At 36.2% G+C, this 72,089-nt stretch overlaps 3 protein-coding genes across 9 annotated transcripts; 2 read left to right on the top strand and 1 right to left on the bottom strand.

Annotated features, from left to right (window-relative positions):
* The first annotated feature begins 14,630 nt into the window (after window positions 1–14,630).
* LOC140177506 (uncharacterized) lies at window positions 14,631–15,687 on the top strand. Its single transcript, XM_072210623.1, has 3 exons — window positions 14,631–14,975; window positions 15,022–15,078; window positions 15,181–15,687. Exons 1-3 carry the CDS (start codon window positions 14,631–14,633, stop codon window positions 15,685–15,687), a joined length of 909 nt encoding a protein of 302 aa, XP_072066724.1.
* Window positions 15,688–39,099: 23,412 nt separating this feature from the next.
* LOC112737774 (chromo domain-containing protein LHP1) lies at window positions 39,100–43,829 on the top strand. Of its 7 annotated transcripts, none has more exons than XM_072211513.1 (8): window positions 39,100–39,420; window positions 39,503–39,528; window positions 39,606–39,692; window positions 39,785–40,516; window positions 42,112–42,172; window positions 42,277–42,305; window positions 43,291–43,350; window positions 43,444–43,829. In XM_072211513.1, exons 1-7 carry the CDS (start codon window positions 39,217–39,219, stop codon window positions 43,313–43,315), a joined length of 1,164 nt encoding a protein of 387 aa, XP_072067614.1. In that variant the 5' UTR covers window positions 39,100–39,216; the 3' UTR covers window positions 43,316–43,350; window positions 43,444–43,829. The 7 variants fall into 7 exon arrangements, 3 of the variants coding, with proteins under 3 accessions (XP_072067614.1, XP_072067613.1, XP_025643652.2); XM_072211512.1 differs by having other exon boundaries at window positions 39,117–39,420; window positions 43,238–43,350; XM_025787867.3 differs by having other exon boundaries at window positions 39,117–39,420; window positions 43,238–43,366; window positions 43,444–43,584.
* A 1,485-nt stretch (window positions 43,830–45,314) lies between these two features.
* LOC112737773 (uncharacterized) lies at window positions 45,315–47,562 on the bottom strand. Its single transcript, XM_025787865.3, has one exon. The coding sequence runs from the start codon at window positions 47,404–47,406 to the stop codon at window positions 45,517–45,519; it is 1,890 nt and encodes a 629-aa protein (XP_025643650.1). The 5' UTR covers window positions 47,407–47,562; the 3' UTR covers window positions 45,315–45,516.
* Window positions 47,563–72,089: the final 24,527 nt, after the last annotated feature.

The following is a 72,089-nucleotide window of genomic DNA, read 5'->3' as shown; positions in this document are numbered from 1 at the left end:
AAACTCAAACAATCCCCGGCAACGGCGCCAAAAACTTGGTGCTGTTGCCGGATCAAAAGGGAATCTGGCACTGATGTTACCGGACCAAAAGCTTGCCGAAAACTCAAACAATCCCCGGCAACGGCGCCAAAAACTTGGTGCACGAAATTGTGATACATATCCATGGCTTCAAAAGCCTGGTGCTCTGATCTAGTTTTATTGTCTGTCACAACTTCGATACAACTAACCAGCAAGTGCACTGGGTCGTCCAAGTAATACCTTACGTGAGTAAGGGTCGAATCCCACGGAGATTGTTGGTATGAAGCAAGCTATGGTCACCTTGTAAATCTCAGTCAGGCAGATATAAAGTGATAATGGTGTTTTCGAATAATATAATAAAAGAGGGATAGAGATACTTATGTAATTCATTGGTAGGAATTTCAGATAAGCGAATGGAGGTGCTTTCGTTCCTCTGGACCTCTGCTTTCCTGCTATCTTCATCCAATCAGTCTTACTCCTTTCCATGGCTGGCTTTATGCAAGGGCATCACCGTTGTCAGTGGCTACATCCCCTCCTCTCAGTGAATAATATGCTCACGCACCCTGTCACGGCACGGCTATTCATCTGTCGGTTCTCGATCATGCTGGAATAGGATTCACCCTCCTTTTGCGTCTGTCACTAACGCCCAACAATCGCGAGTTTGAAGCTCGTCACAGTCATTCAATCATTGAATCCTACTCAGAATACCACAGACAAGGTTTAGACCTTCCGGATTCTCTTGAATGCCGCCATCATTCTAGCTTACGCCACGAAGATTCTGGTTAGGAGATCTAAGAGATACTCATTCTAGCTTAATTCATGTAGAACAGAAGTGTTTGTCAGGCACGCGTTCATAAGGGGGAAGGATGATGAGCGTCACACATAATCATCACCTTCATCACGTTCTTGGGTGCGAATGGATATCTTAGAAGCGAGATAAGAAGAATTGAATAGAAAACAGTAGTACTTTGCATTAATCTTTGAGGAACAGCAGAGCTCCACACCTTAATCTATGGAGTGTAGAAACTCTACCATTTGAAAATACATAAGTGAAAGGTCCAGGCTTGGCCGAGATGGCCAGCCCCCTAAACGAGATCACAGGATCAAAATACAATCCAGGATCCAAAGATGGTCAAAAAGACGCCTAATACAATAGTAAGAGGTCCTATTTATAATAAACTAGTCACTAGGGTTTACATGAGTAAGTAATTGATGCATAAATCCACTTCCGGGGCCCACTTGGTGTGTGTTTGGGCTGAGCTTAAGTGTTCCACGTGCAGAGGCCATTTGTGGAGTTGAACGCCAGGTTTTGATCCATTTCTGGCGTTCAACTCTGGTTTTGGATCCTTTTCTAGCGCTGGACGCCAGATTTGGGCAGAGAGCTGGCGTTGAACGCCAGTTTACGTCATCTATTCTTGGCCAAAGTATGGACTATTATACATTGCTGGAAAGCCCTGGATGTCTACTTTCCAACTCAATTGAAAGCGCGCCATTTCGAGTTCTGTAGCTCCAGAAAATCCACTTTGAGTGCAGGGAGGTCAGAATCCAACAGCATCAGCAGTCCTTCTTCAACCTCTGAATCTGATTTCTGCTCAAGTCCCTCAATTCCAGCCAGAAAATACCTGAAATCACAGAAAAACACTCAAACTCATAGTAAAGTCCAGAAATGTGAATTTAACATAAAAACTAATGAAAACATCCCTAAAAGTAACTAGATCCTACTAAAAATATACTAAAAATAATGCCAAAAAGCGTATAAATTATCCGCTCATCAGGGGTCACGGTGGCATCCTTAAGACCTACAAATCATTAGTGAATCTCTTCTTTTGGCCAGGGATGAGAACTGATGTCCAACTCTTTGTGGAACAATGTACAAATTGTCAACTCACTAAGTATGTGTTTGCCAAACCCAGGGACTGCTATAGCCTCTTTCGATACTGGAGAGACCGTGGGTAGAAATATCTCTTGTTTTAATTGTTCAGCTCTCCAAATCTGCTGGATTCACTGCGATTTTGGTGGCGGTAGACCGTTTCAGTAAAGTGGGACATTTCTCGGCCCTAAAACCAGGATTTACAGCAAGAGAGGCTGCTCGGATTTTTATTAATTCAGTGGTTAATCTTCATGGCTTCCCTATGACAATGGTATCTGATCGCGATCTTATTTTCCTTAGTAAATTCTGGAAGAGCTTGGTTGAATTTAGTGGCACTAAATTGCATTATAGCACGGCCTACCATCCTCAGAGTGATAGCCAAACTGAGGTGGTGATGAACAGGACTTTGGAACAGTACCTTCGTGTTTTCACCCATTTCTACCCACAAAACTGGTCTTGTTATTTGTCTTGGGCAGAACTATGTTACAATAGTTTCTATCATTCCTCCCTAGAAATGTCACCTCATGAGGCTCTCTATGGGTTTCCGATGCGTATCCTACCTAGTTATCAACACGGGATGACTACGGTTATTGCTGTGGATGAATTTTTGCGGGTAAGAGAGGCTTTTCATAGAGAGTTGTATTTTTTTACTGCAACAGGCTCAGGAGAAGATGAAAAAACAAGCAGATTTGCATCGCCATGATCGACAGTTTCAGGTGGGGCATTGGGTCCTTCTTAAGATACATCCTTATCGGCAGCATTTCCTCACACACAACTCATACAATAAACTGCAGAAGCGTTTTTATGGGCCTTATCAGATTACTCAGAGAGTGGGAGAAGTGGCATACCGTTTGCGTTTTCCCCCTTTGTGTGCCTTACACCCCGTCTTTCATGTTTCTGTACTGAAGCCATTCCACGGGGAGCCACCCCTCACCATTCCTGCATTTCCCGAGCTACCTCTGTCCTTGCAGCCACGGTCGTTGGAAATCTTGGGTCGCCGCTCTATTTCAGCTCCAGAGAAGAATCGAATTCAAGTATTGGTGGATTGGGAAGGGGCCACTAGAGATGAGACAACTTGAAAGTTTCTCGATGACTTGTTGAAGTTGTTCCCTGAAGTTGACCTTGAGGACAAGGTTGTGTTAGAGGGAGGGATAATTGATAGATCTCCATCTAGTTTAGACAATATTGGGCCATCAGAACCAAGTCCAGAAGAGAATTCAGCAAATGGTGAGGAACAAGGGGTTGGACTAGCAAAGGAAAGAGAGTCCAGAATGAATAGGAATAGGAGAGCTCCTACTTGGATGAGGGACTATGTGTAAGACCCAGAATATTTGAAAAGTCTTATTATGATCAAGTCTCAAATCCTACGGTTATTTATAGCCTTAATTTCAGAGATTATTTTATTAATGATAATTAAGGCAAGTTTTGATTTATTGGATTTGAGATAAGTTATGATTATTATCCAATTTTACAATTATTGGATTATTTTCTATATTTGAATTATAAAGTTGATAGTTATAAAATAATAAGGATTTTATATGATTTGGATTGGATAAGTAATATTTTAAATATTAATACAGCTATTTTGGAAAATAGAGAAATTAATTATACTATTTCTAATTATTTGATTTGGACATTTTATTGAAAATAATTTGTGAAAGTGATGAACAAATAGTACTTTCTATATATAATTAGTGTTGAATTTAATTGAGTTTCAATTACTATATTATTCCCTACTTTTATTTGAAATTACTAAACTACCCCTAGCCTAACACAAACCCTAGTCTTCAAAATGATGAAACCCTAATTTCCAAGCATAGCAGCCGCCACCCTTTCTTCTTCCCTTCAGCAAACCTGCAACCCAACGAAGGAAAACAGAAACAGAAAATCATGGGGGAGGGAGCTTGAGAAGGGAGATCTGGCAGAGGGGGAAGGGCTGCGCCGTGACCACTACCTAACCGTCGCTGCCGGCGAGCGCGAAGCCAGAGGAGAAGAAAGAGACAGACCAAGAAGGGAGAGCGCGCGCGCAGGGGAGGAAGGAGCCGCCTAGCTCGCTGCCGCCGCGCTGCTCGGGACCGTCGAACCCTCCGTGCCGCCGCCGTTCGTATTGCGACCAGAGGGGAGCGAGAGACCTAGAGGGAGGCGTCGTACAAAGAGGGGCGCTGTCTTGCGCGCCGCCGTCGCACCTGAATACCGCCGTTGCTACTGCGAGTTCGCCGTTGCCGGAGCTGGGTAGTCGTCCTTACCAGCAGCGAGGAAGAAGTGAGATGAAACCCCCTCCGTGTCTGCTGCTTCGGTTTGCTGAGAAAGGTCTTGGCGCCGCCGGACTGCCTCACGTGAGGAGCACTGCCGTCGAAAGCTGCGCCGCCGTCAACCTTGCCGCTGTGTCAGTCGCCGTCCTCTATGGCAGAGCCAGAGAGAGTTCCGGAGCAGAGCAGACGAGAGAGATCTGAAAGTGTGCTGGGAGTCCAGCCACCGCGCCCGGCCACTGTTCGCGTTGCCGGCGCCGCCTCCGTCGGAACTGCCGCCGTCAGAAAAGGGTTCTAGCCGCCAGGAGTGGTTCTGTGACTTCTGGGACCACCGCCGAAGCCTCTGGCTGTTTCTGCCGTCATCGGAGAATCCTGCCGGTAAGGTTTTAAGTATTGGGTTTCGTTTCTCCTGAGTTTTCGGAAGCGTTACAATCACTGCATATTGATTTCAGTCGCTGGAGTCTGATCACCGTTGCCGCCTAGGATGGCTCCTGGGGCTGCCGCCAAACCGGTTCGGAGACCGCCACTATTTCGGTTCAGCCGTTCCTTTGGTTCGGTAAGCGTTTCGATCTGAAAGCCCTCTAGTTATTGCTCTATTATACGTTGAGGAGTTGTAGCATTTGTTGTTATGAGAGTTAATCTCGGTTATTATATATTGCGATTAGAGTCGTGGTTGCTGAGAAAACGGTTTGGAGCTGAGGTTTTGGTAGCCGGGATTTTGATTGTTGATTTCGGGTCGAGGCGGAAAGGACTTTGTGAGACGTTTGGATTATGGAATTGCGTTTTGAGGTAGGGGTGCTTTCCGAAAACTATATTTTGTATATTGGAATTATTACATATGGGTACTGATGTGAGGATGTGTATTTGGTGAATGTATCAGTCCTATGCATTGTTTGGTTGTGTTGTATGATTATGGGTGTTGGTTTAACTCGACTGTTGTGTGGCTTTGTGAAACGAAATGCTTTTGAAATTGATTCTTTTAAAGCTTTGAGATCGAGTTGAATCCGTTGGAAATTGATTTGAGTTGAATGAATTTTCTTGAGAATGTGTAAAATAGAATACACTATCGATTTTAGCCTGGCTGGCTTTAAATGATTTGGTTTTTGATAAATGATTGTTGCTGAACCGTTTCTTTAAAGCTTTAGAAATGAGTTTATTCGGCTGATAATGATTTGATGTTGAAACGGCTTTCTTGAAATATGGAATTGAGATGACTGTTGGATTTTGGCTTGCCTTGTACTGATTTTGAAATTTGGGCTGTTGAAAAGGATTCTGAAACTGTTTAGTTGGGACCCGAACCGGGTGGCAAAGTCCAAGTTTTAGGGGAGGTGCTGCCGAAATTTCTATAAAATCCGAGTCTTTATTGAAATGTTGTTTGGAGAATGATTAGTTAAAGACTTCTACTATTTTATTTGAATTAACAAGAAAAGGATGATTCATGCTTTTGAAATGAATTAGTAAAAGGGGAAATTGTAATTTAGTCTTGCTTCTTGAGAAAGGCATTGTATCTCTTTCAAGAGAAAGTTATTTAGATGAAACTTGTGTTTTAAAGCTGTTTGAACATGAAAAGGGTATATGCCTTTGAATTTGACTTGGGGGTTTCAATTAAAGAAGTTTCAATGGCTTTGAAAGAATCTGAATGTCTATTGACAAGTTTCATTTTGAAATGTTTTGAGAAAGGTTTTAAGTACTCTTTGAATTCTGAATTTTTGCAAGACTAAAACAATTTTGAACAGTTGAAATACTTTAGAATTTATCATGGGGGTTGAAGCTGGTTTTGCCTAGGTAAAGGAAACGGCTTTGAAAGAAGTAAATGATTACATGACTCGGTTTGGCTTAGATCCTATTTTATTACTCAAGTCGGAAAGCCAATGTTTTAATGATTTTAAATAAATTTGGCGAAATGAGTTATGTTATTCCCCCCTAAAGACTTGGGACTCTGCCGAGAAACTTTTGTTATAAAATCCCATTGTTGGATGGGTGATTTTGAATATCTCAAAGAGGCTTTTAACTTGCCATGATTATGGAAGTTTTGGAAAGAGGATGCCGAGAGTGGCATTGTTTTAAAAGGGGAATTTACCTTGAGTAAAAGTGGCTTATGAGCCTGAGATGATTTGAGAAATGAGATCTTTAAAGCCAAGGCTGAAGAGAGTTGAAACTTGATTTCAAAGTGAAATGAATTGAGAAAATGATTTATGGCTTAAATGCCGATTTCATAAATCTGATGATTTTGAATGGTGGAAGTGTTATTTTATTATGAGCCAGAATGGCTATGTATGATTATGAATATTGAATGGTTCTGGATTGAACCGTGAGCCGGAATGGCTGTGTGTGATTATCAATATTGGCTGGTTCTGGACTGAACCGTAAGCCGGATGGCTGAGATGGATGTTGATCCATGGATGAGAATGAATGCATGTATATGCTGAATTATTGATAATTATGATTTTGCACTTCCACCATCGGAGATGAGGGTTTCCCTGGGAGGAAGCAGTGGCTAGCCACCACGTGCTCCAGGTTGAGACTCGAAGCTCTGTTGACCCTATGTCGTAAGTGTGGCCGGGCACTGTGAAAGTCCCGGATGAGCTCGCCCCCGTAAATATTCACCAGTGAGGGTGATGGATATGGATCATGATTATGATCAAGTTTATGATGAGTATAACTCGAGTTGGGGATGCACGACAGAGGGACAGTCCAATGGTTAGCTACCAGGACTTGTCGGGTTGGCTCTATAACCGACAGATGATATCATCAGCCACTAGGGACAGGCATGCATCATATGCATTTGTGTGACATTGGTTGGGTGTGCATATTATACTTGGTTTGCTTATGTGATTAATTGCTAACTGTTCTACTTGTAATAACTGTTTGTTTGTGCTTGAACTTCCTATCTGTGTTTGCATCTGGGATTCTGTTGGATTGTGGTGATTGGTTGTTGGTTGGATTGTTTGGGCCTAGGGTCGTGGTTGGAAAGAGATGAACTGATGGTTGATTTCGGTTTTGTGTTTCTGGTTTGGAATAAAATTATGAAAGGCTATTTTGGTTCAGCATAGATAAACCGTTTTGAAAGGCTTTTGAGTTTTTGAGAATTGAATGGTTCCTCTTTCAGAAAAGATTTCCGACTTTATTTTTATTGTAAACCGTTGTTTTTGAAAAGAGGCATAAGACGGTTATTAATCACTGGTACGGTTTATCTTCATGTATCCTATTACAGTAATTCCCAAAAAACCCTCTACTGAGAACCCTTTCGAGGATGATGTTCTCACCCCCCCTACATTTTTCCCCTTTCAGGATATGGGCGCAGAAGTTATGAAGAGCTTATTTATTTGTTGTTGAGATGTTCTGTATTGCTTTAGGTTATTATTTGTACCCTCGCCTTTATCTTGAGATATTCTGTAAGAGGGATAGGAATTGTATTGACTACTGCTTATAATATTATGTATATATATATGTGTATATATATATGGATGTACTCTTTATGAGCCTTTGTAAGTTGTATGGTATTTATGGATGTACGTTATCGAACGAAAGTATCTTTGGGAGCGGTATTGCGGTTTAAAGTTTTAAACAGGCTCATATTTTAGTATTAATTAATATAAGTGTCGTCGTAATGTCCGAACTATCAGAGTCGCGCAGCCGGAAGTGCGAGCTTTGGTAGTTAGGGTGTTACACTATGTGTCTAAGTGAGAGTGTGAACCAGAGAATTATTTCTCTGCTGAGGTGGAGAAGTTAGTTAGAGAGTGTGAATGAGTATATAGTGGAGACAGTCATTTTCACATGTTACGTAGAAAAGAATTGAGACGTGAGTCTTAGAGGAGTTTTCCCTTACTCGAAAAGGGGCTATACCTGAATCTCTTTTTATCATTCAATAATAAACTCTCTTCTTCTTCGGTTTCTACCTTGTGCATTCTTCTACTGTTCCATTATATGCACATTCAGGTATAACAACTTCTATATATACTAAAAAGTATACAACTTTATGATGTCAAGTGTCGATCATAAACAGCATCCACTTGTCAAGTATGGAGACTACCACTAGTTAACTTTTATATATAAAGAGATGACTTTTATATATAAAGAGATTAGACTTCTATATATACTAAAAATATGAACAACTTTATGATATCAAGTGTCGATCATTGACAGCATTCACTTGTCAAGCAAGGAGAATATCACTAGTTAGCTTTTATATATAAAGAGATATATATAAGATTTTTATTCTTTGATTCAACAATTGTCAAGTATCTAGCTATTACACTTATCAATTAAATAAACCTAACACTTATCAAGTATTTAACTATAACACTTGTCAACCAAATAAACCTATTATATATTAATAGATAATAAAATTTTTATTCTTCGATTCAACACTTAATTCTCTTACTCCCACTTTTTCTATTTTCAATTATTTGATATGGACAACAACTAAGCCCTAGAAAAAAATAAAATTGAATGAATAATAATTATCCAAGATCTTAAATAAATGTAAAAAAATATAGAAAATAAATATTTAATTAGACGTTTGATGAAAAAAAATAGTGGAATTAAAAGGAGAACAAGTTATCGATGTCATTTGTGGATCAAAGAGAAAAATATATTTTTAATTTTTAAATTTTTTTAAAAAATAATTTTTCATCATCTAATATTTTTTTTTATATTTTTTTACTTAAAAAAATAGCTTTTATATATACAGACTTTTATATATAAAGATATTATACTAAAAAAATGTACAACTTTATGATGCCAAGTGTTGATCATAGACAGTATCCACTTGTCAAGCATGGAGACTATCACTAGTTAACTTTTATATATAAAGAAAAAACTTTTATATATACAAACTTTTATATATAAAGAGATTAGACTTCTATATATACTAAAAAAATGTATAACTTTATTATGTCAAGTGTCGATCATAGAGAGCATTCACTTGTCAAGTATAGAGACTACCACTAGTTAGCTTTTATATATTAAGAGATATTAAGAGATAGATATAAGATTTTTATTTTTTGATTCAACACTTGTTAAGTATCTAGCTATTACAATTGTCAACTAAATAAACCTAATACTTATCAAGTATTTAACTATGACACTTATCAACCAAATAAACCTATTATATATTAATAGATAATAAAAAATTTTTCTTCGATTCAACACTTAATCGGTTAATCCTCTTACTCCCACTTTTTCTATATTCAATTATTTGATGTGAACAACAACTAAGCCCTAGAAAAAAATAAATTTGAATGAATAATAATTACCCAAAGTCTCAAATAAATACAAAAATTTTTATCAAAAATATATAAAAACATAAAAAAAATAAATATTTAATTTGAAGTTTGACGAAAAAAATAGTGAAAGTAAAGGGAGAACAAGTTATCGATGTCGTTTGTGGGTCAAAAAGAAAAAAATATTTTTAATTTTAATTTGTTTTATAAAATATAGTTTTTCATTATTTAATATTTTTTTACATAAAAAAATAGCTTTTATATATACAGACTTTTATATATAAAGATATTAGACTTCTATATATACTATAAAAATATATAACTTTATGATGCCAAGTATCGATCACAGACAGCATCCACTTGTCATGCATGGAGACTACCACTAGTTAGCTTTTATATATAAAGAAATAACTTTTATATATATAGACTTTTTTATATAAAGAGATTAGATTTCTATATATACTAAAAAAGTCTACAACTTTATGATGCCAAGTGTCGATCATAGACAATATTCACTTGTAAGCATGGAGACTACCACTAGTTAGCTTTTATATATAAAGAGATAGGTATAAGATTTTTATTCTTTGATTCAACACTTGGCAAATATCTAGCTATGACACTTATCAACTAAATAAACCTAACACTTGTCAAGAATTTAACTATGGGAGCCACTCAGATAAAGACGTTAAAACGTCTTTTTTTAAAGATATTTTTTAATAATTAAAATTTAGTATATATAATCAATTAAACTGTGTTATTTTTGTCAAATTAGGCCAGGAAAATTAATTTAATCGAAAAGATGGTGAATCAAATCTTGAATTGGTCTAAATTTATTTTTTTATAAAAAATGACTATAATACCCTTTTTATAGAAAATAACTAAAATAACATATATATATATACATAAATTTTGAAAATTCTAAATCATAACCCTATGACGGCAATAAGTAAATGAGTAGAATTTAGGATTCTCAAAATTAATATATATATATATATATAAAATAGGAGTATTTTATTTATTTTCTATACTAAGAGTATTATAGTCATTTTTTATTAAAAAAATAATATTAATTTAGACCAGTTCAAGATTTGATTCACCATTATTTAGGTCAAATTAATTTGTCTGGCCTAATTTTGAAAAAAAAATAATATGATTTAATCGATTATATGTATTAAATTTTAATTACTAAAAAACATCTTTAAAAAAAGACGTTTTAGACGTCTTTATTTGAGTGGCTCCCTTAAACTATGACACTTGTCAACCAAATAAACCTATTACATATTAATAGATAATAAAATTTTTATTCTTCGATTCAACACTTAATACTCTTACTCCTACTTTTTCTATTTTCAATTATTTTATATGGTTAACAACTAAGTCCTAGAAAAAACAAATTGAATGAATAATAATTACCCAAAGTCTCAAACAAATGTAAAAAATTTTATCAAAAAGATATAAAGATATGAAAAAAAATAAATATTTAATTGAAAGTTTGATAAAAAAAAAAATAGTGAAAGCAAAGGGAGAATGAGTTATCAATGTCGTTTGTGAATCAAAGAGGAAAATAAATTTTTTATTTTTAAAATTATTTTTATAAAAATGATTTTTCATCGTTTAATAATTTTTTATTTTTCTTTTACTTAAAAAGATAGCTTTTATATATACATACTTTTATATATAAAGAGATTAGACTTCTGATAGATCTCCATCTAGTTCAGATAATATTGGGCCATCAGAACCAAGTCCAGAGGAGAATTCAGCAAATGATGAGGAACAAGGGGTTGGACTAGCAAAAGAAAGAGAGCCAGAATGAATAGGAATAGGAGAGCTCCCACTTGGATGAGGGACTATGTGTCTAAGTGAGAGTTTGAACTAGAGAATTATTTCTCTGCTGAGGTGGAGAAGTTAGTTAGAGAGTGTGAAGGAGTATATAGTGGAAAGAGTCATTTTCACATGTTATGTAGAGAAGAATTGAGACGTGAGTCTTAGAGAAGTTTTTCCTTACTCGAAAAGGGGCTATAACTGAATCTCTTTTCATCATTCAATAACAAACTATCTTCTTCTTCTGTTTCTACCTTATGCATTCTTCTACTGTTCCATTATATGCACATTCAGGTATAACATTTGGTGCTTTTGTTGAGAGAGGATGGTGAATCATGATGAACTCTGCCACCAAACTGAACTTGCCGCGTTACAGAGGAGCCATGTGGAGATCGCTAGCCAAGTCTCTTCCACAAACGATCGCATGGACGGTCTAGAAGGGTTTTTACGTGAGATTCGTGGGATGCTAAAGGACGCTCTAAAATTAAAGAAGGTAGCGGGTGACTCCGAGGACGAGGAGTTGCAACACTCTTCATTCAGCCACACCGCTCAACCGATTTTCCAGGGGAGACGAGGAACGAAGGTAGAGCTCGCGAGCTTTAATGGTGAGAAAGTAGAAGAGTGGGTGTTCAAGGCGCGAGAATACTTTGAGTTGTTTGATGTGCCTGTAGACATGAGGATCCGAATGATCTCCTTCCATTTCACTAGAGCAGCTTATTCGTGGTACCGCTGGGGGGTCAACAACCACATTTCATACACTTAGGAGGATTTCTTGGATGCGTTGCTTGAGCAATTCTGACAGCACCAGTTTTATGATCCCAAAGCCGCTCTTAAGGAACTAAAACAAATCAGCACCGTTGCAGAGTATCAAAACCATTTCGAAGAGCTCACAAACCAAGTAACCGGGTTAAGCGAAGAATGGTTAATTTCCTTGTTTGTAGCTAGTCTCCAGAATTATTTGAAATGTGAATTGTTGTTAGCCAAACCCACTTCTTATGTTACTACAATCTCATTAGCAAAACTACATGAACAAAAACATGCTGCTATCTCATTTCACAAACCCCTTGCTAATACCCCAAAACCAAGTCACCCAATCACTCATCCCCTTTCTACGAACAACCGTAACCTTCCGCTCAAACCTAGCCCTTTCCTTGTAGCTCTGCAATCCTCTCATATCACTCATTCTAATCAGAAAATAACCATGACCAACTCACCTTTTAAGAAACTATCAATAGCAGAAATTAAAGCAAAGCGGGACAAAGATTTATGTTATTATTGTGAAGACAAATGGATACCTGGCCACAGGTGTAAAATCTCTTGCTACCTGTTAATTGGAGATGAAGAAATGCAAGAAATAATTAAAGAACCGGAGCCAACAGTGGTGCAAACACCTAACGAGGCAAATTCGGTGGAGGTGGCTACGGTGCAACCTGAGATCAGTTTTAACGCCATGGTGGGACAGTACCAACCCACAACCTTTCGATTGAAAGGGACATACCAAGGGCATGCGGTGATGGTGTTAATTGATGGGAGAAGTTATCACAATTTTGTGAAAACAAGCGTGGCCGAGAAGCTGAAGTTTCCAATTAAACAAACTAATCCATTGCAAGTGCTGGTGGGTTCCCAACCGGTTAGTGTGAGACCTTACCGCTACCCTCACTTTCAAAAGGAAGAGATTGAGCGTTTGGTGGCTGAGATGCTAGACTCCGAAGTAATTAGAAAGAGCCAGAGTGCGTTCTCTAGCATAGTGCTATTAGTAAAGAAGAAAGATGGCAGCTGGCGCTTTTGCATTGACTATCGCGCCCTTAACTCCATAACCATCTGTAACAATTTTCCTATCCCCACTATTGACGAGATATTAGATGAATTGTTCGGAGCGGAGTATTTCTCCAAGATCGATTTACGATCGGGGTACCACCAGATTTGAATGAGTGAATCTTCCATTCCCATTGCACACATCAAGGGCAATATGAGTTTGTAGTGATGCCTTTTAGCCTCACCAACGCCCCATCTACTTTTCAGGCCACCATGAACAAAGTCTTTCAGCCCTATCTCCGAAAGTTTATTGCTGTTTTTTTTTTTATGATATCCTCATCTATAGCAAAACCCGTAAGGAGCACCTAGACCACCTTCGACTCACCTTGGCCCTTTTGGCTAAACACCAACTATTTGCTAAGCGCTCTAAGTGTCTTTTCAGCCAAAATCAGGTGGATTACTTGGGACACATTGTGTGTGTGGAAGGGGTCAAGGTGGACCTATCTACGATTGAGACAATCCAAACATGGCCGAGACCTTCAACGCTGAAACAGTTGAGGGAGTTTTTATGACTTATGGGATACTACCGTTGATTTGTTGCTATGTACGCCCAAGTTGCTCACCCCTTGACTGAGCTTCTCAAAAAGAACAATTTTCATTGGGGGACAGAAGCGGAGCAAGCCTTTCATCGCCTCAAGCCTGCAATGATGCAAACACCAATCTTGGCACTACCAGATTTTTCACAGTAATTTACGGTAGAGACAGATGCGTCTCATCAAGGTATTGGGGCGGTGCTGTCCCAAAAGGGCCACCCAATTGCCTATTTTAGTAAGAAGTTAACCATAAAGATGACTCTTGCTTCTGCGTACATCCGAGAGCTCTATGCAATCACCCAAGCTGTAGCTAAATGGCACCACTATCTTTTGGGTAGGAAGTTCATTATTAAAATAGACCATCAAGGGCTGCGTGAGCTATTGACTCAGGTGGTGCTAACCCCTGACCATTAATACTACCTTGCCGGATTATTAGGATACGAGTTCGAGATTGAGTACCGAGCGGGCCGCCTTAACCAGGCATCCTATTATACAGTCTCAGGGGGTACTCCAAAGCTTCTCAACGGTCCAATCCTCACTCTTACTGCCTCTTAAGGAGGCTAATGAAACTTGTGACAAGATGCAGGAACTTCACAAGTAATTCAGGGATGGCAAACTCAGCTCAGATTATACAGAGATAGATGGCATAATGATGTATCGCGGAAGGGTATGAATTCCCGATTTTGGTGGGGTGAGAGAGCTACTCTTACAGAAATTTCATGCTTCGGTTCGAGGGGGCCACGGTGGCATCCTTAAGACCTACAAATCATTAGTGAATCTCTTCTTTTGGCCAGGAATGAGAACTAATGTCCAACTCTTTGTGGAACAATGTACAAATTGTCAACTCACTAAGTATGTGTTTGCCAAACCCCAGGGACTGCTATAGCCTCTTCCGATACTGGAGAGACCGTGGGTAGAAATCTCTCTTGATTTCATTGTTCATCTCTCCAAATCTGTCGAATTCACTGCAATTTTGGTGGCGGTAGACCGTTTTAGTAAAGTGGGACATTTCTCGGCCCTAAAACCAGGATTTACAACAAGAGAGGCTGCTCGGATTTTTATTAATTCAGTGGTTAAACTTCATGGCTTCCCTATGACAATGGTATCTGATCGCGATCTTATTTTCCTTAGTAAATTCTGGAAGAGCTTGGTTGAATTTAGTGGCACTAAATTGCATTATAGCACGGCCTACCATCCTCAAAGTGATAGCCAAACTGAGGTGGTGATGAACAGGACTTTGGAACAGTACCTTCGTATTTTCACCCATTTCTACCCACAAAACTGGTCTTGTTATTTGTCTTGGGCAGAACTATGTTACAATAGTTTCTATCATTCCTCCCTGGAAATGTCACCTCATGAGGCTCTCTATGGGTTTTCGATGCGTATCCTACCTAGTTATCAATACGGGATGACTACGGTTATTGCTGTGGATGAATTTTTGTGGGTAAGAGAGGCTTTACATAGAGAGTTGTGTTTTTTTACTGCAACAGGCTCAGGAGAAGATGAAAAAACAAGCAGATTTGCATCGCCGTGAACGACAATTTCAGGTGGGGCATTGGGTCCTTCTTAAGATACATCCTTATCGGCAGCGTTTCCTCACACACAACTCATACAATAAACTGCAGAAGCATTTTTATGGGCCTTATTAGATTACTCAGAGAGTGGAAGAAGTGGCATACCATTTGCGTTTGCCCCCTTTCTGTGCCTTACACCTCGTCTTTCATATTTCTGTACTGAAGCCATTCCACGGGGAGCCACCCCTCACCATTCCTGCATCTCCCGAGCTACCTCCGTCCTTGCAGCCACGGTCGTTGGAAATCTTGGGTCGCCACTCTATTTCAGCTCCAGAGGAGAATCGAATTCAAGTATTGGTGGATTGGGAAGGGGCCACTAGAGATGAGACAACTTGGAAGTTTCTCGATGACTTGTTGAAGTTATTCGCTGAAGTTGACCTTAAGGACAAGGTTGTATTGGAGGGAGGGATAATTGATAGATCTCCATCTAGTTCAGACAATATTGGGCCATCAGAACCAAGTCCAGAAGAGAATTCAGCAAATGGTGAGGAACAAGGGGTTGGGCTAGCAAAGGAAAGAGAGTCCAGAATGAATAGGAATAGGAGAGCTCCCACTTGGATGAGGGACTATGTGTCTAAGTGAGAGTGTGAACCAAAGAATTATTTCTCTGCTGAGGTGGAGAAGTTAGTTAGAGAGTGTGAATGAGTATATAGTGGAGACAGTCATTTTCACATGTTACGTAGAAAAGAATTGAGACGTGAGCCTTAGAGGAATTTTTCCTTACTCGAAAAGGGGCTATACCTGAATCTCTTTTTATCATTCAATAATAAACTCTCTTCTTCTTCGGTTTCTACCTTGTGCATTCTTCTACTGTTCCACTATATGCACATTCAGGTATAACAACTTCTATATATACTAAAAAGTATACAACTTTATGATGTCAAGTGTCGATCATAAACATCATCCACTTGTCAAGTATGGAGACTACCACTAGTTAACTTTTATATATAAAGAGATGACTTTTATATATAAAGAGATTAGACTTCTATATATACTAAAAATATGAACAACTTTATGATATCAAGTGTCGATCATTGACAGCATTCACTTGTCAAGCAAGGAGAATATCACTAGTTAGCTTTTATATATAAAGAGATATTGATGGTTTCAGTGGCTAAGAGAAGGGGGGTTGAATCTTAGCCCCTTATTTTTTTTGCTTGATAACCCTTGCTGACTTGTGAGACCAATTCAGGAAACCTTTTGTCTTTTTATCTCGTTACTGGACACGAGACTTTTTCTTTTTTCTCGTCCTTAGCCACGAGTCTTTTCGTTTTGTCTCGTCACTTGGCACGAGATATTTCTGGTTTTTGCTCCTGTGCAGTAGAAACAGAAATGGAGTAGAGAAGAGAAGAGAGAAAAACTACACCCAGATATATCCTGGTTCAGCTGCTAAGTGCAGTGCAGTCTACATCCAGTCTCCATCACAATTATGATGAAATTTCACTATAATCAACCTGATTACAAACTGTAAAGTGCTAACCCAACTTACAAGGGAATTCCCACAGAATCATGAAACACAACATAGATGAACAAAGGAACTCTAAGACATCTATGGCTTTTTCTTTTAATTTTGCACTCTCTGCCTTTTTCCGCTCTATGGCTTTTTCATACAAACCTCACTGTTTGCCTTTTTCCATGAGACTCAAGACATGACAAAATTAAATAGAAAAATACTAAACATAATACATTGAAGGAGAAGAAAATCTGTAAGCTTAGGTAGCTCTGAGAATCCTGTGCCTTACACTCTCACTGCTTACTTCTAACTCCTTGCTTCAAACAGTGGTTGTTCACTCTTATTATAGAAGAGGGAAGCCTCCACTTATTGAAGCCAACAACCAAACCAACTTCTTCCTCCTTCAACAAACAGAACCGGTTCGGCCACATAGAGAGAGAAGAGATAACCATGCAAAACCCAACATGCAATTACCTCTAGTCCTTTCTTTATCATTACCCTTCATCAATCTGAGCTCTCCATCCTTGGCTTGCTTTCCAAGATGGATTTCTGGCCCTTGATGCTTCATGATGATGATGACTTCATCTGCTTCAATCTTTGCCTCAACCATCACTTCGCTACTCTAGCTACTTCCTGTGGTGGTTGAGCAGAATCAAAGACAAGCCATGCTTCAAGAATCTCCCTTGCTGGCTGAATCTTCATTGTCCATTTTTGAGCATGAAGAGCTCAAGATTACTTCACCAAATCTAACCATATTTGGTGAAAATCTCAGCCACAGCTCATTTTTATTTTAGTATGTTTTCTTGCCATCATTAGCTTGATGGTCTTGATGCATGCAGCTTCATTTCGGTAGCTCCATGTAGCTTCCATGGCTTCCTTTATTTTCTGGATATTGACCGAAAAGAAGAAGGAGATAAGAGAGAATAAACAACTTGAAAGAAAAGTAATTCAAATGTAATAAACCAATTAGTTGGTAAAAGTTTGCTTTTACTTCCCTAGCTTAGAGTGGCGTGTAGTACTATGGCCATCAATCAATTCAGCTGCAACTTTCTCTCTCATAGTTCCCATGCATTAAATAACAATGTAATGAATTTTGGAATCCATCACATGGTAAAGTGCTTGGATCCGTTGAAAGCATTTTTGCTTTCTCTTCATCTTGGTTTCGAACCAAGTTTGGAAACATTCATCAACAATAAGATTGGGCTTTGTAACATTGAGTTTTATTCTGGCCCAATTAGTAATATTTGCATTCCTAATGTATATTTTTCGGATCAAGCATAGAGCACATAAGAAAGTATTCGTTTGGGCTTGCAGCAATAGTATTTATTCTGGCCCAATTAATATTTCAGCCTCATAGCATGAGAAACATATAGCAAGGCTTATTGATTGACATAATTGGGCTTAAACCAAAATTTTATTTTCGGCCCATCTCAAAATCTGCACAACAAAATTATTAATTAAGCAAATAATATTTAAATTAATAATTTTGTAATTAAATATTTTAATAATGTTTGTTCATCATCAAAATTAAATAGGAGTTTTCCAAACTCATCAATCTCCCCCTTGATGACAAACATTATTAAAATTGAAATGGAAAGAAATTTAAAGATTGAGTAAAGAATACTCCCTTTGAATTTAAATTTCTCTCCCTTTCTAAATGTCACATAGCTCCCCCTTGATGTATGCTTATTTTACCAAGGGAAGTACTAACTTGTAACATTTTAATCAAGCTTCAAAAAATAATGTTATTTAGCATATCATGTGATGCTAAATGCTTGATTTATGAGCAGTTTTAATTGATAATCAAAACTCATTTGATATCATAAACTGATTTACTGCTCAAACCTTTAACACACCAATCAACAAGAAAGTTTATTCAAATATTTTTTTAAGCAAGATATCAGAGCATTAATATGGTAAGAAAAATATTTGAAGCACAAATGATAAAAAATATGACAGTTTTTATGCTTTTCATAGTTTAAAGGAACTGCCAAAAAAATTAAGCATATTAACCAAGATGAAACAGAGTTTTAATCATGCATATACATTCATCACAGTTAATTTTCAACCATTCTTCATAAAACAAATGCATTATCAAATCATTATTAAACAATATCAACAAATACAATACAGTTTCAATATTATCATCAAGCTATCATCAAGCACCAAATATAACAAGGGTGATCATGAATTTTCAACAGAAAATTTCATCCCCTATTTTCTATTTTCTCCTCCCCTGTTTTTCATATTTCAATTTTCAGCTTTTCTCCCCCTTTTGTCATCAAAGGGCCATTATGTACCTGCAGCAAGAAAGCATTGGCAATATAACAAAATACTCATAAGATGCCAAATAAGTCAAAATGTCAAGAAGCAGTGAGTATCAAGTCATGCTACTACAAAAGAAAGATTGAGCCTAATCATGCCAATATCAAATAATATAAAACAACAGTCATCAATCATCTGATAGATGAAAAGCAGAGTCCTCAGCGCCTTCTTCACTATTATCGCCCAGATCCTCCTTTAGAGTTGCTAACATCAGGCCGACCCTTTCTTTGCAATTTTTCCAAGCTTTCTCGCTCTCAAAGGCTTGCTTGCGAGCCTCTTTGTGAGATTGAATCATCATGTCTGCCATGTTTGAGAATTCACCCAAAATTTTTTTGATGGATTTGACTGTTTTGGAAGACTCTGGCTGAGTCTCATTGTCACTATCCGATGCCACAGATTTGCCCCCTTTGGTTCCCTTAGTCGCTCATCCTCCTCTAATTGAGGATACTTTGTTTTCCACTGCCTCATTCAACAGATCAACTTTAAAGTATTCAAAAATTCTTGTTAAAAACATACCATAAGGCAGATTAGCCTTTTTGGTGCTTCTAACAGAATCCCACATATGTCTAATCATAATATAGCCAAAAGATATAGGAGTAGAAGTAACCAAAGCAAATAATATGAGACAGTCAGAAAATGTTACTCGATTGTGTGAGCCGCTTTGGGGAGTCAAAATATGGGTGATGATTCGGTAAAGCAGAGAGTTGACTGGTCCTAGAGCTTTGTGGGTTGGAATCGTTCCATGCAAGCCAGAAAGATTCTCGCAAATGTGCTGAAGAACTGTTTTGTATGAAACGCTGACTTGTGTATCCCATTTGTCTACCATATACGCTCGCGGTCCTTCATCCTTGAAGCCCAGGACCGCTCCAATGGTCTCAGAATCAAGGGCTATTTGAACCTTTTTGACATAGGAATGAAGGGTGCCGTCAATAAGTCGTATATTAGCGTAGAACTCTCGGACTAGGCCAGGATAGACTGGTTTCTGAATGAGAAGAAGGGGCTTCCAGTTGAGGAGTTCAAATAGAGAGGAGATGTTGATGCCCTTGTTAGTGAGAGTGTCGAGATTCACAAGGTAGGTTGTACATAGATGACGTTTTTTCATAACCTCATTGTGAAACTCAAAAGAAGTACAAGAGTTGAATCTGCTAGGATCAAAGTGGGAGTGAGTCTTGCCATACTTGTTTCTGAATTCCAAGGATTCCAAGTTTGGAGGTTCGATGGTGTCGTGAAGAGCAAAACCCTTAGTCTTTTGAGCACTCTTCCCAGATGCATGGGGAGTTGATCTCTTTGGTGGTGATTGTGGAGGGGAAGGAATGGGAGAAGTATGAGACTCCTCTTCTTCTGTCACGGGAACACTTTTCTTCTTCCTTGAGGAAGTTTTTGTGGCAATGACCTTTCTTCTCATTGTGTCTGTGCGTTTTGATGGGGGTGAAGGTGATGAAGATGATGTAGAATTAATGTGAGTGTGTGTGTGTGATTGTGGAGTAGACTGTTTTTGAGAGAATAGAAGCCTTTCACTTTTTCTTGGCGCGGTTTTCTTTTTCATGGTGATGGAAGAATGAAATATGAAAGGTTAGAGAGATAACCGAATTGAGTGGGAGAGAGAAGCAAGGTGAGTGACGAATTAAATGAGGTTTGGAGAGAGAATATGAAGAGAGTAATGACCATTAGTGGGCGGTTAATGACCATTATGGGTGGTTATTACCCAAAAAAATGATTTCTCTTTTAACTTTTGAAATCTAAAACTGAAAAGTTGTTGCCTTAAATCAAGGGATTAGATGGAGAGAAGGATTTTGATTTGACAATAACCACTTCCAAGAAGATTTGATGACACAAGAAGGAGATTCTTATTTGTAGAGAGATAACTACCATAACTGTTAAGGTGGGGTCAAGGAATTTTGGTGGGGCCCATAAAATTTGAACTCAGCGTTGCCTTCCCTTGATCATAGCTCCTCCATCAAGCTTGCATTTTTATCTCGTCCAAACCTACGAGACAAAACTGGACACAGTTAAAAAAAATTCACAAATTTTCAATGAAACTTAAATCAAACATTCCCAAATTTTTTCTTAAGGTACAGAATCTGTCTTCACAGAGGGGTTTTGTAAAAATATCAGCAATTTGGTCTTCAGATTTTACAAATTGAATATCAATAGTACCCTTTTGCACATGTTCCATAATGAAATGATATTTTATCTCTATGTGCTTGGTTCTTGAGTGCAGAACAGAATTTTTTGAAATGTTTATAGCACTCATATTATCACAAAATAAAGGTATACTATTGATTTTTAATTTGTAATCTTCCAATTGTGTTTTTAACTAAATTAATTGTGAGCAACATGCAGATGCAAAAATATATTCAGCTTTGGCTGTGGATAGAGCCACTGTGGCTTGTTTCTTGCTTGACCACATGTTAAGTGAACTTCCAAGGAAGCAACACATGCCGGAGGTGCTTCTTCTATCCACTCTATCTCCCGCATAATCTACATCACAAAATCCTACTGCACAAAAATCATCAGATTTAGGATACCATAGCCCATAATCACAAGTTCCTTTAATGTATCTAATGATGCGTTTAACAGCCGTGAGATGGGATTCTTTTGGGTGAGATTGGAACCTTGAACATACACCCACACTTTGGACAATGTCCGGTCTAGAGGAGGTAAGATACATGAGTGAACCTATCATTCCCCTATACCTTGTTTCATCCACATCTTGACCATCATCATCCTTTTCAAGTTTTGTGTTGGGATGCATCGGTGTACCCATTGATTTGGAATTTTCTAGGCCAAACTTTTTAATAAGTTCTTTTGCATACTTTCCTTGGTAAATAAAAGTACCACTAGGAGTTTGTTTAATTTGGAGGCCAAGAAAGAAAGTAAGCTCTCCCATTAAACTCATTTCAAACTCACTAGTCATGAGTTTTCCAAACTCTTCACACAAGGAAATGTTGGCCGATCCAAATACAATGTCATCAACATAAACTTGAACAAGGAGTATATCATCATTAGATGCTTTAATAAATAAAGTAGTGTCGGTGGTACCCCTTTGAAATTGATTTTCCAACAAGAAGGCACTAAGCCTTTCATACCAAGCTCTTGGAGCTTGTCTAAGACCATAAAGAGCCTTAGTTAGTTTGAAAACATGATTTGGAAACTTTTTATGTTCAAAACCGGGGGGTTATACCACATACACTTCTCTATCAATAAAGCCATTAAGGAAAGCACATTTAACATCCATTTGAAATATTTTGAAACCTTTATGGGCGGCATAGGCAAGAAGCAACCGAATTGCTTCCATTCTAGCTACCGGAGCAAAAGACTCATCAAAATCTATACCCTCTTCTTGATCATAACCTTGGGCCACTAATCTAGCCTTGTTACGAACAACTTGTCCATCCTCACCAAGTTTGTTTTTAAATACCCACTTAGTACCCGTTACCTTCTTACCATCCGAATAAGGTACTAATGTCCAAACCTCATTCTTGTCAAATTGAGCTAGCTCCTCTTGCATGGCCTTGACCCATGATGGATCTTCAAGAGCTTGTTTGACGTTATTGGACTCCATTTGTGACAAGAAGGCAAAGTTGCTAGGTTCGGTTTGCCTTTTGGTGGAGGATCTTGTTGTTACACCATGAGAGGGATCACCAATGATGAAGTCATGAGGATAACCCCTCATAGACTTCCATTCTCTAGGCTTTCGGATAGGTGTAGAGCTTTGATGAACTTCTGGTGGTCTCACTGTTTCAGTTGCTCGTGCCTGCTCAGGAGACAAAATAGAAATGTCTCCTCCAAACTAACGAGACAAAACCGGGCTGACAGATTCTTTATTTTTCACAGATTTGGGATTTTCTTTATTTGTTCCAACCTCTTCATAATCTGAATCATTATCCTTCACAATACTGGGAATTAAGTTAGAATCACAAAAAGTAACATGTATGGATTTCTCTATGGTTCTATGTTCTTTGAGATAAATTCTATAAGCCTTGCTTGTGGTGGAATATCCAAAAAACATTCCTTCATAGGATTTTGGATCAAATTTTCCAAGGTTTTCCTTATTGTTAAGCACAAAGCATTTGTATCCAAAAATATGAAAATACTTAAGATTTGGAGGGGTTCCTTTCCATAGCTCATAAGGGGTTTTCTTTAACCCTTTTTTAATGATTGTTCTATTCAAAATATAACATAGCCTCAGCCCATAAGAATTTAGGAATCTCATTCTCACATAACATAGCCCTAGTCATTTCTTGAAGGTTTCTATTCCTTCTTTCAACCACCCCATTTTGTTGGGGGGTTCTAGGGCATGAAAAATTATGAAAAATCCCTAAGTCATCACAGAATTTTTCAAAGTCTTGATTTTCAAATTTTCTTCCATGATCACTTCTCAAATGGGCAATTTTCAAATCTTTTTCATTTTGGATTTTCTTACAAAGGGTGGAAAAAGCATGAAAGGCATCATTCTTATGAGCAAGGAAAAGTACACATCCAAATCTAGAGTAATCATCAACCACCACAAGACCATAGTGTTTACCTCCTAAACTTTGAGTTCTAGTAGGACCAAAAAGATCAATATGTAACATTTCCAATGGCCTTTTGGTTGAGATTCCATCTTTTGTTTTAAAAGAGGATTTTACTTGTTTGCCCAATTGACAAGCGTCACAAGTAAGATCCTTGTCAAACTTGATGTTTGGAATTCCTCTAACCAAATTTCTTTTGACTAGCTTAGAAATTTGATACATGCTAGCATGTCCCAACTTTCTATGCCAAAGCCATTTTTCATATTCAAAAGATGTAAAGCATGTTACATTTTGTTCCTTTAAATCCTCAAGAGTTAATCCATACACATTGTTGTATCTTTTAGCTTCAAGAAGAACATTCCCAGTTTTCTCACAAACAACTAAACAAACAAACTTCTTAAAAATCACTTCAAAACCCAAATCACATAGTTGACTAACACTAAGTAAATTATGTTTCAAGCCATGTACAAGGAGAACATCATTTATACAAGATGAGAAATTTTTACCCACTTTCCCAACAGCCACAATTTTTTCTTTTGCATCATCACCGAAAGTGACAAGCCCTCCATCATATTCATCAAGCTTTATGAAGAAGGTTGTCTTTCCGGTCATATGCCTAGAGCATTCGCTGTCCATATACCACATATTTTCCTTCCTTTTGGATGCTAGGCACACCTACAAACAAGCTTAAGTAACCTTAGGTATCCAAATCTTTTTGGATCCTTTTACGTTAAACCATCTTCTATGTCCTAAGCCATTGTAATCAAAAACAATTTTATAAACCTTATCACCGACCATTCTTTCACCAAAAAAGCATTGAATGGGAAAGTGTCCATTCCGATTGCATAGTCTACAAAATCTTGGAGTTGCTGTTTTGTTAAGGTAGGTGGGATCTTGAAATCTTGTATCATTAGAAGATGAAGTAATATTTTCAAAATGTGATTTTTCAGATTTATAGAACCCCAAACCAGCCTTATCATAAAGAGGTTTTTGACTAGCCAATATGTGATTCAGATTTTCGGAACTTTGGGTGAACTTGGCTAAGTCTTCCTTAAGTCTTTTAACCTCTTTAAGCAACTCTTCATTTTGCTTAAAATAATCTACATATGCAAGAACAGAATGGTTACTTTCACAGCTTCTAACTTGGGCTCTTAACTGCTTATTCTCTTCAACAAGATCACAAGCAGTTTCGGCCTCTCTCACTTTTTCTTTTAAAAAATTGTTTTCAGCCTTAAGAATGGTGATTTGTTGTTCAAGTTCTTGATTTTCCAGCAGAAAACATCTTATTTTTTCAGAGAGGTGGTCTATCATAAGATGAAGATCTTCAGTGTTAGGATTATGAAAGACTACCTGATCTATGTGATCTGCCATGAGACAAGGTTGTGACTTGATTTCGGATTCCTCATCATCATCATCTGAGTCATTTTCCAAATCTTCCCATGAGCCATCAGTCTTTTCTTCTTTCCTCTTTTCGGCTTCTCCTTCTTCTTTAACTTGGGACAATCAGATTTGAAATGTCCCATTTTCTTGCAGTTGTAACAAGTTACTTTGCTAAGGTATTTCTTCACTCTCCTTGAGCTGCTGCCTTTGTCTTTAAGCTTCATCATTTTCCTGAATTTTTTGGTAAACAACACAAATTCATGTTCAGAGGAGTTATCACTGGACTCTTCATCCAGAGGGTTAGTCATAGAAGAAAAAGTAATTCCTTTCTTTTTTGAATCTTTTTTCAGATAGGTGTTTTCAAAAGCAAGAAGATTTCCTCTCAAATCATCAACTGTCATGGAATCTAAGTTACTGCTCTCAGAAATAATTAAAGCTTTTGTTTTCCACTCTTTTGTGAGACATCTCAACACTCTTCTCACTAGCACAGATTCAGAATGTGTAATTTCCAGAGCATCTAAGCCAACAATGATGGCGTTGAACCGTTCGAACAGTTCATCAATGGACTCTCCTTCTTTCATTGCAAACATTTCATACTCTCTATTTAACATGTCTGTCCGAGTCTTCTTTACAATGGTGGTTCCTTCATGAGTGATTTGTAATTTATCCCAGATTTCCTTTGCCGTTGTGCATCTTGATACCCGTCGGTACTCCTCAAAACTGATAGCACAGTTGAGCAGATTGATGGCCTTGGCGTTGAGCTCCACCTTTTTTCTATCTTCATCCGTCCAACTTGCTTCAGGTTTAAGAGAAACAACTCCTTCGGCACTTGTAACAGTAGGATATTGAGGTCCTTCCAAGATGATTTTCCATAGTCTGTAATCTACTGCTTGCACAAATATCTTCATCCTCTCCTTCCAATAGGTATAATTTTTCCCATTGAAAAGAGGGGGTCTATTGCTTTATTGTCCTTCAGTCAGATTATAAGACACCACATTTGCGCCACTGTTTTCTGCCATAAGAATCTTTACTCCAAGCTGCAAAGCTTGATCTCTTTGAGACCAAGCTCTGATACCAATTGATGGTTTCAGTGGCTAAGAGAAGGGGGGGTTGAATCTTAGCCCCCCCTTTTTTTTTGCTTGATAACCCTTGCTGACATGTGAGACCAATTCAGGAAACTTTTTGTCTTTTTATCTCGTTACTGGACACGAGACTTTTTCTTTTTTCTCGTCCTTAGCCACGAGACTTTTTGTTTTGTCTCGTCACTTGGCACGAGATATTTCTGGATTTTGCTCCTGTGCAGTAGAAACAGAAATGGAGTAGAGAAGAGAGAAAAACTACACCCAGATATATCCTGGTTCAGCTACTAAGTGCAGTGCAGCCTACATCCAGTCTCCATCACAATTATGATGGAATTTCACTATAATCAACCTGATTACAAACTGTAAAGTGCTAACCCAACTTACAAGGAGATTCCCACAGAATCATGAAACACAACATAGATGAACAAAGGAACTCTAAGACATCTATGGCTTTTTCTTTTAATTTTGCACTCTCTGCCTTTTTCCGCTCTATGGCTTTTTCATACAAACCTCACTGTTTGTCTTTTTCCATGAGACTCAAGACATAACAAAATTAAATAGAAAAATACTAAACATAATACATTGAAGGAGAAGAAAATCTGTAAGCTTAGGTAGCTCTGAGAATCCTGTGCCTTACACTCTCACTGCTTACTTCTAACTCCTTGCTTCAAACAGTGGTTGTTCACTCTTATTATAGAAGAGGGAAGCCTCCACTTATTGAAGCCAACAACCGAACCAACTTCTTCCTCCTTCAACAAACAGAACCGGTTCGGCCATATAGAGAGAGAAGAGATAACCATGCAAAACCCAACATGCAATTACCTCTAGTCCTTTCTTTATCATTACCCTTCATCAATCTGAGCTCTCCATCCTTGGCTTGCTTTCCAAGATGGATTTCTGGCCCTTGATGCTTCATGATGATGATGACTTCATCTGCTTCAATCTCTGCCTCAACCATCACTTCGCCACTCTAGCTACTTCCTGTGGTGGTTGAGCAGAATCAAAGACAAGCCATGCTTCAAGAATCTCCCTTGCTGGCTGAATCTTCATTGTCCATTTTTGAGCATGAAGAGCTCAAGATTACTTCACCAAATCTAACCATATTTGGTGAAAATCTCAGCCACATCTCATTTTTATTTTAGTATGTTTTCTTGCCATCATTAGCTTGATGGTCTTGATGCATGCAGCTTCATTTCGGTAGCTCCATGTAGCTTCCATGGCTTCCTTTATTTTCTGGATATTGACCGAAAAGAAGAAGGAGATGAGAGAGAATAAACAACTTGAAAGAAAAGCAATTCAAATGTAATAAACCAATTAGTTGGTAAAAGTTTGCTTTTACTTCCCTAGCTTAGAGTGGTGTGTAGCACTATGGCCATCAATCAATTCAGCTGCAACTTTCTCTCTCATAGTTCCCATGCATTAAATGACAATGTAATGAATTTTGGAATCCATCACATGGTGAAGTGCTTGGATCCGTTGAAAGCATTTTTGCTTTCTCTTCATCTTGGTTTCGGACCAAGTTTGGAAACATTCATCAACAATAAGATTGGGCTTTGTAACATTGAGTTTTATTCTGGCCCAATTAGTAACATTTGCTTTCCTGATGTATATTTTTCGGATCAAGCATAGAGCACATAAGAAAGTATTCGTTGGGCTTGCAGCAATAGTATTTATTCTGGCCCAATTAATATTTCAGCCTCATAGCATGAGAAACATATAGCAAGGCTTATTGATTGACATAATTGGGCTTAAACCAGAATTTCATTTTCGGCCCATCTCAAAATCTGCACAACAAAATTATTAATTAAGCAAATAATATTTAAGATCAAATTAATAATTTTGTAATTAAATATTTCAATAATGTTTGTTCATCATCAAAATTAAATAAGAGTTTTCCAAACTCATCAGATATATATAAGACTTTTATTCTTTGATTCAACAATTGTCAAGTATCTAGCTATTACACTTATCAATTAAATAAACCTAACACTTATCAAGTATTTAACTATAACACTTGTCAACCAAATAAACCTATTATATATTAATAGATAATAAAATTTTTATTCTTCGATTCAACACTTAATTCTCTTACTCCCACTTTTTCTATTTTCAATTATTTGATATGGACAACAACTAAGCCCTAGAAAAAAATAAAATTAAATGAATAATAATTACCCAAGATCTTAAATAAATGTAAAAAAAATATAGAAAAATAAATATTTAATTAGACGTTTGATGAAAAAAATAGTGAAATTAAAAGGAGAACAAGTTATCGACGTCGTTTGTGGATCAAAGAGGAAAATATATTTTTAATTTTTAAATTTTTTTAAAAAATAATTTTCATCATCTAATATTTTTTTTATATTTTTTTTACTTAAAAAAATAGCTTTTATATATACAGACTTTTATATATAAAGATATTAGACTTCTATATATACTAAAAAAATGTACAACTTTATGATGTCAAGTGTTGATCATAGACAGTATCCACTTGTCAAGCATGAAGACTATCACTAGTTAACTTTTATATATAAAGAAATAATTTTTATATATACAGATTTTATATATAAAGAGATTAGACTTCTATATATACTAAAAAAATGTATAACTTTATGATGTCAAGTGTCGATCATAGAGAGCATTCACTTGTCAAGCATAGAGACTACCACTAGTTAGCTTTTATATATTAAGAGATATTAAGAGATAGATATAAGATTTTTATTTTTTGATTCAACACTTGTTAAGTATCTATCTATTAAAATTGTCAACTAAATAAACCTAATACTTGTCAAGTATTTAACTATGACACTTATCAACCAAATAAACCTATTATATATCAATAGATAATAAAAATTTTTTCTTCGATTCAACACTTAATCGGTTAATCCTCTTACTCCCACTTTTTCTATATTCAATTATTTGATGTGAACAACTAAGCCCTAGAAAAAAATAAATTTGAATGAATAATAATTACCCAAAGTCTCAAATAAATGTAAAAATTTTTATCAAAAATATATAAAAACATAAAAAAATAAATATTTAATTTGAAGTTTGACGAAAAAAATAATGAAAGTAAAGGGAGAACAAGTTATCGATGTCGTTTGTGGGTCAAAAAGAAAAAAATATTTTTAATTTTAATTTGTTTTGTAAAATATAGTTTTTCATTATTTAATATTTTTTTACATAAAAAAATAGCTTTTATATATACAGACTTTTATATATAAAGATATTAGACTTCTATATATACTATAAAAATATATAACTTTATGATGCCAAGTATCGATCACAGACAACATCCACTTGTCATGCATGGAGACTACCACTAGTTAGCTTTTATATATAAAGAAATAACTTTTATAAATATAGACTTTTTTATATAAAGAGATTAGACTTCTATATATACTAAAAAAGTCTACAACTTTATGATGCCAAGTGTCGATCATAGACAATATTCACTTGTAAGCATGGAGACTACTACTAGTTAGCTTTTATATATAAAGAGATAGGTATAAGATTTTTATTCTTTGATTCAACACTTGGCAAATATCTAGCTATGACACTTGTCAACTAAATAAACCTAACACTTGTCAAGAATTTAACTATGGGAGCCACTCAGATAAAGACGTTAAAACGTCTTTTTTTAAAGATATTTTTTAATAATTAAATTTTAGTATATATAATCAATTAAACTGTGTTATTTTTGTCAAATTAGGCCAGGCAAATTAATTTAATCGAAAAGATGGTGAATCAAATCTTGAACTGGTCTAAATTTATTTTTTTATAAAAAATGACTATAATACCCTTTTTATAGAAAATAACTAAAATAACATATATATATATACACATAAATTTTGAAAATTCTAAATCCTAACGGCAAGAAGTAAATGATTAGAGTTTAGGATTCTCAAAATTAATATATATATATATATATATATATAAAATAGGAGTATTTTAGTTATTTTCTATAATAAGAGTATTATACTCATTTTTTATTAAAAAAAATAATATTAATTTAGACCAGTTCAAGATTTGATTCACCATTTTTTAGGTCAAATTAATTTGTCTGGCCTAATTTTAAAAAAAAATAATATGATTTAATCGATTATATGTATTAAATTTTAATTACTAAAAAATATCTTTAAAAAAAGACGTTTTAGACGTCTTTATCTGAGTGGCTCCCTTAATCTATGACACTTGTCAACCAAATAAATCTATTATATATTAATAGATAATAAGATTTTTATTCTTCGATTCAACACTTAATACTCTTACACCTACTTTTTTTATTTTTAATTATTTTATGTGGTTAACAATTAAGCCCTAGAAAAAACAAATTAAATGAATAATAATTACCCAAAGTCTCAAACAAATGTAAAAATTTTTATCAAAAAAATATAAAAATATGAAAAAAATAAATATTTAATTAAAAGTTTAATAAAAAAAATAGTGAAAGCAAAAGGAAAATGAGTTATCGATGTCGTTTGTGAATTAAAGAGGAAAATGAATATTTAATTTTTAAAATTATTTTTATAAAAATGATTTTTCATTGTTTAATAATTTTTTATATTTTTTATACTTAAAAAAATAGCTTTTATATATAAAGAGATTAGACTTCTGATAGATCTCCATCTAGTTAAGACAATATTAAGCCATCAGAACCAAGTTCAGAAGAGAATTCAGCAAATGATGAGGAACAAGTGGTTGGATTAGCAAAAGAAAGAGAGCCTAAAATGAATAGGAATATGAGAGCTCCCACTTGGATGAAGGACTATGTGTCTAAGTGAGAGTGTGAACCAGAAAATTATTTCTCTGCTGAGGTTGAGAAGTTAGTTAGAGAGTGTGAAGGGGTATATAGTGGAAAGAGTCATTTTCACATGTTACGTAGAGAAGAATTGAGACGTGAGTCTTAGAGGAGTTTTCACTTACTCGAAAAAGGGCTATACCTGAATCTCTTTTTATCATTCAATAACAAACTCTCTTCTTCTTCTATTTCTACCTTGTGCATTCTTCTACTGTTCTATTATATGCACAATTTCTATATATACTAAAAAAATATACAACTTTATGATGTCAAGTGTCGATATAAACAACATCCACTTGTCAACTATGGAGACTACCACTAGTTAACTTTTATATATAAAGAGATGAATTTTATATATAAAGAGATTAGACTTCTGTATATACTAAAAAAATGAATAACTTTATGATGTCAAGTGTCGATCATTGACAGCATTCACTTGTCAAGCATGGAGAATACCACTAGTTAGCTTTTATATATAAAGAGATAGATATAAGATTTTTATTCTTTAATTCAACACTTGTCAAGTATCTAACTATTACACTTGTTAATTAAATAAACCTAACACTTATCAACTATTTAACTATGACACTTATCAACCAAATAAACCTATTACATATTAATAGATAATAAAATTTTTATTCTTCGATTCAACACTTAATTCTCTTACTCCTACTTTTTCTATTTTCAATTATTTGATATGGACAACAACTAAGCCCTAGAAAAAAATAAAACTGAATGAATAATAATTATTCAAAATCTTAAATAAAGTAAAAAATAAATATTTAATTAGACGTTTGATAAAAAAAAATAGTGAAATCAAAAGGAGAACAAGTTATTGATGTCATTTGTGGATCAAAGAGAAAAACATATTTTTAATTTTAATTTTTTTTAAAATATAATTTTTCATCATCTAATATATTTTTATATTTTTTTACTTAAAAAAATAGCTTTTATATATACAGACTTTTATATATAAAGATATTAGACTTCTATATATACTAAAAAAATGTACAACTTTATGATGCTAAGTGTCGATCAAAGACAATATCCACTTGTCAAGTATGGAGACTACCACTAGTTAGCTTTTATATATAAAGAAATAACTTTTATATATACAGACTTTTATATATAAAGAGATTAGACTTCTATATATACTAAAAAAATGTATAACTTTATGATGCCAAGTGTCGATCATAGAGAGCATTCACTTGTCAAGCATAGAGACTACCACTAGTTAGCTTTTATATATTAAGAGATAGATATAAGATTTTTATTTTTTGATTCAACACTTGTTAAGTTTCTAACTATGACACTTGTCAACTAAATAAACCTAACACTTGTCAAGTATTTAACTATGACACTTGTCAACCAAATAAACCTATTATATATTAATAGATAATAAAATTTTTATTCTTCCATTCAACACTTAATCCTCTTACTCCCACTTTTTTTATTTTCAATCATTTGATATGGATAACAACTAAGTCTTAGAAAAAAATAAAATTGAATGAATAATAATTACCCAAAGTCTCAAACAAATGTAAAGATTTTTATAAAAAAAATATGAAAATAATAAATATTTAATTGAAAATTTGATGAAAAAATAGTGAAAGCAAAGGGAGAACGAGTTATCGATGTCGTTTGTGGTTCAAAAATGAAAATAAATTTTTAATTTTTAAAATTATTTTTATAAAATATAATTTTTTATCATTTACTATTTTTTATATTTTTTTACTTAAAAAGATAGCTTTTATATATACAGATTTTTATATATAAAAATATTAAACTTCTATATATACTAAAAAAATGTACAATTTTATGATGTCAAGTGTCGATCATAGACAGCATCCACTTGTCAAGCATGGAGACTATCACTAGTTAGCTTTTATATATAAAGATATTAGACTTCTATATATACTAAAAAAATGTACAACTTTATGATGACAAGCAGTGACGGACCCAAAAAATTTTAAGAGTGTGGGTAAAAATATATACACTAAAATAAATTTTGTTAAACATTATTAATTATATAAAGATATAAAAATTAAAAAAATTAATAAACACTTTTATTCTTAAAATACTATTCATTATATATAACTTATAAAGAATATTTTTTTTTATTTCTAAAACTTGAACTTAAAATATTTTAATTAAATTATAGATAACTTATTATCTTAACTACTTTTTTTATATATATTTAATAATAAAAGACTGACTCAATTAACACATTAGCAACTAATGACATATTAGAATTTATAGTTTAAAACTAAAATTATATATAAATACTAGAAAAATTAAATCTGTATATAAAAGTATATTTATATAAAATAATATAACCTTAATTTACAAATTTTTTTTTCTTTATTTTTAAAATAATTAAATTTGTTATATATTTTTTAATTTAATTTTGATATAATGTTAGATGAAAGATTTTATTAATCTGTTTAATTATGTATTATAATTAAAATATTTTGTCTTTACTATTTTCAAAAATAAAAAAAATATTATAAATTAGTAAATTAATTAATTTATTTTAAAATTTTATATGCAACACAGGTACATATAATAGAACAAAAGATAAAAAATAAGTAATAAAGATGAATAAATTGATAATTAAAATAAAATATATAAATTCATGAAGAAAAATATTAGATTAATAGCTAAACTATAATTGTTTGAATTAAAATTTATAATTAAAAATATCAAAAAGATAAATAATGAAATTAAAAGATACATAGAGTCATAGAAAATTATATAAAAAAAACATAGAAAATCTAAAATTTACTTTTTGATGAACAGAAAATGACTACTAGATAAGGAATAGAAAAAAATATTAAAAATATAAAAATAAAAAAAGAATTTAAGGAAATAAAAGAGTGACGGTACAAAAATTAAATTTAATTAGGTTAAATAATAATTAAAATAATAGAAAAACAAAAAAGTTAATTTGGGACTTGAGTCAATTGAGTGTAATTTATTTGTAGTAGGGTCATTTAAAATTTAAAGTAGAGATATATTATTATATATAACTATTTTTAAAAAAAAAAAATCCAGTGGGGGCAAGTGCCCCCTCATGACTCTTACTGGGTCCGTGCCTGATGGCAAGTGTCGATCATAGAAAGCATTCACTTGTTAAGAATAGACACTACCACTAGTTAGCTTTTATATATAAAGAGATAGATATAAGATTCTTATTCTTTGATTCAACACTTATTAAGTATCTAACTATGACACTTGTCAACTAAATAAACCTAACACTTGTTAAGTATTTAACTATGACACTTGTCAACAAAATAAATTTATTATATATTAATAGATAATAAAATTTTTATTTTTTCATTCAACACTTAATTCTCTTACTCCCACTTTTTTTTATTTTCAATTATTTTTTTTTTGGTGTCTAAACAAGGAAAGAAACAAAGCAAAAACTATCCTAAATTCGAGCGGATGATTCGTTGGAGATCAACACCAGGCTCAGACCAAATAACATGATTAGAGTTACTCTTGGCACCATATTTAGCCATCCAATCTGCAGCTCTATTTGCTTCTCGAGACACCCATTCAACGTGAACAAGCCAAGGACGAGATAAAAGCTCCTGAATCTTGTGAACCAAATCTGTTACTTCAGATGAATACCCACTTGTAAGCTCATGCATGATGGGCAGAATGTCAAGGCAATCCGTTTCACATATAATATCCCTCAAACCGCAATCTCAAGCTAAAACCAGTCCCCCTCCAAGCAGCAAATAATTCACATCTGATTATAGACCAAGGGAGAATGCTTCCAGAGCAGCCCGAGATCCAATCTCCCTTAGAATCTCTAATAATACACCCAAATCCCGCTAAATTTGAATCCATATGCAAGCTTGCATCACAATTAACTTTAAAACTATTGCCTACCGGTGGTTCCCAACACAGGCAATTTCGGAGAGACCTAAAGGCATTGCTTCGATTCCTGTAAACCTGTAAGTCTTTGGCGGTAATTCTGGCCAAGGCAACAACCTTATGGTCTGTCCAAGGGTTGTCAGTGTTGAATATGTCATTGCACCTATGTCTCCATACCCACCAAAGCCCTGCACCAAAGGATGCCTCATTGTTAGCCAAGGCCTTCCGAAACCACTCTTCAAGAGCAATACCAGCCGTCGAGTCCAGGATACTAGGATCCAACGTATACAAGATTGCCTTTGATCGTTCATAGTCTCTAAGGAAATGCTCCATAGTCTCCTGCGCTTTGTTACATCTCTTACACATATCTGAAGAAGCTAAATGCCGATTGAATCGAAAGGTCTCAGTTGGTAGAGCATCATGTAAGCTAAGCCACATAGTAAATTTGAACTTCTCTGGAATGTTTGTGTTCCACAACCAGTTCCAATTACTGTTGGCATTCCAATTTAATGTTTTCTTTAATAACCATCTGTAACCCTCCCTTACACTATACTTTTTTGTTGCTGTAGGCCACCACTCCCACTGTGGCTCCAACTCAGTCAAACTAGGATATCTCAGACCACAAATAAACTGCTTAATCTCATGCAAAATAGGCGTGGTAAGACTATCAACCTCCCAAGACACCCCTTTTCACAAGTCAGCCACCATGAAATCTGATTCAGAAATATGTACATAAGGAACAAGGTTGCAATTATTTGATGTATAACAACTAAGCCCTAGAAAAAAAATTAAATTGAAGTAATAATAATTACCCAACGTCTCAAACAAATGTAAAGATTTTTATCAAAAAAATATAAAAATATGAAAAAAATAAATATTTAATTAAAAATTTGATGAAAAAAATAGTGAAAGCAAAGGGAGAACCAGTTATCGATGTCGTTTGTGGATCAAAGAGGAAAATAAATTTTTAATTTTTAAAATTATTTTTATAAAATATGATTTTTTATTATTTAATATTTTTTATATTTTTTTACTTAAAAAGATAGCTTTTATATATATAGACTTTTATATATGAAGATATTAGATTTCTATATATACTAAAAAAATGTACAACTTTATGATGCCAAGTGTCGATTATAGACATCATTCACTTGTCAAGCATGGAGACTACCACTAGTTAGCTTTTATATATAAAGAAATAACTTTATATATACAGACTTTTATATATAAAGAGATTAGACTTCTATATATACTAAAAAAATATACAACTTTATGATGGCAAGTGTCGATGATGGACAGCATTCACTTGACAAGTATAGAGACTACCACTAGTTAGCTTTTATATATAAAGAGATAGATATAAGATTCTTATTCTTTGATTCAACACTTATTAAGTATTTAGCTATGACACTTGTCAACTAAATAAACCTAACACTTGTCAAGTATTTAACTATGACACTTGTCAACCAAATAAACCAATTATATATTAATAGATAATAAAATTTTTATTCTTCCATTCAACACTTAATCCTCTTACTCCCACTTTTTTATTTTCAATTATTTGATATGGATAACAACTAAGCCCTAGAAAAAAATAAAATAGAATGAGTAATAATTACCCAACGTCTTAAATATGATTTTTTATCATTTAATACTTTTTTATATTTTTTTACTTAAAAAAATAGCTTTTATATATACAGACTTTTATATATACTAAAAAATTTACAACTTTCTGATGTCAAGTGTCGATCATAAATAGCATCTACTTGTCAAGTATGGAGACTACCACTAGTTAGCTTTTATATATAAAAAAATGACTTTTATATATCCAGACTTTTATATATAAAAAGATTAGACATCTATATATACTAAAAAAATGAACAACTTTATAATGTCAAGTGTCAATCATAGACAGCATTCACTTGTCAAACATGGAGACTTTCACTAGTTAGCTTTTATATATAAAGAGATAGATGTAAGATTTTTATTCTTTGATTTAACACTCAAGTATCTAGCTATGACACTTGTCAATTAAATAAACCTAACAGTTTTAAAGTATTTAACTATGACACTTGTCAACCAAATAAACCTATTATTAATAGATAATAAAATTTTTATTCTTCATTCAACACTTAATCCTCTTACTTCCACTTTTTCCATTTTTAATTATTTGATATGGAGAACAACTAAGCCCTAGAAAAAATAAAATTGAATGAATAATAATTATCCAAAGTCTTAAATAAATGTAAAAATTTTTATAAAAAAATAAAAATATAAAATTATAAATATTTAAATAGAAATTTGATGAAAAAATAGTGAAAGTAAAAGGAGAACGAGTTATCGATGTCGTTTGTGGATAAAAGAGGAAAATGTATTTTTATTTTTTAAATTTTTTTTAAAATATAATTTTTCATCATCTAATATTTTTTTAATATTTTTTTTTACTTAAAAAGATAGCTTTTATATATACAGACTTTTATATATAAGGATATTAAACTTTTATATATACTAAAAAATGTACAATTTTATGATGCCAAGTGTCGATCATAGACAGCATCCACTTGTCAAGTATGGAAACTACCACTAGTTAGCTTTTATATATAAAGAAATAACTTTTATATATACAGACTTTTATATATAAAGAGAATAGACTTCTATATATACTAAAAAAATGTACAACTTTTATGATGCCAAGTGTCAATCATAGACAGCATTCACTTGTCAAGCATAGAGAGTACCACTAGTTAACTTTTATATATAAAGAGATAGATGTAAGATTTTTATTATTTGATTCAACACTTGTTAAGTATCTAGCTATGACATTTGTCAACTAAATAAACCTAACACTTGTCAAGTATTTTATTATGACATTTGTCAACCAAATAAACCTATTATATATTAATAGATAATAAGATTTTTATTCTTCCTGTTCAACACTTAATCCTCTTACTCTCACTTTTTCTATTTTCAATTATTTGATATGGATAACAATTAAGCCTTAAAAAAATAAAATTAAATAAATAATAATTACCCAAAGTCTCAAACAAATGTAAAAAGATTTATCAAAAAAATATAAAAATATAAAAAATAAATATTTAATTGAAAGTTTGATAAAAAAAATAGTGAAAGTAACAAGAGAACGAGTTATCGATATCGTTTGTGGATCAAAGAAAAAAATGTATTTTTTTATTTTTAAATTTTTTTTTATAAAATATGATTTTTCATCATTTAATATTTTTTTACTTAAAAAGATACCTTTTATATATACATATTTTTATATATACAGAATTTTATGTATAAAGAGATTAGACTTCTATATATACTAAAAAAATATACAACTTTATGATGTCAAGTATCGATCATAAACAGCATCCACTTGTCAAGTATAGAGACTACCACTAGTTAACTTTTATATATACTAAAAAAATGTACAACTTTATGATGACAAATGTCGATCATAGATAACATTCACTTGTCAAGCATAGAAACTACCACTAATTAGCTTTTATATATAAAGAAATAGATATAAGATTTTTATTATTTGATTCAACACTTGTCAAGTATCTAGCTATGACACTTCTCAACTAAATAAACCTAACACTTGTCAAGTGTTTAACTATGACACTTATCAACCCAATAAACCTATTATATATTAATAAATAATAAGATTTTATTCTTCCATTCAACACTTAATTTTCTTATTCCCACTTTTTCTATTTCAATTATTTGATATGGATAACAACTAAATCCTAGAAGAAAAAAATTGGATGAATAATAATTACTCAAACTCTCAAACAAATGTAAAGATTTCTATAAAAAAAACATTTGCTTAAAAGTTTGATAAAAAAAAAATAGTGAAAGCAAAAGGAAAACAAGTTATAGATGTGGTTTGTAGATCAAAGAGAAAAATGTATTTTTAATTTTAAATTTTTTTTAAAATATATTTTTTATTATTTAATATTATTTAATATTTTTTTACTTAAAAAGATAGCTTTTATATATAAAGATATTAGATTTCTATATATCCTAAAAAAATGTACAATTATATAATGCCAAATGTCGATCATAGACCACGTCCATTTGTCTAGTATGAAGACTACTACTAGTTAACTTTTATATATAAAGAGATTTTTATATTTTTTTACTTAAAAAAATAGTTTTTATATATACAAATTTTTATATATAAAAAGATTAAACTTTTATATATACTAAAAAATATCCAACTTTATAATGCTAAGTATCGATCATAGATGACATCCATTTGTCAAACATAAAGACTACCACTAATTAACTTTTATATATAAAGAGATAAATATAAATTTTTTATTTTTTAATTTAACATTTAACTCTCATTCCTATTTTTTTTATTTTCATTTAGTTGATATGGATAACAACTACATCCTAAATAAAATAAAATAAAATAAAATAAATAATAATTACTCAAAGTCTCAAACAAATGTAAAAGATTCTGTATTTTTAATTTTTTTTTATAAAATATAATTTTTCATCGTTTAATATTTTTTTTAGCTTAAAAAATGTACTAGAAGAAGTTAGAATTCAGAGTATCAGTCGGTCAGTCCTATTAAAGAGCGGGGAACTGAAGAGGTTGGGGGTTTAGGCGTTGTTTGCTGCATTGCGCGAGAGAGAAACAAGAACAAGGTGGGGATTGAAATGAAGGGAGGGAGGAAGAAGAGCGATGCTGCTGCAAATGATGAGCAGATTCAGCTCGCTCTACAAAACAAGACGGAGACGGGAATGGGAATGAGAATGGGAGGGGAGCACCAAACCCTTGTGACTGTCCCTCACTCTAACTCTCCCAACCTTGATGACGGCTTCTACGAAATTGAGGCCATTCGCCGTAAAAGAATGCGCAAGGTGCTCCCTTTTTCATCTGTCTCTGTCTCTTTATTTGATCTTCTAATCAAATGCTAATGCTATTGCTATTAAAACCACACAGGGTCAACTCCAGTACCTTATCAAATGGTCAGTTTCCCTTGATGAGCCCTTGTTTGATTATTTGTGTTGTTGTACATTTGATTGATGGGTGATGACATTGACAGGCGGGGATGGCCCGAGACTGCCAACACATGGGAGCCTCTTGACAATCTCCAGTCAGTTCCGGAGGTCATCGATGCTTTTGAGGACTGGTATTAAACTACAGGAATTCTATTCAATTCCAAGCCATGCATCATTATGCAGTGTTCTTTTCCCTAATTTTCTCTGTGTTTACTTAATCTAGCCTGAGATCTGGAAAACAGCGGAGGCGCAAACGCAAGCACGTTGATCACCACACACAGCCCAAGAAGAGGCACCACCGCTCCGCCACTTCTTACACCCTTAGACGCTTCCCTACTCCCGCAGCTGACCACCATTTGCAACCGGAACCTGAACCTCTTGCAGTTGCAGGCCCTCTTCCTCCCGATCTTCCAGCCAATCCTCAGACGGTTGTCTTTGCTGACGAATTGGAAACTAACACTGATGACAGCAGGGCGCAACCACCCAATCAAAATGGGTTTGCGGATGCTTCCGGCCAAATTATTCTGAGGAGTCAGGAAAATGATTACGATCCAAAGCTCAGTGAACTTCGAGCAACAGCAAACAATGGGGTTGATGCAGATAATCTTGCACCTCATGTTCAACTAGCAAATGCCTCCGCAGGAAATGGTCATCCAGCTGGTGATTTGAAGGTGAATTCCATGGACCCACCTCAAAGTGACCGCTGCAGAGGTGCAAAAAGGAGGAAATCAGGATCTGTGAAGCGATTCAAGTGTCCATCTGAGGCTGTTGATACTCAGAAGTCATTCAGTGTGTTTGGAACAGGCCAGGCAGGAATGCCTCGTGATGTGGGGAATAATAGTCATGGTAGGAATTGCAATGTAGGGAATATTGTCAAGATTATAAAGCCAATAGGCTATTCAGCTTCATTGTCTGGCAACACACAGGATATCTTGGTGACCTTTATTGCTGTGAGGTTAGTCACTCAACTAACTGTCCCATATTTTGTTCCTACACCTTGATATAAAAGCTGATAATTATAGTAGTTTTCATGAGTGTGTTCATGAAGTCATAATTAAGGACCTTAAATCCAACAAGCAAGTAGAATTAGTAGAATTGTGATAGAACCAGGAGCTAGCAGAACGTTAGGACTTTATTGCTGAAAAGGGATTGCAAATCGCACTCCCTAGAAGGTTCTTAGACAGTTGGAACTACCAACTGAGAGAGAGAGTTTCTCTCCAGCTCTGACAGAATTGACAAAACAGAAAAACATAAAACCAAAACTAACTACAATACACCTATTTATAGGTAGTCAGAAGTAGAGCTAACTAACCAACAGCCGGCTAAACCAAGCTAGAATTGCTAACTATCAGCTAATCGAGTAGAGCTACTTATCTCTTCTCTTGTAAAATACCCCAAACCTGTTACTAGGCCCCACTCTATCAATCAACGTACTGAACTTTAGTCGTATACTCATGCACAAAATTTGTTGTTTACATTTGATGCATATTGCAGCTCACCATTCTGAGCATTGAATGATGAACTCATAAGTAAAAATTTGAATTATCAAAGTTCTGAAGTTTAGCTTGTTCCAATCACTTGTGACCATGGTTATTTGAAAAAGCAAAAAAAAAAAAAAAAGCGGATAAATTACACTCACCCCTCTAGTCCAACTTATACTAATCCTCTCTAAGCTATCTATTATTGACATGAAATACCAAGAATACCTCCACCTTTTTTGTCCCTACCAGATCACAGTATTACACATTCAGACCATCCAACACTCTTCTCTTTGCTCCATTGCCACCAGCCACCACCATCACCGCTTGTTGTCAACCTATTTATAATTAATTAGTGATTACATATTAATTAATTCTATAGCCGCCTAGTTATGTGTGTTGTATGATTGTAATGTGAAGTACTTTTGTTTTGAACCCTCATGCTGAGATTGGGATTTCATGAGCTTCTATCTATCAAAAGTAACTGTTTATGGTCCCAAAATATCAATTCCTTCAAGGAAAATAGCCTCCCACTACCTTAATCTTCATTTTGCAACTAGTTCCCGAACATTCTCTTCAACCACACTAGTTATGAATTTCGTGTTATGGTGGGGGAGGAATGGAGAGAAGAATGTTTGATGATGAATGGAGGGCTTTTTGTGTTTTCCTTTAATATAGTGAAAAATGTCACTTGATCAAATTAAACCATACATTTATTGTTTGTTGTAGAAAGAAATATTGATCAAACTTTTGTTGGTAATATTTGCAATGTAATTTATTTCTGTTTCATATTGTAGATTTGTAATGGACAAATGTAGAATGAACTCGTATAAATGTAGCTTGCAATTTATTTTGTATAATTGCAACTTGACATTTATATTTATTATGATTGAAACTTACTTTCATTTGGCTTATATTACGTGATTATATGAGGTCTAATTTCCACGAGTAATTTTGTTGTTAAATTTGGTATCCTTTCCACTCCTTTTATGAATACTGGAGTGAAGTCAGTTGTTTTTAATAATCATAAAGCTTGCTTCTTTGCATAATGGTCCCTTTATAAACTTCACAGGTGCGACGGAGCAGAAGTTTTGGTGGATAACAAATATCTAAAGGAACACAATCCACTCCTGGTAATCTGCTACCCCAACCGTATCAATGTTTGATTATGTCCTTTGAAGCTTCTCAAAATGTTTATGGTATGTGGCTCTAACACTTTTTGCTTATGATGTTTCAGCTGATCAATTACTATGAGCAGCATCTCCGGTACATTCCATGATTGAACATGTTTAAGGGACTTGTGCAGTTAGATATTCCAGTCTTTGCTGTTCAGTGGTATAGAAAGAGATGTATTTATAGAGGCACTAGCTAGTTAAAGGCCGGTTACTGTATAACAACAGTTAGACCAATTGCTAACGTGCTTGTATGACAAGTGTGTTAACATGAGCATGACTAGGAAATCGTAGTTTTCTCTTTAGAAACCTGTTCCTACACCCTGTTATAACTTATAACCGCTTTGCACATATTGGGTTTTTAGCAATTTAAATTTAATTTGGTGTGTGGATGGACTGAAATTTGTCAAAGTTGATCACCTTTTTTTCCTGTTCTTAATGTGAAACTTCAACTTTCGTGATAAGGAGTTTCTCTTGGAACTTCAATCCCGGTGATTCCCTGACGCCTTTACTCATGTTTTTGCCGCCAGTATCAGAGATGATGACCATCATCGTCTTTGAGCTCAGAACGCCAAGGATCTCCTTTCTCATCTTCCTCAGCAATCCTCCGCTTCAGTTCTTCATGGTGGAAGGAGTTGCTCGTCGCTTTTCGTACCGCTTTTCGTACCTAACGGCTTTCTTAATGTCTCTGTTTCGTGCCACTCCTCTCTAGCTATTGCACCAATTTGTTCTCCATAATTTTTTATTTTTTTGTCTCTGCGCAAGAACCTGATTATTATTTCCATTAGCTCAGTGCGCCTCATACTCACCGCCACTCTTCAAAAGCTCCCATCCTCAATTCTGATTTCTGCTGAGGCCTCATTGATTATATTGTATCTGTTTATTGCTTCTCTGTGTGGTTCTTCTACCTCATTTTCTAGTGACATTAGCTGTCGTTTATCTGTTCCAATACTTCTTTCATTTCGAATCTCTGGGTTGCCACTGATGCTCTTGCCTTGTTTGATTTCCATGATTTTGTTGTTCCAGAGTTGTCACCGATGCTCTTACCTTGTTTGATTTCCATGATTTTGTTGTTCCAGAGTTGTCACATTGGTGCTTGTGTGATTAGTGGTTCTGGTTCCTCTCTCCACTGGACTTGGGTTGTTACTCTGTCATGTAACCTGAACTCTCTATCCCTCTATTCTAATATAAATTAGCTATTTTCGTTTCTCGTCTGATTATGCTCATCATAGGTAATTGTCACCGAAGTCTATTATCTGATGTCATTGCTGCCAGTTGATGAGCCAAAGAGTTGCTTCCCTATGGTGCCCATGTGACTCCCACATCTGGAGCTTCCTCCAACATTTGGATAACACCTCCAAGAATTGCATATATTTGGATAACATCTCCAAGAATTGCATCCATTTCTGCGCAGAATGTCTTCCAAGCATGGACACTTTGTTAATTTGTCGTATTTGCGTGTCGGACATATTTCAGACACGACACTCATCAACACTCGTCCGACACGCATGTTTTAAAACATTCTTCTCCGGTTTTAGACACACCTAAGTACTATCACGTGTTCACATGTCCAGTCTTGTTCTTAATATTTATTTTTGAAATGAGTTTAGAAATAGTATATATTATTAATTATTAAAAAATATTAAAAAATATTTTAAATATTGTATATAATTAAAAATATTAAAAATAATAAAAAATTAATTTATATTTAATATTAATAAAATATCAAAATATCATCATAATTTATCTTAAAAAATTTTATATTTTATATATATACAGAATCTTCGTGTCTTGTAAAAATTTTAAATTTATAAAAATTTTTAATTCGTGTGTGTCCCACAACGTGTCCATGCATCATAGTGAATAACTAATATAAAAGACAAAGAAAAGTGATCTGTTTATCTAATCATGAATTGAAGACTCATTCTTAATAATATAATCATGTAGACCATTCTTTCAATGTGATCAAAGCAAAAAATAAAAGACATGTATTTTATTGGAATTCAACAATAGCAACTAGCGTCTAGCTAGTTCCAAAGAACAAAATAGTACTTTGCGTTTGTGTTATGGACATTGGACAAGGCCCAATGTTCTTAGAAAAAGAGCTTCCGAAATCGTTACACTGCGATAACGGAAAATAATAAATCAAACAGGTAATGTATTCCAAGGTAATAAAAGCAATAGTTAATGAAGGCGTTACGAAGTCAGAAAATTAATGGCCAAGTTAATGGCTACGAATGTAAGGGAGTAACGTGTAAGTTACTATAAGAAGGGAAAGGGTAACAAATCAAGGTATGTACATCCACAAATACTAAGACATTTACAGTCTTAACTCAGCTCTTCAAAGCAAACATATAACAGTGGATGATTCCCCCAATGAATGTTATGTTAACAACGGTGACGTCTCATATATTGTGTGTACTTAGCAAAGGGTATACCACACACCACGTTATCTGAAGGTCCAGAAACTCAGTAAAAAAAAAATAAAAAAGAAACACAAATAACAATTTCACATCCTCAGTCAGTCATTCACAAAGAGAGCAGAAACCATGGTTCAAGCAAAACTCTACTAATATTTTATTTTCCATGACAAGAAAAATCAAATATAAAACTGTTATTTAAGAGAGGAGTATTAAAATTTGGGCCAAAAAGGGTAAATTCATACAACAGAAGCTAGAAGAAACAGATGCCAAACTAGTGAAACTAAAATCTTGGCATTCTCACATATTTGTCAAACATCTGAAACAAATCAGAACACATAGTGTGATTGCATGTAAAGACACAAGTAACATAAAAGCACTAAATGTAGAATATAGGAACAAAAGCTGTGCCATATGAACAAGTTCAGATTAGGAAAAGCAAATAATAGCTGCTTCTATATTAATTAAAATATAAGATTAAAAGCTCAAAATTAGACATTGGACTTCTTACCCAATGCTACTCTTCTGCTTGCTAGCTCCCAACATAACAGACAACATATATCAATACATCAGATGTTGTAGTATCTCAAATATCAATAATCTGCAAGTGATTTGCATTCAAGTAATAACCTCCAGATAAGGTTCAAGGCTGATATAATCGAAGTAATCTTTGGACACTAGGATTAGTACGATATATGAATCCATCAGTATTAACTGAATGAAAAATATTATCCAGATTATGACCTACAGCAATAGCAACATCAATAAACACAATTGAAAATACACACCAAGCATCTACAAGGAAAGGTAGTTAAGGATAATTCACTTTATTTAATTCAACTGCTCATCTGCAATTATCAAGAAAACTCTATTTAAGGTACGAAATCAATCTAGCACAACAAGTTTCTGATACTCCGGGCCAGCAATTGCAGTTTCCATGGCAGCTTCAGGACTTATTTCGCCATCATTGTCCATGAACAAGCTCAAAAGATTCTTAGAGAACCCGCTCACGAGAGCCACTCCTTGCTGGGTGGATGGCACCGGAGTGGCCCTCGAATCCCTTAGATTCCAGAAAACAATCTGAGGAACGGCAGAGCCATAACCTTTCTCACTATATTTTCTAATAATTGCTTGGTAGTCAGTCTCCCAAGGGTTTGCGGATGCTTGATCGAACTCCATGTCACTGAACACAAATACCCTCTTAATCATCTGATCTGCTTTCAATTTTCCATTCACAGCCACCTCTAAAATGCGATCAAATACAGCCTGAAAATCTGTGTTCCCTCCCCACTCCATCTCCCTAATAAACTCAGCCTTGGAACGAAGATCTTCGCCTTCAATCAAATGAAGCTTAGGTTCCTCGCTGAATGTAATAACCTTTCCCTTCCATGGATCCTCATTCAATTCAGACACCAATAGTCCCAATGCCACAGAAACCTCCATGGGGACCCCATCCATGCTCCCAGAAACATCACACACAGCCAAACAGTTCTTCATCTTACCTTTACTGAGCATGTCACTCACCATTCTGCTCCACTGTAGCTCTGCCACCTCACCGCCATCTCCGTCCCCCAAAGACTTAATAATCTCGTGAGGAAGTAAAGCGCCGGCTGCAATGGTAGTCTTCCCTGACTTCACGTCCTCGAGGTACTTCTCAAACCTTTCTTTGTCATGCTTTAAGAACTTCTCCTTATATAACTTCATGGCCACGGAGGCGACTCTGTTGTACGGGATTGAATCCCAACGGTTCGCACCCATGAAAACCTCGGGAAGTTCTAGAGCCTTCCTCAGAGGGACAAGAACGTCTTTCCTCAACCGATCGCGGACCCTGTAAGCATAATGCTTCTCCTCGATTCCTTCATATTCAGGGTTACCGTTGCGAGGGAAGATCCTCTTGGCAATAGTCTCGCACAACAACGTTGATCGGTCAAAAGAAGAATCAACCGAAGGGCACCACTTTCCTGCAAGACTGATCTTGGTCAATGCACCGGAATTCAGATTCTGGAGATCATTTTTCAAACAATCGGCGAAGTGATCCGAGACGCTATCGTGCAGGAGACGAAAATTCTCGTCCCTGTTGTAACGATCGAGGAGTCTCTTGGCCATGGCGAGTTTCTTCTCTCCCCTCAAAGCATGGGCCTTCTCTTTCTCCGCCACAGGGTCCGAAACCTTCTTTAAGGGCTTTGATTTGATTGGCTTCCTCTTTAACCTGTTCCTCTTGCCGGATTGTTTATCGCGAAGCCACCGCAGCTTCTGATTCTTGCGGACATCGGAACCTTCTAGAAGCCTGTAGAGTATCTCGGGGAGGTCTTTGAAATATCCAAAATCGGCGAGGGAGGGGACGTTGGCTGCGAGTGTCTTAGGGTGGTTAGAGAATAGCCACGTGGCAGCAGCGTAGAAGCCATCGCGATCGGACTTGCCGGTGCCACGGACGCCTCGGAGGTTACAGATTAGTTTGAGTGTGGTGAGGGGGTTGTGGGCCCATGCCACGTGGAGCCTCTCTCTGACGGAGTCCGGGGGAGTGTCGGGGACGACGTGGAAGAAGAAGTCGAGGCATGGGTTGCCGGATGACAAGAAGGTTGCGGAGTTGTTTTCGGTGAATCCCATTGGTGGTTGTGGTTGGATGGTGGTTATGGTGTTGAATTTTGAAACCATTACGTCGATGAAGGGATCAGAGGGTGTGATTGGGGTTGTGGTGGTGGCGGTGGAGGTGGGGGTTAGGAAGGATTGTGGTTTAGGATTGTAGATTTCAGGTGGGCCTTGGAGAGTGACCATCGTGCTTGTTGCTGGTGTGTGGGTTGAAATGAAATGGTGATGAAAACAGGCGAGAGGCCAACGTCGATGCGAAACTTGGAAAACCGAGCGAAAATGGTAGGATGGTTGTTTTGAGCGAACACGTTCAGTGCAATTTTATAGGAAAAATTAGAGGGCGGAGACGGAATTTTTAAAAAAAAAAAGTAAATATTTAAAGTTTATTTACTATTTTATGTATTATTATGTATTTTGTTTATCGAGTAAATGAGTTAATAATATACATAGGCCACAACTATGGTACCTACGTTAACCGTGGCTACAGGTGGCTAGTAATCGACCATCTTAGGGGTGCACATGATCCGACCCGATTCGAAGGTCCGATCCGGTTCCGAACATTTTAGGGGTTAATTTGGTGTGATTTCATCGGGTTTAGGGTCGGATAAGGGTCTCAAAAATAGACCCGGTAATTATTTCGGGTCGGATCCGGACCATAACTCAGGTCACCCGAAGTCGGCCCGGTGGCCCAGTCATCATACACAATTAATATTTTGTGTTATTAGTGATGAATTATGACTATTCTTATGTGGAATTTAAGTATTGTAAACCTTAATATTTTGTGTTATTAGTCATTATAAGACTATAAGTTAATGTTTTATGTTTACAATGCATAAGACTTTAGACTAATGCATAATATTGTATTATTTGTGTTGATTTAAATATTTGGTATTATTAGACAATATTAGTATTGATTGTGGTTATACTTTATTATTGATTGTGGTTATGCTTTAATTTTGAAGAAGGGTTGGTTCTTGTTATATTTTTCTAAGTGAATTTTACTATGTTAAATAATGGTTGGAGTCTTGAAAATTTGGATATTTTTACATGCTAGCTTACAAGAAGGTATCAACGTAATGTAATATTAACGGCCCGATTTTCACCCGATTTTCACTCGGTATAATTGTGGCCCGAAAGTGTATTGGTTTCGGTATATATTTTGGATCGGGTTTGGGTCACATCAAACCCGGCTTCACCCGACCCATGTACACCCCTAGACCATCTAATAAAAATGTGACATTTGTTATGATCCAAATTAACATAAACATGCTTATAGCTAATCTAAGGTAGATAAACACACAATTTTTATCGCAGGAGCAATGGTGAGGTCGAGATCCAATAGCCCCTTGTATGACATGCCCTCGTAGTCCACTCCAGAAGAAGAATCGAAGTCGTTGCATTGCCTATGAGACACATCTCGCTGGCGGCTCATTCTCGATTCGTCGTACGATGTAACATTTCAAAAAACATGATAGAACGCACTGCTGGGAACGCCATGACGGCAGAAGTAAAGGCGGAGAAAACGATTTCAGCGTGCACTACGGCTAGGACTGCACTGACGGTGGCGGTGGCGGAAGCCGCGAAGATGAATCAAGCGTATTACTCTGACTCGGGCTACATGTGTTATTGTTAATGTGAACGAAGTTGTTGCTGTTGTTCAGAAGCTCCGCCGCCATCAGAAAATTGGTCTTAGCCTTGGCGCCGTACGCACGCGCTGCCCCCTCTGCAGTTTCGAAAGTTCCGAGCCAGACGTGCGTCTTGCCAGGGTCATGGATCTGGGCGGCGTCCATGGCCGTTTCTTAACACCTTTGTAACAGATCTCTTTGGCGTGACTGCTTAACAAATTTATCACGATTAAGATGGTCATAATCCAAGTCAAAACCATCTCCCTTCCAACTGTCAAACTCTCATTGGTTTTATCATATCTAGCCATCATAGCCACGAAACAAACAAGCTACTATAGACCGCACCATATACATATATCGTTTTACACCATAAACAAAATAAAATTAAATTAAATTCATTTACACTGTAAATGAAATATAGTATGATAAATTTAACTCAGATATAAGAAAATCTGCAAGTAGTAGTCTTAGGGTCTGTTTGGGAAGTTTTAAAAGTAATTTTTTTCGGAAATATTTGGTAACCAAAGAAAATCAGCCAAAAACAGCAATAACTTGCCTTATTTAGTATTCATTAATTGTTGCGTCAATTAATGAATGCTAAATAAGGCAAGTTCTGGCTTTTTTTTGTCTCCCTAATATTACCTATTTTTTTTAGCTTTTGACTTATAAAAAGTAGTAGTATTAATGTTTGGTGCAATTTTTAAAACCAAATTACAACTTTCTAAGAAGTTATTTAGGAGTTTATAGAAAAGTTTAAAAAAATGAGGCTGATTTTTTTTATATAGAAAAAATATTGGTGTTTTTTTTTGGGAAATAGGATTATTTGGTGTAATTATAGATGGGTGAATTTTGTAGGTGAGAAGTCAACACGTGGGGGCGTGCTGGACACATGGCAGCATCCTGGATTCCTGGCCAACACGTGGGGGACGTGTTGGACACGTGGCAGCATATTGGCCAACACGTGGGGCATGTTGAAACACGTGGGGGCGTGTTGAATGATTTTCACAATACTGTAATACACTTTAAATATCAATATTCAACCAAAATACCATCTCCATTTCCATATTAAAAATAATTTCTGAAAAAATGACTTCTCTCATAATATTACTACTTTTTATCGCATTTCTATAAAATAAGCACTTTTAAAACTAAAAATCCAAACACAAAATAACTTATTTATAAACTACTTTTAATATAGTCATTTATTGTTTAAGCTACTTTTTCAAAAGTAGCTTAATTAAGCTGTTTTTCCAAACAGGGTCTATTAGTCATAAGCAAATCACTTCTTATTATCCATTTTTCTTCCCTGTTCTTTCAATAGATTTAATAAGAATATTTGAATATATTTTCGTGAGTGTATATCCTAATTGTCACATGAGAAATAATGACGATGGAGTTTGTTCATACCTTGGGTCAAGTTGTACGACCCGAGATGTTTAGCGACAGAGCGACCGACCTCTTCAGGTCATACTATCCGACCTCTTCTCAAAGAAGTCGACCAAATTGTCAGGAAAGCCCAATAAAGGGCCCAAATAGAGGAACACGACCCAAATCCAAAGGTCGCCCAAGCCTACAGAGAGAAGGGCGGTTCCCTTGAAAATAAGCTGACCTCACCCAAAGATAAGATAAGATAAGATAACTAACTTATCTTATCTAAAAAGGTCACTCCTCACCATTATAAATACACTGGAGCACCCAGGTATAACTCATACTCTGATTCTACAAAAAACCTGCTTAATACCCTTGCTAACTTAAGCATCGGAGTCCCTTGCAGGTACCACCACCCTCCGGTGACTAAGGATCGGCGGCACTGTCAGCCCAACAAGTCGGACACGGTAGCTTCGGCCACCACCTACACGCCGGATACGTCATCTCTGACAAGCACAGAAGATCTCGTCTGAGATCGACCTACAGTTTCAGGTAATTCTCGGAACATTGGCGCCGTTGCCGGGGACCTGGAAGTCATCCCGTCACCATGGCGAACGATCATGACAACGACCACAATTCAGATCTAGAAAATAGAACGCCGCACAAAATTGTGGACACTACACCAAAAGATACTCCTCAATCTAACAAAAACAACGATTCACCGAATATGGGAGCAGTGGAGGCGCTTCAAGATCGCTTAAAACAACTAGAAAAAGAGGTGGAGCATCAACGAGAAGCTGAGAGAGACCTACGAAGGGAAGTTAGGCGACGCCGCGAGTTAGAGGACAAGCTCTTCAAACTCGAAGCAGATCTCAAGGCCAAAAATACTCGATCCGGACACGAAGACGACTCCCGTAAGGACCAAGACCCATTCACCAAAGAGATCATGAGGACCAAAATCCCAAAAGACTTCAAACTTTCCGACATGACAGATCCCATCCATCATCTCAGTAACTTCAGAAGTAGAATGTACATCACCGACGCCTCAGATGCAGTTCGCTGCAAAGCCTTCCCGACTACCTTAACAAAGACAGCAATTAGATGGTTCGACAATCTACCCCCAAGGTCCATCTCCAGCTTCGACGACTTAGCCAAGAAGTTTCTGGCCAGATTCTCCATCCAAAAAGACAAAACGAAGCACCCCCCGAGTCTATTAGGAATCAAACAAGGAGAACGGAAAAGTCTTCGTAGCTACATGGAAAGATTCAACAAAGCATGTCTGGATATACAAAGCCTACCAACAGAGGCCACCATTATGGGTCTCATCAATGGCTTGCGAGAGGGACCTTTTAGCCAATCTATATCAAAGAAACATCCTACATCTCTGAACGAAGTGCAAGAACGAGCAAAGAAGTACATCAACATGGAGGAGAACTCTCAACTAGGAGAGACTTCAAAATCCGGATTCACCTACTCCTCTCGAGATAAGGATAAAGAGTCCAAAAAGAAAGAAGATCGACATGGGAAAAAAATAAAAAAATACCACAATTACACCCCTCTTCGGGTGTCCCTTGTGGATGTCTACAGAGAAGTTTGTCATACTGAAAAAATACCCCCAGCTCGACCACTAAAAGGTAAAAAAGGAGGAGGAAATCGGACTGAATATTACGAATACCATCGAATCCGCGGACATTCCACCAACGAATGCTTTGACCTAAAAAATGTCATAGAAAAACTAGTAAGAGAAGGAAAATTAGATCGATACTTGGCCACCCGAGACGATGAGCAAAGAAAAAGAAGAAGGGACGAAGATGTCGGATGAACAGAGCGATCACCTCGTACACCAGAAAGACACGTTCACATGATACACGGAGGGTTTGCGGGGGGAGGAATCTCCAAATCTTCTCGCAAAAGATATCTTAAAGAAGTATATCATGTCGAGGGAAAGAAGGAAGCATCCGACATCCCCGCAATTACTTTCATCAAAGAAGACGCATCCGGTATCATCTTAGGACACGATGATTCCATGGTAATCACTATTATACTGGCAAACACAAATCTCCATCGCACACTGATAGACCAAGGAAGCTCCGCCGACATCTTGTTCAAAACTGCCTTCGATAAGCTCGGCCTGGAAGAAAAAGAACTCAGCGCATATCCGAATAGCCTGTTCGGACTAGGAGATACCCCAGTTCAACCACTTGGATACATCTCACTACACACGACCTTTGGAAAAGGAAACCAGTCAAGAACACTCAAGATAGACTATATCGTGGTTGACGTGAGTTCAGCCTACAACGCCTTAATAGGTCGGACAACATTGAATCAGCTCGGCGCAATAGTCTCGACTCCACATCTATGCATGAAATTCCCAACTGCAGAAGTGATAGCTACAATAAAAGCAGACCAGAAGACGGCGGGCCGCTGTTACAACGAAAGTCTAAACCTCAGAGGCAGAGGAGAAGAATTCCACACAATCGAACTCGGTGGAGTTCAGAGGCGGGAAGAACTTCGTCCACAACCCAAAGGTGAAGTAGAGAAAGTCCAGATCGGAGACATCCCAGACAAAACAACCAATATTGGTACAATTCTAAAGGGAGACATAAAAGAATCACTCGTACAATTCTTACGAGATAACATCGACCTCTTTGCATGGAAGGCTGCAGACATGCCAGGCATAGACCCCAAATTAATGTGCTACAAGTTGGCGATCTACCCAGGATCTCGGCCAGTACAACAAAGACATAGAAAGCTCAGACCAGAACGATTCCAAGCTGTGGAAGAGCAGGTACAAGCTCTATTGGAGGAAATGGTGCACGAAATTGTGATCATCAATGGCGCCAAAAACTTGGTACACACAATTGTAATCTAAACTCTTTGTCACAACTCCGCACAACTAACCAGCAAGTGCACTGGGTCGTCCAAGTAATAAACCTTACGTGAGTAAGGGTCGATCCCACGAGATTGTCGGCTTGAAGCAAGCTATGGTCATCTTGTAAATCTCAGTCAGGCGGATTCAAATGGTTATGGAGAATTGATAATTAAAATATGAATAAAACATAAAGTAAGATAGAGATACTTATGTAATTCATTGGTGAGAATTTCAGATAAGCGTATGAAGATGCTTTGTTCCTTCTGAACCTCTACTTTCCTATTGCCTTCTTCCAATCATTCATACTCCTTTCCATGGCAAGCTGTATGTTGGGCATCACCGTTGTCAATGGCTACTTCCCGTCCTCTCAGTGAAAATGGTCCAAATGCACTGTCACCGCATGGCTAATCATCTGTCGGTTCTCGATCATGTTGGAATAGGATCCATTGATCCTTTTGCGTCTGTCACACGCCCAACACTCGCGAGTTTGAAGCTCGTCACAGTCATCCCTTTCCAGATCCTACTCGGAATACCAGAGACAAGGTTTAGACTTTTCGGATCTCAGGAATGGCCACCAATAATTCTAGCCTATACCACGAAGGTTTTAATCTTAGATTAAAAACCCAAGAGATACACATTCAAGCTTGATTGCATGTAGAACGGAGGTGCTTGTCAGGCACGCGTTCATAGGTGAGAATGATGATGAGTGTCACGGATCATCACATTCATCATGTTGAAGAACGAGTGTATATCTTAGAGAAGAAGTAAGCGTGAATTGAATAGAAAAATAGTAGTACTTTGTATTAATTCATGAAGAACAGTAGAGCTCCACACCTTAATCTATGGTGTGTAAAAACTCTACCGTTGAAAATACATAAGAACAAAAGGTCTAGGCATGGCCAAATGGCCAGCCTCCCAAAGCGTGAACATACAAGTTCCAAGATGAAAAGTATGATCCAGTGTGTAAAATACAATAGCAAAAGGTCCTATTTGTAGAAAACTAGTAACCTAGGGTTTACAGAAATGAGTAAATGATGCAGAATCCACTTCAGGGCCCACTTGGTGTGTGCTTGGGCTGAGCGTTGAAGCTTTCACGTGTAGAGGCTTTTCTTGGAGTTAAACGCCAGCTTTTGTGCCAGTTTGGGCGTTTAACTCTAGCTTTTATGCCAGTTCTGGTGTTTTGACGCCAGAATTTCTATGCTGACTTGGAACGCCGTTTTGGGCCATCAAATCGCAGGCAAAGTATGAACTATTATATATTGCTGGAAAGCCCAGAATGTCTACTTTCCAACGCAATTTAGAGCACGCCAATTGTGCTTCTTTAGCTCCAGAAAATCCACTTCGAGTGTAGGGAGGTCAGAATCCAACAGCATCTACAGTCCTTTTTCAGCCTCTGAATCAGATTTTTGCTCAGGTCCCTCAATTTCAGCCAGAAAATACCTGAAATCACAGAAAAAACACACAAACCTATAGTAAAGTCCAGAAATGTGATTTTTATTTAAAAACTAATAAAAAATAATAAAAACTAACTAAAATATACTAAAAACAATGCCGAAAAGTGTATAAATTATCCGCTCATCACAACACCAAACTTAAATTGTTGCTTGTCCCCAAGCTACTGAAAATCAAATAGGATAAAAAGAGTAGAATATGCAATGAATTCCAAAAACATCTATGAAGATCAGTCTTAATTAGATGAGCGGGGCTATTAGCTTTTTGCTTCTGAACAGTTTTGGCATCTCACTTTATCCCTTGAATTTCAGAATGATTGGCATCTATAGGAACTCAGAATTCAGATAGTGTTATTGATTCTCCTAGTTCAGTATGTTGATTCTTGAACACAGTTACTTTATGAGTCTTGGCCGTGACCCTAAGCATTTTGTTTTCCAATATTACCACCGGATACATAAATGCCACAGACACATAACTGGGTGAACCTTTTCAGATTGTGACTCAGCTTTGCTAGAGTCCCCAATTAGAGGTGTCCAGAGCTCTTAAGCACACTCTTTTTTCTTTGGACCACGACTTTAACTGCTCAGTCTCACGTTTTCACTTGACACCTTCACGCCACAAGCACATGGTTAGGGACAGCTTGGTTTAGCCGCTTTGGCCAGGATTTTATTCCTGTGGGCCCTCCTATCCACTGATGCTCAAAACCTTGGATCCTTTTTTATTTCACCCTTGCCTTTTGGTTTAAAGGGCTATTGGCTTTTTCTGCTTGCTTTTTCTTTTTCTTTCTTTTTCTTTTCTTCTCTTCTCTTTTTTTTTTCGCCATTTTTTTCGCATATATTTTTTTTTCTGCAAGCTTTTCACTGCTTTTTCTTGCTTCAAGAATCATTTTTATGATTTTTCAGATTATCAATAATATTTCTCCTTTTTTTCCATCATTCTTTCAAGTGCCAACAATTTTAACATTCATAAACAACAATTTCAAAAATTTGCACTGTTCAAGCATTCATTCAGAAAAACATAAAGTATTGCCACCACATCAAGATAATTAAATTATTTTAAAATTCAAAATTTATGCACTTCTTTTTTTTCAATTAAAAACATTTTTCATTTAAGAAAGGTGATGGATTCATTTTCATAGCTTTAAGGCATAGACACTTAGACACTAGTGATCATGTAATAAGACACAAACATAAATAAAATAAAGCATAAAAATTTGAAAAGAGCTTGCAAACAATATAGGAGCAGACAAAAGAGAAAAATCAGAAAATTAACTACCCAGCTCAGTTCGGAGGAGAGAGGGATTGGTTAAAAATTTCTTTTTGTCGAGATGGGGAGGCTGACCCCAGGTCTCTTCCAGAACAGTCACGAAATCTTGCTCAGCCTCATCCAACATTTCCCATGAATATCTAGATACCCTCACATCCTTTTGCCATTCCAAGGGAAAGGCGGGCTCGTCATTTTTGTCCAGAAAAAACGGTCGAGCTCCTTCAACAGCTCGGACTTTAAAAAAGTAATTTTTAAAATCACGGAAAGATTCATCAAACATAGAGAAGACCTTTTTTCCTTGGGAAGCTCGGAAAGAAACCCAAGCGGCTTTCTTCTTAACTACCCCAGGCTTCGTCAAAACAAAGAGATAGAAGAAAAGGGATTGCGAAGCAGGAATACCGAATCCATGACACAACAATTGAAAGATTTTTATGAAACTCCAGGAATTGGGGTGAAGTTGGGAAGGAGCAACATTATAGGACCATAACAGGTTGGTCTCAAAATCAGTAAAAGGAAGGGTGATACTCATCTGGCCCAAAAAGAAATTGTAAGCATAGAAAAAAAGGGCGATCTCCAGCAACCCGAGTAGAGAAACAAACTCTCTCTTCAGAAGTGGGAGGTACAAGTTCGTAATTCTTTTCCTCACCAACACTACTACAAACCCTATGAAATTGCCTAAGCTGCTGACAAAATTCAGCATCAACCAAAGAAACACACAAAAGAACTATTGAATCCACCCAATCAGCCATGCCCTCAGGGACCTGGGAAGATGTCTCTACAATGTTCTTGCGAGAAGACATGAGGTCAACTAGTCCTACAGCAAGAAGAGAAGAAAATAGATTACTAACCCAAAATATCTCGGATAAAAAAACAAAACATCTCATAACAGCTCGGACAAGCACGACACAGAGCAATACAAACAAAAGGAAACCCCAGGACCTGCACTAAAGATCCAGGGGCATCCTTTTGGGGGCAAGTTAGGGAGCAAGGATTCAAGGAAACCTACAAGTTTACATCTCTACACGTCCTAGCAGGAAGAAAACACTCCGAGAAGAAAGCCACGAGTTACAAATCAAAAATCATCAAAATAATTACCTCCCAAAATTCACAGTCTCAGGCGGAACTAACAAGCAAACAAAAGCATCAAGAGGAAGTCAAGAAAACGCACTCCGAACAAAAGGCGAAAATCAAATTATGGGTATCGTTATCTCCTACAAAGGTACAGCAACAAGGAAAGCCACCAAACAGGGCAGAACTCAAGGGGTAATCTTTTGAAATTATGAGCAAGATACAGTTTTTTCAAAAAATAGCCAGAAGCGACAGTAGAACATATAAAGCCCTAGGAAGCCTCAAACAGAAATACCAAGAGTAGGCGTAAAAACGAAAATGAAAGTCAGAAAAAACACATTACAGCGACAAGCAAACACGAGATCATAGAAAGGTTAAAAGCTTTTTCGACATACAGTCAAATATCAAAGAGTTACCAAAAAACCAAAGACAAAGCAACGAAAAAAGTGAAGAAACTATAAATGGAACCAACCTGGAAAAAAGTGAAAAGCTTCAGAAGAGTTGAAGATGGAAAGACGGAATCGCCGGCAAAATCGCTGAGTGACGCCGCAACGCAAGAAAAGGCAAAATGTAGGTGAAAAACTTGTAGCGAGAGAACGGAAGGAGAAGTTACAAAGAAAAATGAAGGAGAGAAACCGTTTCTGATTGCAAAATTCAAAATAAAAGCCAAGGGAAACGGGGCAATTAATACCAATTAATGAAGGTATTAAACCCTCACACATTCCCAAGAACAAAGCGCTGATATAAAAAGCGCGCGCTTTTAGAGGAAAACGTTCCACATTCAAAAAAGGTTCTACAAAGAAAGGAATCGACAAAATGCTCGAGTTCGGCTTCACTAGAGAAAGATCGAAGTCAAAGATTCGACCTCAAAGCAGAAGACCGAGCTCAAGCAGGGGCACTGTTCATACCCTGGGTCGAGCTATCCGATCCGGGATGTTCAGTAATAAAGCGACTGACCTCTTCAGGTCAGGCTATCCGACCTCTTCTCAAAGAGGTCGGTCGAATCGACAGGAAAGCCCAGTAAGGGGCCCAAATAGAGGAACACGACTCAAATCCAAAGGCAGTCCAAGCCTATAGAGATAAGGGCGGTTCCCTTAAAAGATAAGCTGACCTCAACTCAAAGATAAGATAAGATAAGATAACTAACTTATCTTATCTAAAAAGGTCACTCTACACCATTATAAATACACTAGAGCACCCATGTATAACTCATACTCTGATTCTACTAAAAACCTGCTTAATACCATTGCTAACTTAAGCATCGGAGTCCCTTGCAGGTACCCCCCACCCTCCGGTGACCAAGGATCAGCAGTTTAGCCAGTCCAACAAGTCAGACACAACAGCTCCGGCCGCCACCCACCAGCCAGACACGTCATCTCCAACCAGTACAGAAGATCTCGTCCAAGATCGACCCACAGTTTCAGGTAACCCTCGGAACAATGGGCAAGTTGAATGCCAATCTTACATTTTTAGGACTAAAATCTAAGTATTTTCCCCGAACCATTGTAAGCCAATTCTTTGGGTCCGGGTTCACACTTTGATCATGATTCTTGGTGATCCATGCATTGGCATAGAACTCTTGAACCATTAAGATTCTGACTTGTTGAATGGGGTTGGTGAGAACTTCCCAACCTCTTCTTCGAATCTCATGTTGGATCTCCGGATATTCACCCTTTTTGAACTTGAAAGGGACCTCGGGGATCACTTTCTTCTTGGCCACAACTTCATATAAGTGGTCTTGATGCACCTTTGAGATGAATCTCTCCATCTCCCATGACTCGGAGGCAGAAGCTTTTGCCTTCCCTTTCCTCTTTCTAGAGGTTTCTCCGGCCTTAGGTGCCATAAATGGTTATGGAAAAACAAAAAGCAACGCTTTTACCACACCAAACTTAGAAGGTTTGCTCGTCCTCGAGCAAAAGAAGAAGGAAGAGAGTAGAGGAAGAAGAAATAGAGGAGATGGAGGGGGGTTAGTGTTTCGACCAAGGGGGAGAAGTAGTGTTTAAGATGTGTAAAAATGAAAGGGTGAAGAGTGGTTTATATAGGAGTGGGGAGAGGGTAAGGTTCGGCCATGTATAGGTGGGTTTGGGAGGGAAAGTGTGACGTTGGGATTTTTGCCAGTAAAGAATGTCATAAAAACAGTCACGTTGTAGATATAGTCTCTAAACCGACAGAAATCCCTTCGTACAAACGTTTTAGTTATCACAAGTAACAAACCCCTTTTAAAATTGATAACCGAGTATTTAAACCTCGGGTCGTCTTCTCAAGGAATTGCAGGGAGGTATGTTCTTATTATTGGTTATGGAAAAAGGGTATGTTTTGGGGTTTTATTAATGTATAAGATAAAAAGCAACAATAGTAAATGGCAGAGGAAATAAAATAATAACAATAAAAATAAACTCTTGGCAAGGTATTAGAAATTGGAAGTCCGAACTTAGTTATCATGAGTTACTAATTTCTTAACCAAAGCCAAGAATGTAGAAAGCTAAATTAAAATCACAAATATCTGGAATACCTCAGATAAAATACATTCAAAGTAGTAAAATCTAACATGGAAAAGTTCATAAGCCAATTGGCCAACATAAGTCAAATACAAATAAAAGCATTAGAGTATCTGAAAGTAAAAGAGAAATATGAAGAAAAAGGAATATTGAACCTGGATCGAGAGTCACTCTTAAAAACTAAGAGAAATCCTAAATCCTAATCCTAAGAGAGAGAGAGAGCCTCTCTCTCTAAAAACTACATCTAAAATATGAAAAGTGGATTATGAGAGCCTTTCTCTGAATGGATGCATTCCCCCACTTTATAGCCTCTAATCTGTGTTTTCTGAGCCGCAAACTGGGTCAAAAACAGTCCAGAATTCGCTGGTTTCAAATTTTGCCACGCTGGTTTTTCGTCACTGCGATGTGGCCGCATGGATCACGCGGTCGCGTCGCCTAGCGTCAGGGAAACTATATCATATTATATATCAAATCGAAGCCCCGGACGTTAGCTTTCCAACGCAACTAGAACCGCGTCATTTGGACCTCTGTAGCTAAGGTTATAGCCGTTTGAGTGCGAAGAGGTCAGGCTGGACAGCTTAGCAATTTCTCCAACTTCTTGTATTCCTTCCACTTTTGCATGCTTCCTTTCTATCCTCTGACCCATTCCTGCCCTATAATATCTAAAATCACTTAACACACATATCAAGGCATCTAATGGTAATAAGAGAGGATTAATAATAAGCAAATATAAGATCAAAGAAGCATGTTTTCAATCAAAACACATAATTAGGAAGGAAATATAAAACCATGCAAATAGTATGAATAAGTGGGTAAATAGTTAATAAAAACCACTCAATTGAGTACAAGATAAACCATAAAATAGTGGTTTATCAAAGTGGTTTGAATTTGAATGGTGAGGTAGGTGGGGTTTATGATGGATGGATGTGGATTGGTGAAGGGTTTATGGAGAAGAGGGTAGGATTTGATAGGTGAAGGGTTTTTGGGGAAGAGGTATTGAGGTGATTGGGGAAGGGTATTTGGGGAAGAGTATTATGAAAAGGTGTAAAGAAGAGAGAGAGTGAGTTGAGGTTGGTGGGGATCCTGTGGGGTCCACAAATCCTGAGGTGTCAAGGATTTCTCATCTCTGCACCAATTAGGCTTGCAAAACGCCCTTTGCTGCCAATCCTGGCGTTAAACGCCAGGTTGCTGCCTATTTCTGGCATTTGACGCCTGCTTCTTGCCCTTTTCTGGCATTAAACGCCAGTCTGGTGCCTATTTCTGGCGTTAAACGCCCAGAATGGTGCCAGATTGGGCGTTTAACGCCCATTCTGCTGCCCTTACTGGCGTTTAAACGCCAGTAGGCTTCTCCTCCAGGGTGTGCTATTTTTCATTCTGTTTTTCAGTTTGTTTTTGCTTTTTCAATTGTTTTTGTGACTTCACATGATCATCAACCTACAGAAAACATAAAATAACAATGAAAAATAGAAATTTAACATAGATAGGTAAAATTGGGTTGCCTCCCAACAAGCTCTTCTTTAATGTCAGTAGCTTGACAATGGGCTCTCATGGAGCCTCACAGATACTCAGAGCATGATGATGACCTCTTAATACCAAACTTAGAGTTTGGTTGTGGCCTCCCAACACCAAACTTAGAGTTTGAATGTGGGGGTTTTGTTTGACTCTGTATTGAGAGAAGCTTTTCATGCTTCTTCTCCATGGTTACAGAGGGAGATCCTTGAGTTTTAAACACAAGGGGGTCCTCATTCACTTGAAGGACCAATTATCCTCTGTCAACATCAATCACAGCTTTTACTGTGGCTAGGAAGGGTCTGCCAAGGATGATGGATTCATCCATACACTTCCCAGTGTCTAGGACTATGAAATCAGCAGGGATGTAGTGGTCTTCAATCTTTACCAAGGCATCCTCTACAAGTCCATAAGCCTGTTTTCTTGAATTGTCTGCCATCTCTAGTGAGATTCTTGTAGCTTGTACCTCAATAATCCCTAGCTTCTCCATTACAGAGAAAGGCATGAGGTTTATGCTTGACCCTAGGTCACACAGAGCCTTCTCAAAGGTCATGGTGCCTATAGTACAAGGTATTGAGAACTTTCCAGAATCTTGTCTCTTTAGAGGTAATTTCTGCCTAGGCAAGTCATCCAGTTCTTTGGTGAGCAAGGGGGGTTCATCCACCCAAGTCTCATTACCAAATAACTTGGCATTTAACTTCATGATTGCTCCAAGGTACTTAGCAACTTGTTCTTCAGTAACATCTTCATCCTCTTCAGAGGAAGAATACTCATTAGAGCTCATGAATGGCAAAAGTAAATTCAATGAAATCTCTATGGTCTCAATGTGAGCCTCAGATTCCCATGGTTCCTTATTAGGGAACTCCTTGGAGACCAGTGGATGTCCATTGAGGTCTTCTTCAGTGGAGATCACTGCCTCTTCCTCCTTTCCAAGTTCGGCCGTGTGGGTCATGTTAATGGCCTTGCACTATCCTTTTGAATTTTCTTCTGTATTGCTTGGAAGAGTACTAGGAGGGAGTTCAGTAACTTTCTTGCTCAGCTGACCCACTTGTGCCTCCAAATTTCTAATGGAGGACCTTGTTTCAGTCATGAAACTTTGAGTGGTTTTAATTAGATCAGAGACTATGGTTGCTAAGTCAGAATGGCTCTGCTTAGAATTATCTGTCTGTTGCTGAGAAGATGATGGAAAAAGTATGCCATTGCTAAACTTATTTCTTCCACCATTACTGTTGTTGAAGCCTTGTTGGGGCCTCTGTTGGTCCTTCCATGAGAGTTTTGGATGATTTCTCCATGAAGAATTATAGGTGTTTCCATAGAATTCTCCCATGTAATTCACCTCTTCCATTGCTGGGTTCTCAGGATCATAAGCTTTTTTTTCAGATGAAGCTTCTTTGGTACTACCTGTTGCTGCTTGCATGCCAGATAGACTTTGAGAAATCATATTGACTTGCTGAGTCAATATTTTGTTCTGAGCCAATATGGCATTCAGAGTATCAATCTCAAGAACTCCTTTCTTCTGATTTGTCCCATTATTCACAGGATTCCTCTCAGAGGTGTACATGAATTGGTTATTTGCAACCATTTCAATGAGTTCCTGAGCTTCTGCAGGCGTATTCTTCAGATGAAGAGATCCTCCAGCAGAGCTGTCCAATGACATCTTGGACAGTTCAGACAGACCATCATAGAAGATACCTATGATGATCCATTCTGAAAGCATGTCAGAAGGACACCTTCTGATCAATTGCTTGTATCTTTCCCAAGCTTTATAGAGGGATTCACCTTCCTTCTGTCTGAAGGTTTGGACTTCCACTCTAAGCTTGCTCAATTTTTGAGGTGGAAAGAACTTTGCTAAGAAGGCATTGACTAGCTTTTCCCAAGAGTTCAGGCTTTCTTTAGGTTGTGAATCCAACCATGTTCTAGCTCTGTCTCTTACAGCAAAGGGAAAGAGCATAAGCTTGTAGACCTCGGGATCAACCCCATTGGTCTTAATTGTGTCACAGATTTGCAAGAATTCAGCTAAGAACTGATGAGGATCTTCCAATGGAAGTCCATGAAACTTGCAATTCTGTTGCATCAGAGAAACTAATTGAGGCTTAAGCTCAAAGTTGTTTGCTCTAATGGCAGGGATTGAGATGCTTCTCCCATAGAAGTCGAGAGTAGGTGCAGTAAAGTTACCAAGCACCTTCCTTGCATTGTTGGCATTGTTGTTGTTTTCGGCTACCATGGCTTCTTCTTGTTTGAAAATTTCTGTTAGGTCCTCTACAGAGAGTTGTACTTTAGCTTCTCTTAGCTTTCTCTTCAAGGTCCTTTCAGGTTCAGGATCAGCTTCAACAAGAATGCCCTTGTCCTTGCTCCTGCTCATATGAAAAGAGAGGAGAAGAAAATATAGAATCCTCTATGTCACAGTATAGAGATTCTTTGAGGTGTCAGAGGAAAATAAAAATAGAAGGATGAGGTAGAGAAGAGAAAATTCGAACTTATCAAGAGAGACAGAGTTCGAATTGCTGATAATGGAGAAGTGTTAGTCCTTTAAATAGAAGGATTTGAGAAGAGGGGAAGAATTTTCGAAATTAAAGTAAAAAGATTTTGAAATAATTAAAAGAAATTTTGAAAATTTGGTAAATGATTTTCGAAAACTAAGATTGGGAAAGAAATTTAGTGATTTTTGAAAAAGATTTTGGAATTAGAAATTAAAAAGATATGATTGAAAATAACTTTTGAAAAAGATGTGATTGAAAAGATATGATTGAGAAGATATGATTGAGAATCAAATTAAAAAGAGAAAGTTTTTTAAAATTAAAGTTGATTACTTGACCAACAAGAAATTAAAAGATATGATTCTAGAATTAAAACTTTTGATCCTTTCTTAATAGGCAAGTAACAACTTGAAAATTTTGAATTAAATTACTAATTGTAGCAAGGATTTTCGAAAATAGTAATAAATAAAAAATTGAAAAGAAATTGATTTTGAAAAGATATGATTGAAAAGATATAATTTGAAAAAAATTTGATTTTGAAAAATTATGAAAATTTGGAAAAGATTTGAGTTAAAAACAAAATCTTCCCTCTAGTGTCCTCCTGGCGTTAAACGCCCAGAATGGCATCCATTCTGGCGTTTAACGCCCAGCCAGGTACCCTGGCTGGCGTTTAAACGCCAGTTTTTCCTTCTTCACTGGGTGTTTTGAACGCCCAGCTTTTCCTGTGTAATTCCTCTGCTGAATGTTCTGAATCTTCAATTCTCTGTATTATTGACTTGAAAAGACATAGTTTTGAAAATTTTTCGAATTTTTAGAGAATAATAACAAAATGAAACTAAATCATGAAGAACTAAGATCAAATAAACAATGCATGCAAAACACCAAACTCAGAAGTTTGTATACTAAGGACTATAGCAATTTAAAGATGCATGTAAGAAACAACAAAAGACACAAAACAAGAGAATTTAAAGATCAGAGCAAGGAAATCATCAAGAACAACTTGAAGATCAATGAAGAACATATTACATATATTCGAAAAATGCAAGAAGAATAAAGACATGCAATTGACACCAAACTTAAGATTAGACACTAGACTCAAACAAGAAACATAAAATATTTTTGATTTTAAGATTTTATAAAATATTTTTTTTGTGATTTTTCGAAAATTATATGGAAAAGAAAATAAAGAGATTCAAAATTTTTAATGAGAATTCCAAGAATCATTGCAATGTTAGTCTAAAACTCCGGTCCAGGAATTAGACATGGCTTACTAGCCAGCCAAGCCTTCAATGAAAGCTTCGGTCCAAAACACTAGACATGGCCAATGGCCAGCCAAGCTTTAGCAGATCATTACTCTCAACAGCAAAATTGATAGAAATCAACAAGCTCTTGTGATGATAAGTTGAAACCTCGGTCCAAAAGATTAGACATGGCCTCACAGCCAGCCAGACTTCAACAAATCATCATGAAACTCTACAATTCCTTCTTAAAAACTCTGAAGAACAAAATAGAAAATTTTTTTTGTATTTTTGAAATTTTTTTCGAAAAAAGCATAAACATAAAATAAAATTACCTAATCTAAGCAATAAGATGAACCGTCAGTTGTCCAAACTTGAACAATCCCGGCAACGGCGCCAAAAACTCGGTGCATAAAATTGTGATCATCAATGGCACCAAAAACTTGGTACGCACAATTGTAATCTCAACTCTTTGTCACAACTCTGCACAACTAACCAGCAAGTGCACTGGGTCGTCCAAGTAATAAACCTTACGTGAGTAAAGGTCGATCCCACGGAGACTGTCGGCTTGAAGCAAGCTATGGTCATCTTGTAAATCTCAGTCAGGCGGATTCAAATGGTTATGGAGAATTGATAATTAAAATATGAATAAAATATAAAGTAAGATAGAGATACTTATGTAATTCATTGGTGAGAATTTCAGATAAGCGTATGAAGATGCTTTGTTCCTTCTGAACCTCTACTTTCCTATTGCCTTCTTCCAATCATTCATACTCCTTTCCATGGCAAGCTGTATGTTGGGCATCACCGTTGTCAATGGCTACTTCCCGTCCTCTCAGTGAAAATGGTCCAAATGCGCTGTCACTGCACGGCTAATCATCTGTCGGTTCTCGATCATGTTGGAATAGGATCCATTGATCCTTTTGCGTCTGTCACACGCCCAACACTCGCGAGTTTGAAGCTCGTCACAGTCATCCCTTTCCAGATCCTACTCGGAATACCACAGACAAGGTTTAGACTTTTCGGATCTCAGGAATGGCCACCAATAATTCTAGCCTATACCACGAAGGTTTTAATCTTAGATTAGAAACCCAAGAGATACACATTCAAGCTTGATTGCATGTAGAACGGAGGTGCTTGTCAGGCACGCGTTCATAGGTGAGAATGATGATGAGTGTCACGGATCATCACATTCATCATGTTGAAGAACGAGTGTATATCTTAGAGAAGAAGTAAGCGTGAATTGAATAGAAAAATAGTAGTACTTTGTATTAATTCATGAAGAACAGCAGAGCTCCACACCTTAATCTATGGTGTGTAGAAACTCTACCGTTGAAAATACATAAGAACAAAAGGTCTAGGCATGGCCAAATGGCCAGCCTCCCAAAGCGTGAACATACAAGTTCCAAGATGAAAAGTATGATCCAGTGTGTAAAATACAATAGCAAAAGGTCCTATTTGTAGAAAACTAGTAACCTAGGGTTTACAGAAATGAGTAAATGATGCAGAATCCACTTCAGGGCCCACTTGGTGTGTGCTTGGGCTGAGCGTTGAAGCTTTCACGTGTAGAGGCTTTTCTTGGAGTTAAACGCCAGCTTTTGTGCCAGTTTGGGCGTTTAACTCTAGCTTTTATGCCAGTTCTGGTGTTTTGACGCCAGAATTTCTATGCTGACTTGGAACGCCGTTTTGGGCCATCAAATCGCAGGAAAAGTATGAACTATTATATATTGCTGGAAAGCCCAGAATGTCTACTTTCCAACGCAATTTAGAGCACGCCAATTGTGCTTCTTTAGCTCCAGAAAATCCACTTCGAGTGCAGGGAGGTCAGAATCCAACAGCATCTGCAGTCCTTTTTCAGCTTCTGAATCAAATTTTTGCTCAGGTCCCTTAATTTCAGCCAGAAAATACTTGAAATCACAGAAAAACACACAAACTTATAGTAAAGTCTAGAAATGTGATTTTTATTTAAAAACTAATAAAAACATAATAAAAACTAACTAAAATATACTAAAAATAATGCCAAAAAGCGTATAAATTATCCGCTCATCACAACACCAAACTTAAATTGTTGCTTGTCCCCAAGCAACTAAAAATCAAATAGGATAAAAAGAATAGAATATGCAATAAATTCCAAAAACATCTATGAAGATCAGTCTTAATTAGATGAGTGGGGCTATTAGCTTTTTACTTCTGAACAGTTTTGGCATCTCACTTTATCCCTTGAATTTCAGAATGATTGACATCTATAGGAACTCAGAATTCATATAGTGTTATTGATTCTCCTAGTACAGTATGTTGATTCTTGAACACAGTTACTTTATGAGTCTTGGCCGTGACCCAAAGCATTTTGTTTTCCAATATTACCACCGGATACATAAATGTCATAGACACATAACTGGGTGAACCTTTTTCAGATTGTGACTCAGCTTTGCTAGAGTCCCCAATTTGAGGTGTCCAGAGCTCTTAAGCACACTCTTTTTGCTTTGGACCACGACTTTAACTGCTCAGTCTCAAGTTTTCACTTGACACCTTCACGCCACAAGCACATGGTTTGGGACAGCTTGGTTTAGCCACTTAGGCCAGGATTTTATTCCTGTGGGCCCTCCTATCCACTGATGCTCAAAGCCTTGGATCCTTTTTTATTTCACCCTTACCTTTTGGTTTAAAGGGCTATTGGCTTTTTCTGCTTGCTTTTTCTTTTTCTTTCTTTTTCTTTTCTTCTCTTCTCTTTTTTTTTCGCCATTTTTTTCGCATATATTTTTTTTCTGCAAGCTTTTCACTACTTTTTCTTGCTTCAAGAATTATTTTTATGATTTTTCAGATTACCAATAATATTTCTCCTTTTTTTCCATCATTCTTTCAAGAGCCAACAATTTTAACATTCATAAACAACAATTTCAAAAATATGCACTGTTCAAGCATTCATTCAGAAAAACATAAAGTATTGCCACCACGTCAAGATAATTAAACTATTTTAAAATTCGAAATTCATGCACTTCTTTTTCTTTTTCAATTAAAAACATTTTTCATTTAAGAAAGGTGATGGATTCATTTTCATAGCTTTAAGGCATAGACACTTAGACACTAGTGATCATGTAATAAGACACAAACATAAAGCATAAAAATTCGAAAAACAGAAAATAAAGAACAAGGAAATTAAAGAACGGGTCCACCTTAGTGATGGCGGCTTGTTCTTCCTCTTGAAGATCTTATGGAGTGCTTGAGCTCCTCAATATCTCTTCCTTGCCTTTGTTGCTGCTCTCTCATAACTCTTTGGTCTTCTCTAATTTCATGGAAGAGGATGGAATGCTCTTGGTGCTCCACCCTTAGTTGTCCCATATTGGAGCTTAATTCTCCTAGGGAGGTGTTGATTTGCTCCCAATAATTTTGTGGAGGAAAATGCATCCCTTGAGGCATCTCAGGGATTTTATGATGAAGAATTTCCTCATGCTCTTGTCCATGAGTGGGATTTTTTGTTTGCTCCATCATTTTCTTAGTGATGGGCTTGTCCTCATCAATGAGGATATCTTCTTCTATGTCAATTCCAGCTGAATTACAAAGGTGACAAATGAGATGAGGGAAGGCTAAGCTTGACAAAGTAGAGGACTTGTCCGCCACCTTGTAGAGTTCTAGGGATATAACCTCATGAACATCTACTTCCTCTCCAATCATGATGCTATGGATCATGATAGCCCGGTCTATAGTAACTTCAGACCGGTTGCTAGTGGGAATAATTGAGCGTTGCATGAATTCCAACCATCCCCTAGCTACAGGCTTGAGGTCATGCCTTCTTAGTTGAACCGGCTTCCCTCTTGAATCTCTCTTCCATTGAGCGCCCTCTTCACAAATGTCTATGAGGACTTGGTCCAACCTTTGATCAAAGTTGACCCTTCTAGTGTAGGGGTGTGGATCTCCTTGCATCATGGGTGTTCATACCCTGGGTCGAGCTATCCGATCCGGGATGTTCATTAATAAAGCGACCGACCTCTTTAGGTCAGGCTATCCGACCTCTTCTCAAAGAGGTCGGTCGAATCGACAGGAAAGCCCAGTAAGGGGCCCAAATAGAGGAACACGACCAAAATCCAAAGGCAGTCCAAGCCTATAGAGATAAGGGCGGTTCCCTTAAAAGATAAGCTGACCTCAACTCAAAAAAATGTGATTTTTATTTAAAAACTAATAAAAACATAATAAAAACTAACTAAAATATACTAAAAACATACTAAAAATAATGCCAAAAAAGCGTATAAATTATCCGCTCATCAGGCAGGATTCATAAGAGAAGTCAAGTACCCACTATGGCTAGCTAACGTCGTCTTGGTGAAAAAATCAAATGAGAAGTGGCGGATGTGCACCGATGATGAGCGGATAATATATACGCTTTTTGGCATTATTTTTACATAGTGTTCAGTATAATTCAGTTAGTTTTTAGTATATTTTTATTAGTTTTTAAATAAAAATCACATTTCTGGATTTTACTATGAGTTTGTGTGTTTTTCTGTGATTTCAAGTATTTTCTGGTTGAAATTGAGGGACTTGAGCAAAAATCAGATTCAGAGGTTGAAGAAGGACTGCAGATGCTGTTGGATTCTGACCTCCTTGCACTCAAAGTGGATTTTCTGGAGTTACAAAACTCCAAATGGCACGCTCTCAATTGCGTTGGAAAGTAGACATCCAGGGCTTTCCCGCAATATATAATAGTCCATACTTTGTCCGAGTTTAGATGACGCAAACTGGCACTCAACGCCAGTTCCATGCTGCATTCTGGAGTTAAACGCCAGAAACAGGTTACAAAGTGGAGTTAAACGCCAGAAACAGGTTACAAACTGGCGTTCAACTCAAAGAGAAGCCTCTACACGTGTAAAGCTCAATGCTCAGCCCAAGCACACACCAAGTGGGCCTTGGAAGTGGATTTCTGCATCATTTACTTATCTCTGTAAACCCTAGTATCTAGTTTAGCATAAATAGGACTTTTTACTATTGTATTTACATCTTCGGATCATCTTTAGTTTCATCTTTAGATCACGTTTGGGGCTGGCCTCTTGGAGATGCCTGGACCTTCATCACTTATGTATTTTCAACGGTAGAGTTTCTACACATCATAGATTAAGGTGTGGAGCTCTGTTGTTCCTCATGAATTAATACAAAGTACTATTGTTTTTCTATTCAATTCAAGCTTATTCCGATTCTAAAATATTCATTCGCACCTCAATATGAATGTGATGATCGTGACAGTCATCATCATTCCCAACTATGAACGCGTGCCTGACAACCACTTCCGTTCTACCTTAGATTGAATGAGTATCTCTGGGATTCCTTAATCAGAATCTTCGTGGTATAAGTTAGAATCCATGGACGGCCATTCTTGAGATCTGGAAAGTCTAAACCTTGTCTGTGGTATTCCGAGTAGGATCTGGGAAGGGATGGCTGTGAGGAGCTTCAAACTCGCGAGTGCTGGGCGTAGTGACAGGCGCAAAAGGATGGATCCTATTCCAGTATGATCGAGAACTGACAGATGATTAGCCATGCAGTGATAGCGCATTGGACCATTTTCACTAAGAGGACAGGATGTAGCCATTAACAATGGTGATGTCTAACATACAGCTTGCCATAGAAGGGAGTATGAATGATTGGATGAAGATAATAGGAAAGCAGAGGTTCAGGAGGAACGAACGCATCTCTATACGCTTAGCTGAAATTCTCACCAATGAATTACATAAGTATCATTATCTTTATTTTATATTTATCTTTTAATTATTAAATATCTATAATCAATTGAATCCGCCTGACTGAAATTTACAAGGTGACCATAGCTTGCGTCAAGCCGACAATCTCCGTGGGATCGACCCTTACTCACGTAAGGTTTATTACTTGGACGACCCAGTGCACTTGCTGGTTAGTTGTGCGAAGTTGTGACAAAGAACTAAGATTATGAACATGCGTATTGAGTTTTTAGCGCCGTTACCAAGGAATGGAACCGTCACGATTTCTGCGCACCAAGTTTTTGGCGCCGTTGCCGGGGATTGTTCGAGTTTGGACAACTGACGGTTCATCTTGTTGCTCAGATTAGGTAATTTTATTTTAACTTTAAGATTTTTATTTCTTATTTTCAAAAAATACAAAAAAAAATTTTTTTTCTTCTTTTTCGTTTTTCCAAAATAATTTTCGAAAAATCCAAAAAATTAATAAAATCATAAAATCAAAAATAATTTTGTGTTTCTTGTTTGAGTCTTGTGTCAATTTTTAAGTTTGGTGTCAATTGCATTCTTTTATTTTTCTTAAAAATTTTTCGAAAACACATGCATTGAGTTTCTTTCTTGTTCTTCATGATCTTCAAGTTGTTCTTGATAAGTCTTCTTGTTTGATCTTTAAAATTTCTTGTTTTGTGTCTTTTCTTGTTTTTCATATGCATTCCTGAATTCTTAGTGTCTAAATATTAAAAATTTCTAAGTTTGGTGTCTTGCATGTTTTCTTTTATTAAAAATTTTTCAAAAATACATACTTGATGTTCATCATGATTTTCAAAGTGTTCTTGGTGTTCATCTTTGTATTCAAAGTGTTCTTGAATGTTTCCTTTGTTTTGATCCAAAATTTTCATGCAATTAGTCTTTTTTGTGTTTTTCTCTTTCATCATTAAAAATTTAAAAATAAAAAAAATATCTTTCCCTTTTTCATCTCATAAAATTCGAAAATTTGAGTTGACTTTTTCAAAAACTTTTAAAATCTAGTTGTTTCTTATGAGTCAAATCAAATTTTCAATTTAAAAATTCTATTTTTTTCAAATCTTTTTCAAAAAAAAAAAAAAATCAAATCTCTTTTTCATTTTTCTTTTATGATTTTCGAAAATTTCAAATTGATTTTCAAAATCTTCTTCTTATTTTTATTTCATATTTTCGAAATTAATGCTAACAATTAATGTGATTGATTCAAAATTTTTAAGTTTGTTACTTGCCTAGTAAGAAAGGTTCAATCTTTAAACTCTAGAATCATATCTTTTTAGTTTCTTGTTAGTCAAGTAATCAACTTTAATTTTCAAAATCAAATCTTTTTAAATTTCTTTTTCAAATCTTTTTCAAAATAAGTTTCAATCACATCTTTTCAAAATCAATTTCAAAATCTTTTCTAACTTCTTTTCTAACTTCTTATCTTTTTTAAAATTGATTTTCAAATTTTTTTCAAACTAATCCTATCTTTTTGTTTCAATCATATCTTTTTCAAAACTACCTAACTAATTCTATCTCTAATTTTCGAAAATCACCTTCATCTTTTTCAAAATTCCTTTTTAAATTAACTAATTGTTTTAAATTTAATTTAATTTGATTTAATTTCTCCTTTCTTAATTTTCAAATTTTTAATTTTAATTCTAATTTAAAAACAAAAATACTTTTATTTTATTTTATCTAATTTCGAAAATTCTTCTCCCTCATCTCTTTCTAATTATATATTCATTTACTAACACTCCTCTTCATCCAAGAATTCAAACCTATTCCTCACCCTTG

Source organism: Arachis hypogaea, chromosome 13 (genome assembly GCF_003086295.3).
Source record: "Arachis hypogaea cultivar Tifrunner chromosome 13, arahy.Tifrunner.gnm2.J5K5, whole genome shotgun sequence".
Classification (NCBI taxonomy): Eukaryota; Viridiplantae; Streptophyta; class Magnoliopsida; order Fabales; family Fabaceae; genus Arachis; species Arachis hypogaea.
Note: the sequence above shows the minus strand (reverse complement) of the source record. Positions and strands in the feature narration are given on the sequence as shown.

What these genes read in the sequence shown, in the direction of transcription:
- LOC140177506 (XM_072210623.1), top strand. Translation starts at nt 14,631, where the DNA reads ATGGTATCTGATCGCGATCTTATTTTCCTTAGTAAATTCTGGAAGAGC. An exon ending in CTGTGGATGAATTTTTGTGG is followed by an intron (nt 14,976 to 15,021) that starts GTAAGAGAGGCT and finishes TTACTGCAACAG; the next exon opens with GCTCAGGAGAAGATGAAAAA. An exon ending in GCCGTGAACGACAATTTCAG is followed by an intron (nt 15,079 to 15,180) that starts GTGGGGCATTGG and finishes GGGCCTTATTAG; the next exon opens with ATTACTCAGAGAGTGGAAGA.
- LOC112737774 (XM_072211512.1), top strand. Translation starts at nt 39,217, where the DNA reads ATGAAGGGAGGGAGGAAGAAGAGCGATGCTGCTGCAAATGATGAGCAG. An exon ending in GTGACCTTTATTGCTGTGAG is followed by an intron (nt 40,517 to 42,111) that starts GTTAGTCACTCA and finishes TAAACTTCACAG; the next exon opens with GTGCGACGGAGCAGAAGTTT. An exon ending in AGGAACACAATCCACTCCTG is followed by an intron (nt 42,173 to 42,276) that starts GTAATCTGCTAC and finishes ATGATGTTTCAG; the next exon opens with CTGATCAATTACTATGAGCA.
- LOC112737773 (XM_025787865.3), bottom strand. Translation starts at nt 47,406, where the DNA reads ATGGTCACTCTCCAAGGCCCACCTGAAATCTACAATCCTAAACCACAA.